A 72089-nucleotide genomic window follows, 5' to 3' on the forward strand; every position below is an offset into this window, starting at 1 on the left:
GGGTAAGGGGATGGGTCCATTATGATGTGACAGGGGTAAACCAGCTCTGCTGTCAGGTCCTGCTGCAGATGTTGCTGATTGCACTGTGCAGTTGACCCTTGCGCAGTGTGGTGTGGTGAGGATCTGTCCCTTCTCCCCTTGGGGCCAATATGCGAATGCATGTGTGTGTGTGTGGATGAGTAAATTGGGAATTTTGTCCTGTCTCGGCTACCTCCCTTTCTTTTGGAGAAGCAGCCTAGGTATGCAGTCCTGACGGACCAGGGTTCAAATCCCGCTGGGGCAGGGAACAGTGTAAGGATTTGAATTTCATAAAATCAGACTTTATTGATCTACCAGAAGGCCCGTCGACATGTCGTAAAAATATCCCCGCTAATACCAATACACCAGTCCTGTATGAGACAGCCATAGCATGTATTCTATATGGACGGTGGGTGTTAGCGCCGAAGTGGTGACATGTAGAGGTGTGCGGTACGTAGGAGGACTACTGGGCCTTGAAAGCAGGCTGTGAAGCCTATGCCCGGAGTCGGACACATAAATATGTATATATATATATATATATATATATATATATATATATATATATATATATATATATATATATATATATATATATAGATAGATAGATAGATAGATAGATAGATATAGATATAGATATAGAACTATAGTTTTTGGTCAGCTTATGTCAGAGTCAGTTCATGAATATTAAGTAAATGTCACTGATATTAGTATAAAATTTTTTACCAGTGACGAATATAATAATTAACCTTACAGTTGCAATATCTTTCTTTTTCAAACGAATATCAATGATTAGCTGCTCTGAAAATGCTTACAATTTCAAATATCTGAATTAGACATCCTTTGATTGTTTTTCTTTCTTTGTTCTTCTTTGGTCAGCTTAATACATACCTTCCTCTAATCCACTGCAGGATAAAATCCTGAGAGACTGTATTATTTCAATAGCTCATTCGTCCTTAACACTCTCAGGATCGTCTCAGTTATCCTTTATAGAAATGTTGCTCGTACAGTCTGGAGTCATTAGCATGACAGTAAATCACTAAAAACTACCACATAACCTATGCTTCAGTTAGTTGCCAGCAAGACTTTGATTTACAGTAACCAATGAGGAGCATGGATGGGCCAAATGGTGCCAGAAGCTGAGATAACTTGACCAGATTTATTTTTAAAATTAGGAAAGATTACTTTAACTTTCTCAAACCTCAAACAAAGGTCTGATAAAAAAATAAAAGAAACTTATGCTCATATGTTCTATTCCAAAAGTGTTAAGAGGTTCAAGGACCAGTACAATTTATGTCTCAGATGTGGCAAAGTTAGCAATGTATGAGGTGTGTGTATTATAGGTGATGTTTTTCTTATCAAACATACTTGTGACGAGACTAGAAGTTTGTGAGTATTGTTAGTCGCTGTTATGCAAAGTTTGGTTTTATTTTCCAGACTATTACTGATAGTACTTCAAATTCTCTTGTACTCTATACATTTAGCAGAGGTGGATCATGAATTGTCATTGTGTGTCAACGAAATTTTTTTGTCCTGCAAGATGTTTTGCTGAAGAAATTTACAATTCCATGTTGGTTGCCACTATGTATGTGCATGTATGTAAGTAATAGGATAAATTGGAAACGTGTATGCGAGTGGGTATTTACTAATATTGCTTTTGTGTCTTCCATACTATTATGACAGACAAATAATTGAAAATCGTGTAATGTATTAAACATACAGAGGTAACCGACGTTGTCTGGTAAAACAAAGGCGACCGATACCAGCATCGCTTGAAACCCACCGGGCTACCCTCACATAGGGGAGAGCTCACCGGGGTCACACCTTGCCTGAAACCTGATGAAAGAGGAGTTATGACGGTGTGCAAAATATCGCTTTCCTACCGAAAAATGATCAAACTAACTATTACCACCGCTATAATTCTCATTACCAACGCCATTAATACCGCTGTCTACAACTTCAGGTAATTCACCGGGTCGGTCAGGATCACTTGATGGTCGCGTGTGTGTGTGTGTGTGTGTAATTCACCGGGTCGGTCAGGATCACTTGATGGTCGTGTGTGTGTGTGTATTTCACCGGGTCGGTCAGGATCACTTGATGGTCGTGTGTGTGTGTGTGTGTGTGTAATTCACCGGGTCGGTCAGGATCACTTGATGGTCGTGATCGTCAGCTTTTACCCTCCCGGAAGGGAGCTGAGAGCTCATATAATCCGATCTAAGGGCAAGGCTGTGACCTTCACACACGCACACACCCGTCCCCTTGCTCAAAGGGGACAGTAACCACCCACTTCGTCAGTGAAACTTTTCGCAACCTGAGCGAGGCGCGAACTCTCGCCTACCAGATGGCAAGCGAGAACGCTACCACTGCGCCAGAGAGCGGTGCATGGTGGTTCTTGTGTGCGCGTGTGTGTGTGTGTGTGTGTGTGTGTGTGTGTGTGTGTGTGTGTTGTCCTACTTAGGATATAGGCTTTTCAGCCCGTTCCTTTAGGCCAATAGTCCCCGTACGTCCTCATGCCTGCATATGTCATCATTTTGGCACTATTACCCACCGTCCACATTGAATACAAGCTAGGGCAGTCTCATTCAGGACTAGTTCATTGATATTAGGAAGGGTGTAGCTCGGTCTTGTAACCAGCAAAGTTTGTTTTGAAGAAAATATAAGTTCGGTTCATTTCCGACACCAGGTGACTTCTCCAGCCTCCTCCCCACCAACATCACTATCACTACCATGACAGATACTTGCACCACTACCACTCACTGCCATCACAAACACTAGAACCACTGCCACTATCATTAATACCAATATCATCGGTATGACGTATGCAACTGTGAAGGGCAGACACACTTTCCATTAAATAAACATTATATTTTTCCGTTTCTCCTCTTCTCATCCCCATTCGTTGATATTGTTAATCTTTTAATCACTTCATTTGACATGAATTACAATACTGGCATCAGGAAACATACCCACACCCACACACCTACCTACACACACACACACACGCACACACACACACACACACACACACACACACACACACACACACACACACACACACACATACACACATGCACGCACGCGCACACGCGCGCGCACGCAAAGCAAATTGCCATTAATCCCAAGGAAATGCAGAGTTGTTTTCATACAGCTATAGTCTACACTGACGTCACTGGTCACTGGCCTTGCAGCCCACAAGGGCCGTGGGAGCACATCAATGATGAATGCTGTACCAGTTGTTTCCACCTCTGTCGTTTGTGGGCTAGCGCCTAGTCTGCAGCAGAGCTCTTCCCGATCCATTCAGCAACGTTATCCATCCACCCCTTTTTCTTTCTACCCTGTCTACTTTTCCCCTTCACTTCATTGGAAAACTGTTCTTGAGAGTCTTCTTGATATTATCACATGCCCATACTACTTCAACTTCCTTTTTTTCACTGTAGGAAACATTTCTTCATAGTGTTTCACACGTTGCCTGGTGGTTCTGCGGACTATGTCGTTTGTCACATGCTTAGTATAGGAAATGCCAAGAACTCTTCTGAAGCATCTCGTCTCCACTGCCTGGATCTTTCTTTGCAGTTCTGCTGTCAGCATCCATGATTTGCATGCATACAAGAAGATGTATATTACAAGTTCTTGCAAGAGATTCAGCTTGAATCTGGGAGTGATGTTCTTTTCTCTCCAGAATGATCTGAGTTTTGCCAGTGCTGATGATGACTGCTGTCTGTGTGAGGACTTTGGTGTATAATACATCTTGACTGATGATGGTGCCAAGGTATTTGAATTGTTTCACAGTCTCTAGTTCTTGTCAATTGACTACGATCTTTATTTCAGACTAATTACAACACGCATGTATGTTTAGTTGAAATATCAATGGATTATTTTTTAATCATCAAAAAATATATTCAGAGACTCTTAGAACCTCGCCACAATGAGGCCGAAACTGGACATATTCTTTCGCAAATAATCTCATCGAACAGGTCAAGATATGAATGTTTTTATTCCAACTATTAACCCGAAGTACCCATCGGATCCTGTGCATTGGAATATATCCGCTCCCGGCTTCAGTGGAAACAGGTCCTAGGGTCGCTTAAAAACTGACTCAACGAAAGGAAGGTTCTGAACAATATTCATTGAGGGGGTCAATTTCGAAGTGTGATTTTTGTTTAATGTCTTTATCACACTGGGAATTTATCAACCTACTCAACTCGTAACTAGGCGTACCATCCATTCCTAGATGACCGAAGCCTTCCATATTAACATAACTGAGAGTAACAATGTGTCTGTAAGCCCCTATCCAGTTTTTGGCGTTAATTTCCCAGGCACATAATGATAAAAGAATACGTCTCATTTTTTTGTATTAGTGATGGCTAAACTATTCATGTGGATGTAAAATAATCACTTTTTAACACTTACTGGTATTTCATAACTGGCCATCAAAAACAGGGATTGCACACACGTTCATGTAATCAGCTTAAATCATAAAAAAAAAAAAAGAAAAAAAAAAAGACGTTAGCCTCATTCTACGAACTTCGACGTGTAGGGGTCTGATATAAGCTAACTAAATCTTGTGTAATTCGGGAAGGTGGCCAGGTTTTCTCCCTGAGTGCCATCACATTGTAAACATTCAGTCACCTCTTGGAGATCAACTAATGAAAGGCTGTTAGTCCGGTTAAGGTGTTCCATCAACTTCATCAGGCATCTTGTATCGTGTAACTGCCGTACGGTTATGAAGTACTGCAGTGGAAAGTGTGAGTGAAGATGTTTTCAATGATATGGGCAATAAGGTGGGGTAGGAACCACACCGGAGATGAAAGAGGGAGTGCCTGCTGGCATGATCTAAATTTATATTTGAATTTAAATCTTCAACACACACACACACACACACACACACACACACACACACACACACACACATACATACATACATACATACATATACACATGCATGCTCACTTTATTATGAAGCAATTCAGTATTATGACATACTGTACATTTCATTTCTTCCATCCCTAGATAGTGATATTCAGCTTTGGTGAGACTACGGACTGGAGGGGTTACATTGCCATCAGTCAACCTCTCACGCGAAGTCAGCACTGCGTCAACGGAATTGATGATGGCCATCTCCATATACAATAACTACGGCTAATACTACTAAAGCTACTATTAATATTACCTCTACCACTGCTACTATCACTATTTTTTTTTTAATATATCACATCCATCCATCTGGGAATAATATTGTGTAGATGAAAACCTACCTTCATAATATAGTTCACCATTTGGAGCTGTACTGTGAAGGTTAACACTAACCCTCATAATGCAATCTGTTGGCCCCAAACACGCCAGTGGCTGTGGTTACCAAACATATACTATTATTATTATTACTTGATTTTTTTTCGTTAATATTACACTGATAAAAAAGACTTTAATCTGTTGGAGTCGCTGGTCAATGCGGCTGACAACCACAGTAGCTTCGTAATCAATAGGTGACATGCTGCCATAGGATCAAATATACTGATATCGAAGAAAGCCATCTTTCCACGTTTCAAGAAACTCGAGCACTGACATCCACTCATGCATCACTTGATGCGCTTGCTGTTCTGTGGATGGAGTGCCTACCGTCTAGAAGGAGCAGAGCTGGCTCTGTGGTGATATCATGGCATATTTCCTGTAGCATATGCACTTTGAGGTCGCGTACTTCATCATGTCAAATGCACACAAAGCCTCCCTTCATGCAAACCATTCCATGGTTTGTATCAAAGACAATGCCACAGGCACACTGTTGAGGTTGATTCTCTATTGACCACCCATATCTCAAGGATATGGCATCATTAAATTATTGTTTGTTTCAGTGGAAGCCGTTTGTCTTGAGAGTAAGGGTTGTCAGTCAGTTCGATGCCCCAACCTCCTGTGCCATTCCAACTCTTCTGGAATGGTCTGATGTAAGATATTCAGTTATGTGCTGCAGCTGGTCCCTTTGTCTAGCTTCTTTCTCTTTGCTTATCTGTGTCTATATATCTTTCTGCCGATGTAGGTCGATTTCACTTGTGTCAACCTGGGCACAAAGCTTCTGTGACAAGGATTCGGTAAGTCTAAGTGAATTTCTTTGTTCATAGCCTGTTATGGCTGCTGAATTCATAATGTCAAGGTCTTCCATCTTTCCATCTTGGGTGGTAGTGCTAGAAGCTCCAACTCTTATACTGTGGGTATGTGGCCATTGGTCAGTAATGGAAGGAATGATTCCCTAATAACATTCTCCAGTGATTGCAGCAGCAGCTACTGTGACTACTACTACTACTACTACTGCTGCTGCTACTACTACTACCACTATTACTACTGTTGTATTATTGTTCTTGTTGTTGTTGGTGGTGGTAATGTGATAGGAGCGGGGGCCCACGAGCCACTCAACGTAGTGCTGCCTCTGAGTGACTTTGCACTGAGTGACAAACTAAATGGTTTCTTGCAATCCAGAAAACTATTTACTGCATTAGGTGATAACTATATAACCAAATGGCGCCTGATGGTTTAGTGTTTAAGGCGCTTGAACTGGATTGTGCCTGTAAATGTTTATACCCGAGTGCTTGTGTGACTTTTTTTTCTACATAATATCATTAAGGAGAGGCTGGTCACCCTCACCTTAGATGTTAGGACTACGTAGCCTAGCCCCGTCCTCTAGGCTCCTTTGATTGAAAATGTATTAATAATAATAATAATAATAATAATAATAATAATAACCTATCTATCTATCTATCTATCTATTGCCAGACGCCACAATCACGCAAGGGGTGGCCATTTGACTTTGAGTTATTTGTTTTACGGGGAGGGGCACTAACCCTCCACCAACCCACTTGTTGACATGTAGGGAGCACGTATGGTTTGGTTATATGGTTACCACCCAGCGTTGTAAATGGATTATTGGCTTACAAGAAACCATTTGGCTTGTCACTCAATGTAAAGCCACCTGTAAAGGAAAGAAAACCATTAAGAAGTGACAGGAAAGATGGGAGAAATAGGAAGAAAGGAGGGGAGGGTCAAGAATGATAAAGGCTAAGGAAGAAGTAGGCAGCACTACATCAAGTGAGTGGATGATGGTCGCCACCACCTACCACAATAATAATAATAATAATAATAATAATAATAATAGAAATATAATAATAATAATAATAATAATAGTAATTATTATTATTATCATTATTATTAATTACCTCCGCCAAGGAGGTTATGTTTTATCCTCCGTTGGTTTGTTGGTCTGTCTGTCTCTCTGTTAGCAGGGTTACTTCAAAAGTTATGAAAGAATTTTGATGAACTTTGTGGAAGAGTGGGCCATGGGCCAAGGAATAAATGGTTAAATTTGGGGCCAGTTCCGGGTCCGGATCTGGAGAATCCCACAGAGTATCTCCAAACTTCTAAATGATTTTCAATAAAATTTTGTGGAAAGGTGTGTCATGGGCCAAGAAAGAATTGATTAAATTTGAGAGCGAATCCGGATCCGGATCCGGATCCATTATCCAGTGATGGCCCAAGGAGTATTTGGCTGAGGGTGGTGGGGTGGAAAAACAGTTCTGACCAACTTGATCTGTTCGGTGTTACGGTTTGACGAAGTATATAGGTATCATAAACAAAACAAGTAAATGACAATGTAATTTTTACTGGTACTTGTACTTAAGTAAAGCCACCGGAACTTGAACCCAAGCATGAATTATTGTTGACAAGAATAAAGACACCATGTAAATTATTCAGTAGTCTGATTAAACTAATTTACCCAGTCACGACATTTGCAGTTATTTATGACTAGACCAGTAGCAGAAGTGCATACAAATTTGCCCCCCCCCCCCACCTCGCCACCGCTCTAGGGGTGAAGGGGGTCCAGGTCCAGGCACCTTGATTACTATGGTACAGTACTTGATTTTGGCTTAGAGTACCCTGATGGGAGGAAAACTATACTCGATTTTTTTCCAGCTGATGATCCACTCTCGTGAATGTGGCACCTGCGTACTCCTGCCGCGTCATTGGTTGGTCTCAGTTTCATACCTGAAGTATCATATTTACAAAAAAATAATTGTACTGTACCTTATATTCCAATTCTCATAAATGTTGTCTTGCATTGTCATTGTACTGTACAAACAGACATGAAACGAGTATGTATATGTACTTCACCCAAACAGACAATGAATTTGAGGAAGTTGAATTTGAATTGAAATATTTACAGTCGTAAAAGGTACAGAGCTGTTGCACCTCGCTATATTTAAAAAAAAAATAATAATAATAATAAAAGCATGGGGCTGAGTAAATGCAAATAAAAAGTATTTTGATACTTAGGCACTTGTTACATTTGACGATAGTATCATTCTAAGTAAATTTGAGGTCTTGTCAGTGGTAAGATGGTGGAAGTGGGAAGGCGAATGGAACAGTCGCTGCAGTGAGGAGGGGGGGGGGACACGAAAGACGCCCATGCGGGAAAAACCAGTTGTCTCGTCTCGCAAGATGTTAGACTTTATTATGGATCACACCTACGCCATTGCTTCGATACATTCGCCCATATTATCCGTAAGTACATATACTTATTTGTTTATTTGAGATGCAACAACTCTGTACCTTTTACAACACCAAATATTTCAATTCAAACTCAACTTCCTCAAATTCATTGTCCGTTTAGGTGAAGCACATATACTACTCGTTTCATGTCTATTTGTATAGTGCAATGACAATGCAAAACAGCATTAAATGAGAATTGGAATATAAGATACAATTGTTTTTTGTAAATATGATTCAGGTATGAAAATGAAATCAACCAATCACGGGGGATGCGTGCGAAGATGCCACATTCACGAAAGATCATCGGCTGCAAAAAAACCGAGTAGAGGGTATTTTGTATTTTGTCCTCGAACTCCAGTACATACATACAAAAAATTATGTAAAAAAATATTTTGTCCTCTCGACAACCTCTCCTCTTATGTAAAAAAAAAAAAAAAAACAGTCTCCACACTCTACTTTTCACCAGCTCAGAAACAAACATTGGAGGTGTATCCCGCACAATATGTCCAAAAGTTCTCAAAGAATTTCAGTGAAATTTGTGGAAAGGACGGCCATTGACCAAGAAAGAATTGATTAAACTTTGGGGTGGATTTGGATCAGAATCCAGATCCTTTTTAATGGCAATGGCACTGGCGGAACTATGCACACTCAGTGTGCTTTCTAGTTTATTATTATTATTATTATTATTATTATTATTATTATGCACATCATCATCATCATCATCATCATCATGATTATCATCATCACAAAAGATTTAGTTACTCATATTCCCTACAAACGCATTTAATACTAATACAGATGATTATGTTTAGTTCATGGAATTGAATATCAATGTATAAATGAACTCCTCAGTCCGATTATGTACTTTCTGGTATCTTCTGTCCACCACAGATGATTTTAATACGGCATGAACTGCCTATTTGTGCTGACTGCTTTTAAAACTATTTTCCAAAATTACTAATTTCTCTTGATGATTTATGTAGTATTTATCAGAAGGTAACAAGTATAAAATTATTTTCTTACATGAGACTCTTTAAAGGAAACAACAATATTGTTCAATGATTCAAACTAACATCCAAGGCACGCGGCCTACCTCACCTCGCGTGTCCTGTCAGTGCATAAATAGGCTTTGAATAACAAACAAGGAGCTATTACACATTATATCATTTGCGATATTACATGTCATGTTTCTACCAACTCTTATCATTGCCGCTGGTAACGGCTTATTTAAAAATATATAAATAAATAATAACAAAAAATAAACACAAAATCTATCCATTTGTGTATAGTGTTGTGGGGATACATATTATGGCCCACTCTTAACCCTTAATTACTCACCAAAAGAGGTAAGGTAAAGCCCACAAGAAAACTAACATACTTTACTATGCATTGTAACACACACACACACACACACACACACACACACACACACACACACACACACACACACCAAAAAGAAACCAGGATTCGTTTTACGAAGCGGAAATCACGTATGCCTCATGATACATAATATTAAACGAGTTATTTCTCTTACCCAACCAGATTACAATCAGTGGAGGCTACGTACTCACTGAGCTTGAGGAACTATCAGAACTTGTCGATGATATAATTCAGACATAATCCACACAATGGTGTTATATGGCAAAGTGAACCAGAAATGGAAAATGGTGCACAAACAGTGTGTTTTGTTAGGAAAGTAACATGCTTAGTAATGTGTGAAAATGTGTTGAAAAGTGCAAAAATTGTGACTCTCTCACTAGGTCCTTGAGCTTTATAATAGCCTTACTCCGCCTGTCCTTGCTAACTAGCCACTAGACTCTCTTCAGTGTAACTTCCAGCCATTATTAAACAATGGAGGCACCTGCCACCAATTATATACGAGTTAACACATCGAAAAATAGCCAATGAGGAGCCATAAAGAGTGAGGGAACTGGACTGTTATTGGGAAAACACTCTCATTTTGCCCCTTCCACACTAAATGTCACACCCACTTATGGTCAAGAACAACGGTCTCTTCTCTGCGTAGTTATGGGAAGAACATTTAGTGTTATCTGCCCAGAAGCAGAAAAACTGACCACTGAGTAAACAGAGGGAAAATAATGAGGTCTTGAATTCTTCAGCTACAGGCAGCAAAACTGATAAGAAAAAAGATTTAACGTTCTTGACGGCTAGCCCTATCTCCCTACTTTATCTTCCCATCTTCTATTTCACTCATTCACTACTGGGGTAACTATGCCAAAGACACCTTCCTTCCTGAGGGAAGAAAATTACTAAGGGAAAATTTCCGGATACTGGACAAATTTAAATCCTGAACAGGTAATCTGCTAAGATATTAGTAACACCTTTTATATGTCCCACCTCTAAGGAGTATTCCTGAAGAAATAGGGCCCAGCAGGTCAATCTAAGATATTTGTCCTTAAACTTGGACAAAAATTTCAAAGGGTGATGATCAGTATACACTACCACATCACCTGATCCAGGGCCAATATAAACAGAGCAGTGTTGAAGGGCAAGTATGAATGCAATGAGTTCTTTCTCAATAGTTGAATAATTTCTCTGGGTCTTATTGAATTTTTTGTGAAAATAGCACACAGGCATCTCAAAACCTTGACCATTATCCTGAAGCAAAACTGCGACGGTCCCTAGCCCACTGGCATCAACAGCTGATTTAAATGGTATATCAAAAACCGGATGGCTGTCAAGTCACTCGTGACTCGACAGGATGGGTTTGACTTTAGAATATGCATCCTCACATTCTGACATCCGCTCATAATTGACTCCTTTTCATCACAAATCAGTGAGGGGGCTACAAGATCAGAGAAGTTCAGGACAAAACGTCTGTAGTACCCTACCATACCCCAAAATCACTGCAACTCTCTCTTATTTTTTGGGGGAATAGACTATGATCTGAACTTTAACATCAGCTGGACTCATTTGGCCTAATCCGACCACATAATCTAGGTACCGCACTCGAGCCCTTACAATTTCACATGTAGTTAAATTAAGCACTAAATTAGAAGAGGACAGACTCTGCAGCAAGTCATCTAATTGGCTCAAGTGTTGTTCCCAGGTGTTGCTAAAAATAACTACATCATCAATTAAGTAATACAACTTTTCAGGTCCTTGGTGAGATCATTCATCACCTTCTGGAAGGTGGAAGGAGAATTCTTCATACCTTAAGGCATGACTTTACATTTATAAGTATTGCCACCAGTTACAAAACAGGAAATTTCTTGGGCCCTTTCTGTGAGTGGGACTTGCCAATGTCCTTTCATCAAATCTAACTTTGTAATAAACTATGCACTGTCTATCACATCCACACAATCATCTACTCTAGGAAATGGGTAGGTGTCAGTCTTGGTAATCTTGGTAAGGGAGTTGACAGAACGATAATCAATACAAAAACGATATGACCCGTTGGGTTTTGGAACTGCTATGACCAGGAAGCAATGCTCGCCTTGACATGACTCAGTTCAACCCCTGCTGCAACATGTAATTCAGTTCCTCTTGGATGATGGTCTGCTCCTGAGGACTAGCCCAGTAGGGTGACTGCTTTTTAGGGCCGATGTCTCCAACATTCACGATATGCTGTGCCACTTCTGTCCATCCTGGGGTGTCCCGGAAGACAGGGAACTTCCCGAGAAGGGCAACAAGATCGGTACACCACTCTGCAGTCAAGTGGGAAAGTTTATTAGTTAATATACTCCAAGCATCCAACTAGTCATCTAGTCCAAAGTCAAAGGGCAGTCCTCGTCCTCCATTAACTCGAGAGCCGACACCACACATGCAGCACTAAGGGGGTCCACATCTCACCTGTGGTACTCCATTAACATAGTCACATGGCACAATCTTAGTTCCTTCCTCCGGCCTGGGGTTAAGATGACATAATTTATTTCACCTACCCTTTTCTCTACAATATAAAGGCCTGTGAAACTTGCCTGTAGAGGTTGACCATGACTGGGAAGCAACATAGATAAAACTAAGGCTAGATGCTTTTGTGTGGCCGCCATCTTGATGCGGTCAAGCACGTAATAGTGGGGCTTGTTTTAGGGTGAATTCAGACCATGAAAATGAATGTTGTTTTGGTGGAGGTGGTGATGATGGTTATTGTTGTGGTGGTGGTGATGGTGGTTATTGTACTGGTAGTGGTGGTTGTTGCTGTGGTGGTGGTGGTGGTGGTGGTGATGGGGGTTCTTGTTGCTGTGGTGTTGGAGGTGGTTACTGTGTTGGTGGTAGTGGTTGTTGTGTTGGTGGTGGTTGTTGTTGTGGTGGTGGTGGTGGTTGTTGTGGTGTTTTTTGTTGTTGTGGTGGTGGTGGTTGTTGTGATGGTGGTTATAAAGATGGCTGTTGCAGTGGTGGTTGTGGTTGTTGTTGCTGTTGTGGTGGTGGTGGTTGTGGTGGTGGTTGTTGTTGTGGTGGTGGTGGTGGTGGTTGTGGTGGTGGTTGTTATGGTGGTGGTTGTTGTGATGGTGGTTGTGCTGGTGGTTGTGGTTGTTGCTGTTGTTGTTGTTATGGTGGTTGTGGTGGTAGTTGTGGTAGTGGTTATGGTGATGGTTGTAGTGGTGGTGGTGATTGTGGTGGTAGTTGTGGTAGTGGTTATGGTGATGGTTGTAGTGGTGGTGGTGATTGTGGTGGTAGTTGTGGTAGTGGTTATGGTGATGGTTGTAGTAGTAGTGGATGTTCCCTAGGCAGTCTGGCCAAACAGCCCCAACTCCCTAAGGAAGGCCACGGCCGAGACCGGGCTTTCCCACAGAGTTCTCAAGGAGTGTATGTTGTGTTGTTGGCATAGGTGATTGTGTGCGTGCAGTCTTCCATAATGTGCTTAATATGAGTAGTATGGGGTGCTGTGTTGCATCCTGGACAGGCATCAGCGATGAAGTCATCCAGCCTTATCTGATAACTTATGAGGGCTGGATGATGTCCCCATCTCAGCCTGGCCAGGTGGATCCTGTCCTCATGAGGGATAATAGGATTCAAAAGGGTGGATATCGGGAGGCCATCCATGCAGCTGTGTGTTGTCTTTAAGTGACTGAATGGAGCGTCGAGTGATTTGAGTATGGATATGCTTCGGGAAGCCAGTGTAAGGCGGGTGAAGGGGAGTGATGACAGTATTTGTGTATGATATTGTGTACTGAGTGTTGTTTTGATGGTCCTTGGTGTGTGTGTGAATGTGCTGCCATGTAGCATAGTGGATGGTGAGGGTTTGTGGAGGCTGCGGTGAGAATATGGGTGCCTCTCATGTCTAGATGATCCTTGACTTTGAGGACTTTGGTTTCTTGGTGTAGGTGGTCTGTGGGTGTAGTAGCTGTGCAGCCTGTGATTATTTTTAAGGCCTTGTTCTGTATAGTCTGTAGAGTGTTGTAGTGTGTTTTAGTGAGGTTAGAAGACCAAGCAGGGATTGCATAATTCATCACTGAGCGTATATATTGTTTGTATACTGTGGTGGTGGTTTCTTTGTTGTGTCCAAATGTTGTATGGGCAAGTGACCTTAGGGCTTTGAGTCTTGGTGTTAATTTATCTTTAATGTTTGTGATGTTTTGTTTAAATGACATTGATGTATTGTATGTTACACCAAGGATTTTGTGTGTGTGTGTGTGTGTGTGTGTGTGTGTGTGTGTGTGTGTGTGTGTGTGTCTGTGTGTGTGTGTGTGTTAGAGAGTGTGTTTGTGGTGAGCTGCAGAATGTGACTGTGTTCTGCTGTCCAGTTTGTGAGAAAGGTCACTGTAGATTTGGCTGGGGCTATTTTGAGCCTGTTTGTGGTGAACCATTCGTGTAGTATGTTGAGGTAAGGTTGGAGGATGTGTGCTGCTGTGTTTGCGTTTTGGTGTGTACATGTAAGTGTTATGTCGTCTCCATAGGAAGCTATGTGCATCTGTGGTGTGTGGAAGGTGGATATGTCGTTAATGTATAGATTAAAGGGTGTACGGGACAAAACAAAAACAGATCCTTGGGGGACGCCATTTGTTAAGTTTCTGATGTTCGAAGACTGACCAGCAAATATTACATGTGCACATCAGCCTGCTAAGTATTTTGCCAGCCATCTTTTTGTGTTATTGTGCATGTTTGTGTTGAATATTTTGTTTGTGAGGTTGTGGCAGGGAATGGCATCAAAAGCTTTGCTAATGTCTGGTGTGACTAGGAGTGTTCTGTGTGGTGGCCTAGCTGAATTCATACCATCAAAAACTCTTTGTGTAAGGTCTGTAAGAAGAGTGTTTGTGGAGTGTAGTGGCCTAAAACCATATTGTGATGGGGCTAGCGGGGTGTGAGGTGTAACTTGTAGTACCAGTCGTTCAGTGACTTTGGAGGGAGTGCAGAGGAGTGTGATGAGGCGGCGTGAGGAAGGTAACGTGGATATCTTTGTTGGGTTTGGGGATAGTGATGATAGCGCCATGTTTCCAGATGTTGGGTATTATGCTGTGTGAACAGCTGTAGTTTGATATGTTGGTGAGTGCTTGTATGCCTTGTGGTCCAAGGTGTTAAAGGTGTATGTTGCTTATGTTGTCTGGTCAACAGCCAGATGAGTGCTTAAGGTGGTGGTGGTGATGGTGGCTGTTGTGGTGGTGGTGGTTGTTGTGGTGGTGGTGATGGTTGTTTTGCTGTGGTGGTTGTGTTGTTGTGGTGGTTGTTTTGTGGTGGTGGTTGTTGTGGTGATGGTTGTTGTGGTTGTTGTTGAGGTGGTAGTTGTGGTTGTTGTTGTGGTGGTGGTTGTGGTGGTGGAGTTGGTGGTTGTACTGGTGGTGGTTATGGTGGTGGTGGCTGCTGTGGTGGTGGTTGTTGTTGTGGTTCTGGTGGTTGTGGTGGTTATTGTTGTGGTGATGGTGGTTGTTGATGTGGTTGTTGTTGTCGTGGTGGCAGTTGTGATGGTGGTGGTGGTGATTGTTGTTGTGGTGGTTGTTGTTGTTGTGGTGGTGATTGTTGTTGTGGTGGTGATTGTTGTTGTGTGGTGGTTGTTGTTGTGTTGGTGGTGGTGGTGGTTGTGGTGGTGGTTATTGTTGTGATGGTGGTGGTTGATGTGGTGGTTGTTGATGTGGTGGTGGTTGTGGTGATGGTTGTGGTTATTGTTGTGATGGTTGTGGTGGTGATTGTTGTTGTGGTGGTTATGGTTGTTGCTGTTGGGTGGTGGTGGTAGATGTGGTTGTTGTTTTTGTTGTTTTTGTTGTTGTTGTTGTTGCTGTGGTGGTGGTGGTGGTGGTGGTTGTGGTGGCAGTGGTAATTTGTTTTCGGGGGGTGGTTGCTTTGTGGTGCTGGTTGTTGTTGTGGTTGTTGTTGTGGTGGTGGATTTTGTTACGGTGGTGGCTGTTGTTGTGGTGGTAATGGTTGTGGTTCCTGGTTCATCTGAAACGTGAACTCGGTGGACTGCAGGCTTACATTTCCCTTCTGCAACCCACCATTCTCTTTTTGGGGGATAGGGAAGCAGCTGAGGGAAGTTTGCATAACCAGGCAGTTGAGTCACTCGTGCTATCGGTGTCACCATAGACAAATATATTCTGATGCTTTCTACACCCAAAAGCAGCACAGTGCTGCTGCATTTCTAGGTAAATAGTGGTCAACTTTGCCCGTTGTCAGGAACACGACATTGTCTGTGTCGACCGTTCCAAGACGGTGGCCGCGCAGACGCATCTAAAGTAGTGTCATGCAGTATCTAGGCTTATTTATATCTAAGGGAAGTAAGACAAGAACTTGATGAACTGGGTGAAACACTGTTCCTAACTTTCTTAGAGTGGTCATACCGCCTCTTTATCTTCTGAGATGACTCCAATTGTGCCCTGGCTACTTCCACATTATAGGTAAGTCTTTCTTTAAGATCTGACACATACTCTAGCAAGCTAATTTGGTCATCATCCTTGACCCATCATTCTTTGAGGAGTTTAAGAGGACCTCTTACTTGAAAGATCAACTGAAATGAGGAGTAGCCCAAGGACTCGCTCAGTGCCTCTCTGGTTGCAAAAAGCAGGAAGGGCAAACATTTGTCCCATTACTTTTCATCAACAACAATGTTTTAACCATGCTCTTCAGTGTTTTGTGATACCTCTCTAATGCACCTGACTCTGAGGATGATATGCTGAGGAAATTATATGGGAGATTCCTAACTCCTTAGGGGTTTGTCTAAACAGTCTGGAATTAAAATTACTGCCTTGATCTGACTGAACTTCATTAGGGAGACCAAAGCGAGTAAAGAAGGTCATCATCTCTTTTACAACCAATTTAGCTGAAATACTCATATTTTTCAAGGGAGTGGGTTCAGGATATCTAGTGGTCATGTCTAACACTGTGAGGATGTACTGGTAGTCTGAGGAGGTTTTAGGTAAACGGCCAACAATGCCCACAAGGACTGTAATGAATGGGGCCTCAAACACAGGTAGAGGAATCAAAAGAGCCACAGGGATGGGCTTATTGCTCTTACCGACTAGCTGACAGGTGTGACATGACCTACAAAACTGGGAGACATCTCGACGGATTCCAGGCTAGTAAAAATGCTGCCAGATGCGGGAGAGAGTCTTCCTTACTACTAAGTGACCTGCTAAAGAAGAGTCATGACCAATGGACACAATTTTTTGGCCATAGGGTCTTGGAACCACCACCTGATGTACAGTCACCCTCTCGTTATCATGAGTAACACTAGGAGGTCTCCATCTTCACATTAAGACGTCGTTTGACCTTAAAAAATAACATTCTGTCAATTCAGATTCACATTCATCTTCCCTAACTGCTGAGTCAATTAAGGTGGCAAACTGCGGATCAGATCTTTGCATATCAGCTACCCTTGCACTTACATCAATCTAGGGAGTATCATCAACCTCTGAGTCGGTTAACTGAGCGAAAAAGGTATCACCAAGACCAATATCATCGTCGCATTGCCAGTGCCATTACTGTCAACATTCTCATGGCTGGCGTTCGTCATCATAGATCTAGTTACAGCACACGTGGGAAACAGTTTTGGACATAAAACCTCTAGCTCTTTAGTCCTATCCTCACTCAGGGGAGTATCTGACACACAGGGAACAGGACTCACTTGTCCTCCCTCCAAGTCAATACCCAAAAGAAAAGTGACTCCTTGTACAGGTAGCTGGTCAACAACACCCACACGCACTGAACCAGTAACTAACTCTGACTGGAGTCTCACCTCAAGTAGGGGAAAGATACAGATTCAGCTATACCCTGCAACAAAACACATTCATTAGAGTCAGCTGCATCAACAATCCCCTTCAACATAAGTGACTGTAAATCTTCTGTGTCTTTAAGTGTAGTTACTTCCTTACCACCTTTTTCATCAAGTGAAACTAACCCTTAGATATGAAGTTAGCAAATAAATGATATGAGGAGGAGTCACTTTTTGTACTGCTTGAGGGGGAACACTTATGGAGTCTTATTATCACTCTCACTTGATCCTGGCGGCTGCACTGCTCCAGTCTTACTAGTGTCTCACAACAGTTCTACAGGAATCTGTCTGTCAACCGCAGACTGATCCACTCTTGCCTTATCAACAACATGTGCCTGCTGGGGGGGGGTAACTGATAACCGCTATCAATATCTGTGGATGGCTGCTCTCTGTTGGTGTCAAAAGATCCGAAAGAGTTTACCAAACAAGTTTCACGTTGGAACTCTTCCCTCGTTTTTTCCAGCACCAATCCTCCAGGTGCTCCGTTTTCTGGCAATACTGGCAAAATTTGACACTTTTTCATGACCCTCTGGCAACACTGTCCTCACATACTTTTGTGGAACTAACATGCTCTGGGGTTACAATGTTCTCAGCAGTGTCATTTGACATTAACTTGCCTTTGCTAGAAGAAGGGTTCGCAAAAACTGGTTGGTTCACTCTCCTACCCTTGACAAATGACTGAGGTTTACGTTCATGCTTATGAATTATACTATAGTTATCTTCTACGACAGCAGCCTCAGCTAGGATATCTAAATCTTTCCCTACTAGGTGTGCAGCAACATCCTGATCTATTTTACCAGTGAAGCTCTCTAAGATCATTAATTCTCTCTCTTTAGAGAAGTCGTCAATTTACTTACCATTGATCAAATAAGTCTGTGAGTACTCTAGCATATTCCACATGAGTCTGATCTTTCTGTTTAAAGGTAGACCTAAATTTAAGCCTATATGCCTCTGGCACGAGTTCATATGCTTTGAGAATGGCATCTTTTAAACAATCATAGGTAGGACGTTGATCAACTGATGAATAAATATAAGCCTCATGAGCCTTTCCTTTCAAAACACTCTGCAGGAGTACTGTCCGAGAGTCTTTTGACCAAGAAAGACGACCTGCCACCTTTTCAAACAAATGGAAGTACTTAGTCACATCTTGTTCATTAAATGGTCTTGGCAACATCAAATGATTACTTGGCAGACAAATTATTAGCTCGAGGTGAACTATCCGGGTCCTTCAGGCTGAATTCATGATCCATTTCCTTCTGTCTCATTTGAGCTTGTAATTCTAGTTCTCTCACTTTAGCTTGCACATATAGTTCTCTTAGTTTAATTCTGGCTAGCTCAAGTTGCACTTTGTCACCAGTATCATGAGCAGAAAAAATCACGGGAGCCAAGTATCTCTGACGCCAAAACCTCAGGGTCAAAACCTTGTGCAGTATTATGTGGCTCAGGACTAACTATGAAGGACTCGCTTTGCTCAAACATGATGTCCAGTGTTAGAATAAGTTAATTAGTCTTACTGACTGAGGCAGAAAATCTCAACTGTAAGGCCTGGGCAATCAGTATGGGTTCGTGTTTTTTCAGTGTTTTCACTCTGGTTGGGGAAGGTTTAGAATCCAAAAATGTTTTCACATCACTATCACTCATTCATTAGGGTACCGGGCTAATGTATGGCCCGGCCTTCACTACAGGTGAAGGATATCTTAAAACGAACGAACGAACGAACGAACTCATTAGGGCCATGATTACTGACTGTATTTAAGTGGGTAAGAGTAAGCACTGTATTTGGCCAAGACTGCCAATATTATGTCACAGAGCTATCCTGGCAGGAGGCTGCCAAATTATTATGGAGGTATATGTTACGGTATACTCTTAACCCTTAATCACTCACCAAAAGGCTAAGGTAAAGCTCATAAGAAAATTAACTTACTTTACGATACGCTGAAACATACACATACCAAAAAAGAAACCAGGATTCGTTTTACAAAGGGGAAATCACATAGGCCTCACAATACAAAATATAAAACAAGTTATTTCTCTAACCTAACCAGATTACAACCAGTGGAGGCTACGTACTTATAGAGCTAGAGGAACTAGGAGAACTTGTCGATGATATAATCCAGATATAATCCACACACTGGTGTTATATGGAGAAGTGAACTAGAAACGGAAAATGGTGCACAAATAGTGTGTTTTGTAAGCCAAGTAACGTGTTTAGTAATGTGTGACAACGTGTTGAAAAGTGCAGTCCGCGAGCTTTATAATAGCCTTACTCCGCCTCTTCTGGCTAACTAGCCACTAGGGTGTCTGAAGTGTTATCTTCAGCCAGTATTAAACAGTGGAGGCACCTGCCACCAATCACGAATTAACACATCCCAAACAGAGCAAATGAGCGATCAAGAATGTGGGAACTGGACTGCTATTGGGAAAACACTCATTTTGCCCCTTCCACACTATCTGTCACACCCGCGTATGGTCAAGGACAAAGGTCTCTGCGTAGTTCTGGGAAAAACATTTAGTGTTTTCTGCCCTGAGACAGAAAAACTGACTGCTGAGTAAACAGAGGAAAATTAATGAGGTCTTTAATTTTCCAACTACAGGCGGTAATAATAGTCATCACATGAGAATGCAGAGATCAACATAAAAGTTCACAGCAATTAAAATCTCGACTACCCACCACCTCTCAGTGGTATGATGCATCATTTTTGCTATTTCGCAGAACTAATTGGTCATATAGGCAACAGAGTAACAGAGCTGATCAAGGCTGTCCATTGCTGTACTGGAAACTACACAGCACTTAATTCATACACAAAAATAAAATGTAGGCTCTTCAAACTAGAAACTGAAGAACACTATGTACAGTCGTGGACATAAATAATCACCTATCCTCCGGTACCCCGAGCCTCAGGCTGGCTCCTTTATGCGCGGCACCTCACACAGGAGTACGAGGGGGCTGAGAGGGAAGGGCCCGAGAGAGAAGGGAAGGTGGGTAGGGGGACGAGTGATGGTGATGGGGTGGAGTGAGGGAGGGGAGGGCGGGTAGGTAAGGGAGAGGGAATGAAATGCGAAGTGGTGGTCACATTATTTGCCTCTTTTCTTTCATTCAGGGCATGATATAAAGGAGTTAATATTCGGTAGATTATGCTGCATTACACCTTGTATAGCGGCGTCAGATCACAGGCTTTAGACAGGTGGTGATATCAAGGGCTGGCTTGTGAGACTAATATACTGGCGTGACAGATCAGATATTAGTGCAGAGCCATCTAGACTGTGTGGGCACAGATTGTCAACACATGGATGTCAGATTACGAGAGGACATGGGCCCACCTCCTCCAGCACACCAAGGACGAGTGAGAGTTGTTCAGACGAAACCAGCAAACCATCAACATTAATTCCTCGCCGCCGAGAAGACTGCAAGAGGTTATTAAGGCAGGAGACCACTGGACTACTTATTAAGGCTTTTCTGGTTGCGTTGGCTTGACCACTGTCGGTAAACATTGACATAGATATATTTTGGGAGTCTGGGTAGGATTTTGTTTAATTTTTCTTCTACCAGATTAATTATGAGATATCGTTATCGTATCCACCCATGTGTACAGAAATCAGATTTACTTACCTTTTATGCAAAGTTATTTAAAATAGCCTTTCCATATAGAGATGCCACAAAATAGTTGACATGATGGTGACAGTATAGAGGGACTGTATACCGGGAAGATGATCATATTTACTGTGGACAGAGTCATGTTGCATATGATATTTAGTTCCAAAAATTAATTACATATAAGGGTAAGAAACGTTTCTTACACAAACATTACGGAAGTCAAAGCCATCCAGATTCCATTCCGCATTCGAAGTCAAAATATACGAATAAACACAAATATCTGGCTCCGAACTAATATTTGATCTGTCACTTGAGTATATTTCTGTCACGAACCAGCCCTTGATATCACTGCCCTTAACCTTGTTATCTGACGCCGTTATGCAAGGTGTAATGCAGCATAATCTACCGACTATTAACTCCTTTATATCATGCCCTGGATGACAGAAAAGAGGTAAATAATGTGACCACCACTTCGCATTTCAATCCCCCTCCCCTACCTACCAGCCCTCCCCTCCCTCACTCCACCCCAGCACCATCACTCGTCCCCCCACCCACCTTCCCCTCTGTCTCGGGCCCCTCCCTCTCAGCCCCTCGCTCTCCTGTGTGACGTGCCGCGCCTAAAGGAGCCAGCCTGAGGCACGGGGTACCGGAGCGTGGGTGATTATCACCACGACTGTACAATTGCAGACAAATGACTCGAGGCCACACACTCCACCACATTCGTGGTGGGGTGCTCCTCTCACCTGGCAACAGCGGCGTGACAGAGGCAGGGGTTCAGGTTGCTGCCGGTTCGAAGCAGACTTCTCCAGGTTTGCAGCCGAGAATGGTTTTCGCTGTAATATATATGTATCACAATAAGTTATGAATCAAAGATGCATCTGTGCATTATGACATGTTATATCAGATATAAATCCAGAGGATATTTAGGTGTAATCCTCAAAAGTATATTGCTAGGGCTGAAGCGCTGCTATGTCTCCTAGGATAGCGGAAATACGGGTATATTTTGGATTAAATATTGCTTAGTACGACACTGGCAAGTCGCTATGGAGTATCTTTACAGTGCCAAGGGAAAATATTTTGTTAGAAAAGACCTAACAGCTTAGGCAGGTTAGCAAGCTTTACATTATTTCCAACTCTCTCTATACAAAATCACAGTGAGGGCAATATGTATGGCACGTAAATAAAACCTAGTCCCGTTTACTGGAACGAATGATATGAGTGTCAGAGAATACTCCCCTATTCCTATGGTTATCCTGCCTGGTGACTCTTGTGTAGATCTTTAGCATAAAATTTGTTTAGGTCTTTACGTGTCTGATTCAGGATGCCTTACTCTCGTCTGAATGTAATAATTCCTAAAAACTATACAACTGCATTCTGGAATAATATATATGTTGTCATTCTCCAATTATATCCCAGGTTATGGTAATGTTTGTAATGGGCGTTAAGAATGGGCATATGGAATGGACTGTTATCCTCGTGCCAGACAGTGAGTTCGTTAATTAGTCCTAATAATTTTAGGCTGTGGGTATTACTCTCACTTATCTGAATTATCAAATATTAGGTTATCGCGCTTATCAGCTGTTACGAGGAAGGTGGCTGGAGGTGATAGTGAATCATCAGAAGGCTGAAGTCATCTTTTTCCGGCAGCACGGCTTTTATGTAGGGGAGGGGCAATACCGACGTTGGACTGTACTACTGTTGGGATTTACATTAACATGACAGATATTTCTACCTGACATATTATGTCAGACATCAATAACAGCAAACAAAATACTTTACTGATAACGGGGTATGTGGTCCTAATGACAGGGAAGTTTGACGAATGGACCGTGAACACAGAAGCGAAATTTACTGCAGTTTGATATAAGATATTAAGACCCTATGTCATATTGTCTGACATAATACAATGTGAGTGTAGGGGGATGATACAAGCGTATAATGGCAGTTACTATGGAGGTAGGGAAGTAGGGAATTAGACACATGTTTTTGATCGGGTTCACTAAGATGCCGGGACGAGACAATTCCTACACCTGTCTCATGCAGAGAATGGGTTCATCTGTTACAAAACCGACGTGATAACGGAGCTGCGATCCTGGAAATTGGCCTAGACACCACCAAGAAGGACCATGAAACGCATGCAAGAACACATCATTGTAAGAGCCAGCATTGTTGGTTTATGGGAAGCAGGCTTGTCCGTTCGAGCGATAAGTAATCAATTAGGAATTGCAAGACCAACTGTGCAAAGATGGATCCATAGATGGGAAGAGAGTGGAAATCTTTCAGACTGTGGAAGAGGACTACCTCCTAGGGCTACAACATTTGAACAAGACCGATTGATTTTACTGTACAGGCTGCTGAAGATCAGCTCCTAACTAATGCTGTCAGGATACGGAAGGAGCTGCATTTCCATGTGTCAGACTGCAACGTCAGGCGACGCCTTCGTGAAGGAAGCCTTCATCACCGAACACCAGCAGTAAAGCAGGTTTTGACGGATGACCATCGTGCCATGTGACTACAGTTCGCACAGCAGTATGTCGATAGAGTCCTAGATTTTGGGAGACGTGTCATCTTCACTGATGAGATCTTCTGATCAACATCACATGGCAGGCGTCACTGTTGGAGAAGAAATGATACCAGGTAATATGTTTCAATTGTGCAGCTAGATGCTATGGAAAACTTATGAAAACTGAAATGAAATGCATGAAATACTGCATGAAATAACTATAAATTTATTATTAATTACTATAAAAACGCTATACCAGTCATTAGCACCTGTGCTGAAGTTTCCACGGCTCACCGAGAGATATGTATTAAGTAATCTGTTACTGTGTAGCATCGAGCAAGCTGACATTTCATTCCTTCATTAAACCTCATAGTCACCACCACTTTGCCAATATCAATATAGGGAACTTACCCTCTTCTTGATACTAATAGTTATGTGTTGCTTGATCTTTGTTTTATCGATTAGAGTGGAATAATACGTAGTGAGCAAACTACCCCCTGGGGGTAGGTTTTTTTTTTCAAGAATACTCCCCCAGTATCCATGCTTGTCGTAAAAGGCGACTAAAAGTGTTGGCAGAGGGTTAGTGCCCCTCCCCGGAAAACAACTAACTAAAAAGACAAACAATAAGCCTCGGACAAGGACTGACCAAAAGAGACGACCAAAGGACGGACAAAGGACATGGTAATCGGAACTTGGAATGTACGGGGAGCGAATGATGAGGTGAAAGAGAAAGAGATTGTCCATGTGCTTGAGGGTGCGAAAGTTGATGTATGTGGAATAACTGAAACGAAATGGAAGGGTGAGAGTGTGAGAGAATGGGAGTATGGATGGAGTATATGTGCAGGAGTAGGTGAGAATGAGAGGGCAAAAGAAGGAGTATGTATAGTTGTGAGTAAAAGATGGAAGAAGAGCATAAGAGAGTATTGATCAGTTGGGTCTAGGATTGTGTGGGTAAGATTGAAAGTTGGAATACAAATGTGGGCGATTGTGTGTGTGTATGTGCCAAGGCAAGATCGTGAAAGCAGAGTGAGAGAAGAGTTCTAGACAAATGTGGAAGTGTGCATGGAAAAGTTTGGAAGGAATGAGAGAGTGTTTTTGATCGGTGATATGAATGGTAAAGTAAGAAATGTGAAGGTGGACGGAATAGTTGGTGAGTAGGGTGTGCCTGCTGAGACAGATGAGAATGGCAGTACGTTAGTGGACATTTGTGCTGGGAGGGGGTTGGTGATAGCCAATTCCCTCTTCAGGCACAAAATGATACACAGGTATACATGACAAGTGATGAGAAGGGTGGGTGGTGAACTGAATGAAAGGAAGGCAATGGTTGATTATGTGTGTGTGGATGAAAGGATGCAAAAATGTGTAATGGATGCAAGAGCTTATAGAGGTTGGGGGAGTGGACTTTCTGACCATTACTTGGTGGCGGCCAGAATCAAGGTCCAATTAGAATGGAGAAATAGAAAAAGGGAAGGATGGGAAGAAAGAGTATTTGTAAAGAGAGTGGAAAGGTTACAAGAGGATGAGAAAAAGGCAGAGTATAAGAGAAAAGTGGAGGAACGATTGGGCAAATATGAATTGGAGCAGATGGGGAACATGGAAGGTGTGTGCAGGATATTTACAGAAGAAATATGTGCAGCATGTGATGTGGTGTGTGGGATGAAGAGAAGACGGAGGGGTGTGCAAGGAACAGCGTGGTGGAATGAAGAGGTGAGACAGGATGTGGCACAAAAGTTGAAAGCATATGATGAATGGATGAGAAATAGGGGTGTGGAAGAAGTTGAGAGGCGGAAGAGAGAGTTATATGTAGAAAGAAAGAGAGAGGTGAAAAGATTAGTAAGAGAGAGTAAGAAGAGAGTGGATGAGGAATTTGGAAGGAACTTGAGTGTAAAGTGGAGGGACTGAAAGAAAATGTTCTGGAAAGAGGTGAAAAGAGTAAGACAGGGTGGAAGTGAAGTTATGAGGGGAGTGAAAGATAAAAATGGTAGATTACTAGTGGAGAAAGGAGAAAAAGTGAGCAGATGGAGAGAACACTTTAAGGAATTGTTGAACATAGAGGATGGAAGTAATGCGAGTATAAGTGGCTGCGGAATGGCTGGGAGAAGGAGGGAGGTGAAAAGACAGGAAGAAATCGGTAGGATAGAAGTTGTGGAAGCAATGAAGAAAGTTAAATTGGGGAAAGCCCCAGGAATTGATGGAGTGTGTGGTGAAATGCTGAAGTATGGGGGAGAGATAGTAGTAGAATGGATGTGGAAAATGTGCAGATTGGCCTGGGAGAAAGGTAGAGTCCCAGAGGATTGGAAGTCAGATATAATTATTCCCTTGTACAAAGGAAAAGGGGAAAAAGAAGTGTGTGGTAATCACAGGGGCATTTGTCTTCTTAGTATAATAGGAAAAGTGTATGGTAGGATACTTATTGACAGATTTAGAGAAAGAACAGAGGAATTAGTTGGAGAAGAACAGGGAGGCTTTAGGAAGGGAAGAGGTTGTGTTGATCAGATATTCATTCTTAGATCTTTAGTGGAAAAGTTTCCAGAGGAGGGAAAGAAGTTGTATGCGGCTTTCATGGATGTGGAGAAAGCATATGACAGGGTGGATAGACAAGGATTGTGGAAAGCATTAAGAATATATGGAGTAGATGGCAAGTTGTTGAATGCTGTGAAGAGTATGTATGATGGTGCTAAGGCTGCATGTGGATGGTGAAGTGAGTGAATTTTTCTCTTTGAAGGTTGGGTTGAAACAGGGATGTGTCATGTCTCCATGGTTCTTCAATCTGTACATGGATGGGGTAATAAAAGAGGTACAAGGTAGGGTAGTGGATGTTGGAGTGGCCCTGGTGAGAGAAGGTAGTGTTTGGAAACTTCCTGTACTATTGTTTGCAGATGATACTGTGTTGTTGAGTGAAGACGGAGGAGAGCTGCAAGGCTTGGTGGATAAGTTTGGGAGAGTGTGTAAGAAACGGAATCTAAAGGTGAATGTAGGGAAGAGTAAAGTGATGGTCTTTGAGAGAGGTGAGGTCAGTGAATGTACAGTGAGATTGGATGGTGAGGAATTGGAAAATGTGAGCACGTTTAAGTACTTGGGTAGTGTGATGAGTAAGGATGGAGGTTTGGAGAGTGAAGTGCTTGAAAGGGTATAGCAGGGAAGAAAGGTTGCTGGTTCCTTGAAAGCAGTGATAAGAAGCAGGGAAGTGTTCATGGAAGTGAAAAAGTTACTACATGACAGTATTGTGATACCAACTCTAACGTACGGAAGTGAAGCTTGGACGCTGCTGGAAGGACACAAGTCAAGAGTGAGAGCAGTGGAAATGAGTTATTTAACAGGAGCCTATGGAGTCACATGGAGAGACAGGCTGAAAATGAGGATATAAAGGAGCGTTGTGGTGTGGATGTGGATGCGATAGGAAGCGTTTGGAGGATTACACTGAGGTGGTTTGGCCATGTGGAGAGGATGGAGGGTGAAAGAGTGACGAAGAGAGTGTATGTGAGTGAGGTGGAGGGGGGAAGAGAGAGGGGCAGGGCGAGGATGAGATGGAGGGATGGGGTGGAGAGGTATATGAGAGAGGGGGGTGTGAGTTGGAAGCAGGGCAGTGAAATGGGGGGGAATAGAGCGACGTGGAGGCGATTTGTTTGTGGCCACCCCGAACGGGATTGAGGCGTCTGGCAATAGATAGATAGATAGAGCAAACTACTCGGTAGGTTCAAAAGCACCGTATCACTAAGCTGCATTCTACGTGTAGCATGAAGTGTAGTTTTGTGATTTGCATAGCAGCAAACTGACTACTAGGAAGTAAATTATTAACATAGGTTACTACTATTCTAATCGAAACAGTGGGCCTGATTATTAATAAATGAAAATATTATTTTCTCCCAGGTATGCCAGACAAAATATATATGACGAAGCACGCAGCGGCCATGTAACCTGCAATGCTTGGGGCTGGATCTGTGTCCACGGTGTGGGAAACCTAACCCCTATTGAAGGACGCTTTACAGCTGCCAAGTATATAGAGATTTTGGAACAGAGCTTTCTGCCTTCTCTCCAGGAAAATAACTTCCCTTTTACTGGTCCGATACTTTTCGTTCATGACAGAAGTCCCATCCATACGGCCCGCGTAGTTTGCCAATCATCCTAACATACAGATGCTTGAATGGCCCAGTAAGGGTTGTGATTTAAACCCAATTGAGGGCTTGTAGGCAAACATGGTGAACTCGTGGGAGCCAGCACAAGAGAGGACAACCCGACAACTTGTGCAGCACACGCAGGAGCAGTGGCGATTGTTTGTGGCCAATCCTCGTCTTGTGTATAACTACATTTCTAGTATACCTCGACGGTTACAGGCTGTTATTGAGAAGCAGGAAGGCTGGACTGGATATTAGTATTAGAAAATGACTGATATTATGCACTTCGGTTTTTAATTATACAGTACAGTATTTAATATTGTCACATATATTACATATGTTATTTTTTTCAGTATGCATTTAGTGATACAGTGCAACACACACAATATATATATATATATATATATATATATATATATATATATATATATATATATATATATATATATATATATATAATCTTTCGTATTTTTTGCACGCACACTCTGGACAACTTATAGTCCATATTATTAGATATAATTGGGAAACTAAGTAAATAATTGCTATTTCATTTGTGTTTTTCACTGCCTATTAATGACCATTGTGAACTGCGAAAAACGTTTGGTGTTTGTCACATGAACATAAAGGCATGCTTCACTAAGTTCCATGGTAAATGCATTGTAATTAAGGTAGTCCAGAATTGTTGGTGTTTAACAGATTTATGCTAAAGATCTACACAAGAGTCACTAGGTAGGATAACCATAGGGGACTTGAAGTGGAATAGGGGAGTATTCTCTGACACTCATATCATTCGTTCCAGTAAACCGGACTAGGTTTTATTTACGTGCCATACATATTGCCCTCACTGTGAGTTTGTATAGAGAGAGTTGGGAATAATGTTAAGCTAGTTAACCTGCCTAAGCTGTTAGGTCTTTTCTAATAAAATATTTTACCTTGGCACTGTAAAGATACTCCATAGCGACTTGCCAGTGTAGTACTAATCAATACTGAATCCAAAATATACCCGTATTCCCGCTATCCTAGGAAACATTGCAGCCCTTCAGCCCTAGCAATATACTTTTGAGGATTACACCTAAATATCCTCTAGATTTATATCAGATATAACATATCATAATGCACAGATGCATCTTTGATTTATAACTTATTGTGATACATATATATTACAGCGAAAACCATTCTCGGCTGCAAACCTGGAGAAGTCTGCTTCGAACCGGCAGCAACCTGAACCCCTGCCTCTGTCACGCCACTGTTGCCAGGTGAGATGAGCATCCCACCACGAATGTGGTGAAGTGGGTGGCCTCGAGTCATCTGTTCGCAATTGTACCTTCTGGTGGGTTTCAGTAAACCTGATATCTCTTCATAAATGTTCATGAGTACTCATACACTTACATTGTGTGGAGTAGACTGTAGCACCAGTCGAACAGGGCAGTACTCCCGAGGTTGATGGCAAGCTGGTGATAGGGAGAGCTGGAGCTCCCGTTTCACCAGCCCTCAGGACTTGATCCTGACCATCTCCCTTTTCTGAACATTTTCAGTGCATTCATTTACACAGAGAGTAGGCCAGCATGCTCTCATAATACCTCTACCTTCAACTGTCTACACCACACTACATGCACATAACATATCATACCTTCTATTCACATCTTTAGTAATGGCCACTGCAATCTTACTGTCAAATGAGGTGGTACCTCAGATTGCCACCACCGGCAGGGTAGGGCTGGAGGCACAGGGTCCTCCCGGTCGCCATCAAGCGACTGTGCCGGCAGCGACTGCTGCTATTTCCGGGAATGCTCGTCGGCGAAGAGGTGACGGTGCGGCCTTATTCTTTACCAACATCCTCGGCCTTACCACAAATTTAAACTCAGTTCATTTTTTCCTTCAGTCCATATCCCCTTTGGCCCTTTTCCTCACAGAACCACAAATCTCACCCTCTACCGATATATCTCCATTTTGTTTTCCCGTTTACCATCTCCTTACAAACTTTCGTAACAAGGGCGGCACCTGTTGTTATATCAAATCCCAATATGCAGTTGACACTATTTTAAACTTCACTTCATCCAGTTTTGATTACTCATTATATAAATTAAATTGCCAAAATATTACCAAATATATCTGTGTAGTTTATCGTTCCCCCAATGCTTCTTCGGAACCCAGTGAATTTGATTCCATATCCACTCAGTTGAGTAACCTTGACCTTGCCCTTGGCAATGAAATTACCATTTTGGGTGATTTTAACATACACAATGTTGAATGGTTATTGCATTCTGCCCGGATTGACGACGCTGGTCTAGAGTGCGAGCTGTTTGCGGAATCGTTTAATCTCACCCAGTTGGTAAAGCAACCAACCAGAATACCTGATAATCCTGACCATAATGCCCATCTCTTGGATTTATTCTTGACAAATAATCCAGATCAATACAGGATAGAGGTACTGTCACCACTTGGATCCTCTGACCACAATCTCATCAAAGCCTCATTAGTTAACCCTCCTACACCTCCCCATTCTGAACCTGTCGGGGTGACCCGATGGCACTTTGACAGGGAAGACTGGGATGGATTTAGAAATTATCTTGCTGATGTTCCATGGCAGTCTTTCTTCTCTAGTGATCCCAGTTCTACCCAGTCCCACATTTGCGACTTAATACTAGCTGGTATGGATTTATTCATACCAAGTCAACAATTCACTAAAAGATCAAACTCTCCAAAATGGTTTGATGGCAATTGTGCCAGAGCAACAGCCCAAAAGTCATTAGCATATAACTCTTACTTAAAATCAAAAACATCTGAATCACTCTCCCAATTTAAAATTGCTAGAAATCATGCAAAAGCTGTATTAAATCTATCTAAATCAAACTTCCTTCAAAAGAAAGCATCAAAACTACTTAACAACCCTAATGACAATAGAATATTCTGGTCAACTCTTAATTCTTTCAATAATAACTTTAACAAGTCATCTTCCATTCCCCCACTAAAATCTTCATATGGCAATATTACAAATGACCCACGTGGGGAAGCACATATCTTTGCTAGTACCTTTGCCAGAAATTCTACCATAGATGATACCAGCCAGAATGTCACAGTACTGGAACTTGACTCTCCCGAAACTGCCCCACTTAAAATACAGACAAGATATGTAAAATCCATCCTGGACAATTTACCTACCAACAAAGCTCCAGGCCCAGATGGAATTCCACCAATTGTTTTGAAAAAGTGTTCCCCTGAACTTGCCTCTGTCCTAGCTAAATTATTCAGACTATGCATACGTACTTCTTTATTCCCAAATTCATGGAAAGAAGCCAATATCCACCCAGTTCCGAAGAAAGGGAGTTCGTCTGACCCCTCCAATTACAGACCAATAGCTATCACATCTTCTCTGGGTAAGGTATTTGAAACTTTAATTAATAAGCATATTGTTAAACATCTTGAATCCAACAACTTAATTAGTGATAGACAATACGGTTATCGCCACGAAAGATCCACCATTGACATACTCAATCTCTTAACTCATACCATCCATCAATCAATTGATCTTTTTGGAGAAACTCATGCAGTAGCTCTTGATATCTCTAAAGCTTTCGACAGAGTATGGCACCATTGCCTGCTGTCCAAACTCCCTTGCTATGGACTAACGTCTTTTGTTCCTTTGATTTCTTCTTATCTTAGTGACAGGAAAATAAGAGTAAAAGGAGATGATGTATATTCGAATTTCCACTCAATTAACGCCGGCGTGCCGCAGGGATCAGTTCTGGCGCCAACCCTATTTCTGGTTCATATTAATGATCTCTTATGTCACTCACAATCCCATTCACTCATATGCAGATGACTCAACACTACATAGTTCATTCACACTCAGACATCCATTTACAAAGTCTAATATCTCTACCTTTCAACTCAGTACAGCCATCTCCATAAATCAAGATCTATCTACAATCAGTGAATGGGGACAAAACAACCTTGTCTCTTTTAATGCTAGTAAAATTAAATATATACAGTTTACTAATAGACAGATATTGCCAGATTTGTACATTACCTTCAGTGCTACTAATATTCCCATCTCCAAAAGTATTGAAATTCTTGGTGTCTCACTTAACAGTGCCCTCAGCTGGACCTCTCACGTCAGATCACTTGCTAAAACCGCCTCAAAGAAACTTGGATTATTATACAGAGTCCGTAATTTCTTCGCCGATGAGCAGTTGGCTATAATTTATAAGAGTCATGTGCGCTCAGCTTGAATATTGCTCACCTTTGTGGAATGGTTGTGGAGAGGTTGCATTAAGACAACTGGACAAAATTCAGAATAAAGCTGTTAGAATCATTAACAACCCTGCCATTACATATAAACTACCTCCCCTGCAAGTAAGAAGGAATGTTGCCTCCCTTGCATTATTTTACAGATATTTTTTTGGCAAATGCTCAGACGAAGTTGCGTCCATGGTGCCACCTCTCCATGCCTTCCCTCGTGCTACACGGGCATCTGGTAGCGCACATGACTGGAATGTCACTCAACCATATTGCAGAACTTCTGCCTATCAGAATTCTTTCATTCCCCGAACTGCATCTCTCTGGAACTCGCTTCCCCAGAGTTGTTTTCCTCCAAATTTCAACCCACAACTGTTCAAGTCTAACTGTTACAGATATTTTATGAACAGAGGACACCAGTAATCAGGTGTATGGATTATTTTTTTTTACCCATTTGTTTTTCCTTCCTCCGTTCTGTTATTTATTTAAAAAAAAAAAAAAAAAACTTTCTTGACCTCAGTAAATCTCAGGACACTGTTCCATCCTTTGCATCTCAGTTACCCTCTCCTCAAGTTCAAGACCGCTATCCTAATCCCCCACGCATCACTTATCCATTTAGTCTGACACTATCACTCACCCTTTTCGTGTGTGTTCTTACCTAATCTTACCTAATTGTTCTTACCTAATTGTATCTTTACAGGAATGAGTCAAGCTGGTACTGTCCCGTGTCTTAAACCATATTTATCGTACATAACCTTAAATTTGTGAAATGTTTTGGCACACACTATTTCATTCGGTAGTGCATTCCATTCATCAATTGCTCTGTTTGGGAAACTGAATTTCCTTAGGTCTTTATCACCTCTCTTCTTATGCAATTTTTTGCAGTGTCCTCTTGCTGATGCTTCTCCATATGTTAAGTAATCATTTATGTCTATTTTCTCCTTTCCTGATATGCATTTATATAGCATTATCATGTCACCTCTTTTCCTTCTCTCCTGTAGTGTTGGTAGATTCAGTTTATTTAGTCTTTCTTCGTAGCTTAGGTCCCTTAAGCTTGGTATCCATCTTGTAGTTGCCTTTTGAACTTTTTCAATCTTGTCTATGTGTTTTTTGAGATGAGGACTCCAGACTACTGATGCATATTCCAGGGTTGGTCTAATGAATGATGTTATTATCCTTCTTAGCATGTCTTCATTTATGTATGTGAATGCTATTCTCATATTTGCAAGCAGTGTATACATGTTCCGTACCTTCTCGCTGCTGTGGTCAGCCGGAGATAGTCTGTTATTGATAATCACACCTAGGTCTTTCTCTCTTTCTGATGTGTATAGGGTTTTATTTCCTAACTTATAATCCCAATCAGGTCTTTTTCCACTTTTACCAAACTTCATTACATGACACTTGTCCACATTGAATTCCATTTGCCATGTACTACTCCATTCATGAAGTTTATTTAATTCTTCTTGTAGCTCTTTACAAGAGTCTGTGTTAGTAATTCTCCTTTGTATTTTTGCATCATCTGCAAACATATTCAGATAGCTCTCATTTCCAGTGTTACTGTTTATATCATTTACATACACTAAAAACATGATTGGTGCCAGCACTGAACCCTGTGGTACTCCACTAGTCACTTCTTTCCATAATGAGTAGTTTCCTCTTAGTACTGTCCTCATTTCTCTTTTTATGAGAAAGTCTTGCAGCCAACAAAACAGTTTGCCTCGAATTCCTCCTTGATGGTACAGTTTCCATAAAAGTCTTTCGTGTGGTACTGTGTCAAAAGCTTTATTGAAATCTAAATAGATACTGTCCACCCATCCTTCCCTTTCCTGTATTGTGTTTGTTACTCTGTCATAGTAGCTCAACAGATTAGTAACACATGATTTTCCTTTTCTGAAACCAAACTGTCTTTCTGTTATCATACTGTGTTCTTCTAGATGATTTACCCAAGCTTTTCTTATAAGTTTTTCTAATACCTTCCTTACAACACTGGTCAGTGATACTGGTCGGTAGTTGAGTGGATTTTGTCTATTTCCTTTCCTGAATAAGGGGACAATATTTGTTTTTTTTTTCCAAATATCAGGTAGTTTACCTTGACTCAAGGATTTCTTGAAAATTAAAAATAATGGTATACTTAACTCCTTTGCACATTCTCGTAATACCCAACATGAAATTTCATCAGGACCACTTGCTTTTCCTCTGTCTAATCTACTTAACTCCTCCTGTATTACTTTTTCTGCTATTTGTATATCTGGTAGTATGTGTGGACATGCGTGTTCCACATAGTCCCTCTCAAAATTTTTTTCTTCCGTAAAAACTAATTGGAAATTCTTATTTAGTGCTTCACAAATATCTTTCTCTTGTGTATAAGTGATTTCTTCGTCTGTAATGGATTGTATTATATCTTTTACTTTAGTTTTGCTTCTGATATAGCTGTAAAACAGCTTTGGTTGATCACTACTTTTATTTATTATATCCTCCTCAAACTGTTTTTGGGCTTCCCTCCTTATTCTTGTATAGTCGTTTCTTGCCTGTTTGTAATTATTATACGCCCTTTCACTATTGTGTCTTCTGTATCTATTCCACAACAAATCTCTTCTTTCTTTTGATTTTTTACATTCTGTATTGAACCATTTCTGTATTTTCTTATCTGCTTCTTTGTGCTGTGGGATGTATTTCTGGACTCGTATTTCATAAAATTCACAAAAATTTTTATATACACCATTTAAATCTTGTCCTCTAAGCTCATTTTCCCAATCAACTTCTAAGAAAAACTTCTTTAGGTCTTGATAATTTCCCTTTTTATAGTTTAGGCTCTTTTTGTAACTATCATTGCTGTTTACTATGTCATATGCTATCCTGAAGTTATAATTTAGTACCGCATGATCGCTTTTGCCGAGTGGAGGGTGATATATTAAACTGTCAATATCATTTTCTTGCCTTGTAAATATTAGATCTAGCACTGAAGGTACATCGAGTCCTCTTTTTCTGGTGGTTTCCCTCACATGTTGCGTTAAGAAAAACTCTTGTACGAGATCCAGGAGGTTTTGGTCCCAACAGCTTTCTTGGCTATTTATATCTAGAGTATTCCAATTTATATTTGTATTGAAGTCCCCAGTTAGTATAATTCTTTCCGATTTCTCTTCCATTTTATGTAGCAATGATCTTACACTCTGAACTGTACTCTCTGCCAGGTCCTCATATTCGTCTCTTTCCCATGTGTTTGATCTGGGTGGCATGTACAAATTGGCTACAATTACTTTACCTTCAGATGTGTCGATCTCTACTGCAATCAGTTCTACTTGTGATGGTATATCTAGTTTTATTTCATTGACTTTTAGATTTTTCTTAGTTAATATTATAATTCCTCCTCCTTTTTAAAAATATCTGTCTCTTCTCCATATATTGTATTCCTCTAAGTTTTGTATGTCATTGGATATCCTTGGTGTTAATTTTGTTTCAGTTAGGCATATTATTTGTGGTTCATTTTCTCTGACATAATCATTCATCTCTAGTAATTTAGATACCATTCCATCCACATTTGAGTACATCAACTTTATCATCTTGTTTATATACTTATCATGACATGGTTCTACTACCTTCCTCCTTTTTATTCCATCCTGTTTGTGTACCACTTTCGTACCTGCAATCCTATTACTTTGTAAAAAAATGTCTTCTTCTCCTTTTCTGATCTTCCCTCATTTTTTGTTTTTGCTTCCTCCCTTTTCTCTTTCAGTAATTCCAGTTCCTCTTGTGTTTGGCAACTTTTTATGCATACATTTTTGAACTCCTCTTTTTCCTTAAGATTCTTTGCATTTTTTAGTATCTCTTCCACAGTGTTTACACTCTGGAAAGTCACCTTTAGAGGTCTTGTCTTGCTTTTCTCGTATTTCCCTAACCTTTTGTGTTCCTCTATGTCTTTACTACAGATTTCCTCTGATACTTCTTTCAGTAAGCTCATTACATTTGCCTTCTCCTTTTTGTCTCTGGTGATCTTGTTTTTAACTTCTTCCTCTTCTATACCAGTGATTACTATTGATTTGTTTATGTCTACTGAATCTCTGACTATCTTTGGATTGTTTTGGATTATTCTTTTAACCTCTTTTTTAATGCTTTTTTCCTCCACCCTTGTTTCTAAGTCTTTCTTTACTTTCACCATTTCAGCATACGTGGTTTCTACATCCTTTTTGTAGCTTTGCACAGCTTCATTCACTTGTGTTATCTTCTCAATATCACTGCTCTAGTCAATAAGACTGCTAACTTGCCTAATTGTCTCTGTGTCATTTTTGAACTCTTCCATAACACTCTCGTGATTGACTACTGTTCTTGCCATTTCACTCATTTACTTCCTAAGTGTACTCAATTCCACTGTTAGTTCACTGATGGCTGTGTCTTTCTTATTGGCTTCCCTTCCAAGTTTTTCTATTTCTTCCTTTTGCAAGTGCATCTGCTTCTTTATTTCATCAATTTCATTTTTGAAAGCCATTTCTAGTTTGTTTACACGTTCAACCAGTCTATTGTGGGTCTCTACTTCAACCAGTTCTTGGTAGAAATCATCATTTTGCTTTTTACCTTTATCCCTTTTCTTTTCCAAATTTGTTTTACTGAAGTATGTATCCATTTTGCAATACTTAAAGTGCAAAGCATGTACTTACAATCTCCGTGTTGTTGTAGTCTAAACAAACCTCAGAGATGACTCAGCGTATTCTTTCGTGTGTGTGTGTGTGTGTGTGTGTGTGTGTGTGTGTGTGTGTGTGTGTGTGCAAGACAGATGCGTATGCAGTCCACCTAGGAACCAACAGACGACACCATACACCAACAACCTACCCCCACTCGCATGGGCAGTATTACCTAATTACCTGTACTGAGATAAATTATAGAGCTACCTAATAGGCTACCGGGTTAGTGTAATAATCAAAACGATTTATTTTTGTGCAATGACCTTCCATTGTTAACATTTCATTCTTTCTCTATCCTTATTTTCACCAGTCAGTCATCTCATGTGCTGTCACCCTACCACAATCACTCAGTTTCGAAAATACCAAAATAGAGATACAGACCTAGATTCAGTAAAGCTCCAGATCCAGATATAAGAAATTTCTCAGAGGCATTTATCTTCCCTCCTATGTCATTAAGGAACGTGGCTCGGGGTAGGACAAATCCATCCCTATTCTTTTGTTTTTTAAGCGTTAGTTTCCTTCATTATGTTCCAAAGTTTCCAGAATCACAAATAATTATGACGGTGAGCAGTCAGTGTTTTATTAATAAACTGCAAAGAGTGATATTACCTTGAATGATGCACTATGTGACCTTGTTTGACTTTTATTTTTATAATTCTGAATGCTTTAAAATGTCGAATGTCGTAAGTTGAGGGAATGACATTTATTTACTACTATTTTTCACTCTAGCTTGGTTTCGTAACCGTGTTAGTGAGGATGAATGGATTAACAAGGTAGCTCTAACAATTAGGTACTAAATATTATATTGGTACAGCCCGTTGCCACTGACCCTGCACTGTAGTTGCTTAAGTTAAGTAAGTCCTCATCTCTCACTCTCTCATTCTCCATAGATCACTTAATCCTTTGTCTGCGGTGGATTCAGTGAGCTGAATAAAATTTTCAGTCGCAGACTGGAATAAAGTTAGTTCCATATATTTCAACTGAACTGTAACCGTGCCCGTTTTGAACATGTTGTCTGTCGTAGTTCAGTTAGGTACATTAAAATCGCCTGATTTTAGCTGAAAGAGTTGCCATGCTTCACGAAAGAGTTTAAAATCTTGCAGCTATATATTGTATAAGCAAAACGTCTGTGAAAATTTAGTTAATTGTAGTATTAATTTAGATACATTTATGTAATCCAAAGTGATAAGGAAATACATGCTAATTGATAATAATAATAATAATAATACCGGTAATAATAATAATAATAATAATAATAATAATAATAATAATAATAATAATAAATAATAAATTCATCATTCGTTCATCATCCAATCCTACGTTGCCCCTTGAGGAACGTAGGAGTCCGGGGCTGGGCAAGTTGGTCCTGACATTTAAGAGGAGAGTGGTCAGCCTCACTCATCCCTGAGCGGCATTATGTGAGCAATAAACCTCAACCACCCCTTGGATATAAACCTGCACCGGCTCAATCCGCTTAGAGCTCCGTAACTACCCACTAAACCACCATGTGCCAAAATTTGGTTATAAGGTTACCACCCAGCCCAGTAAATGGTTTCCTGGTGTTACAGAAACCATTTGGTTTGTAACTCAGTGTAGTCACCCACAGGCAGAAGGAAGAGGAAAGAAAGAAGAGGGGGTGTAAAGTCACCCATAGGCTGAAGGACGAGGAAGGAATGAAGGAAAGAAAGAAGAGGACGGAAGGAAAGAAGAATGGAGGAGAGAGCAGCACTACATCGAGTGAGTGGATGGTGAGCACCCCCACCTACCACAAATAATAATAATAATAATAATAGTAACAATAACAACAATAATAATAATAATAATAATAATAATAATAGTAACAATAACAACAACAATAATAATAATAATAATAATAATAATAATAATAATAATAATATTATTATTATTATTATTATTATTACTATTATTATTATTATTATTATCATTATTGTTGTTGTTGTTTTTGTTATTTGTGGTTGGTGGGGGCTCTCACCATCCACTCTCTTGATATACATTAGTGTTGCTCTTGGGTACCTACCCCCTCCTCTCATCCTTCTTTCTTTCCAGTCATCTTCATCTGTCTTTCTTTCCTTCATTCTTTCCTCTTTCTTCTGCCTACGGGTGACTCCACACTGAGTGAAACGCCAAATGGTTTCCTGTACACCAGGAAACCATTTACTACGAAGGGTGGTAACCTCATAATCAGATTATGATGTCTGGTGGTTTAGTGGGCAATTAAGGCGCTCCTATCTGATTGTGCCAGTGCAGCTTTATATCCAAGAGGTGGTATGGGTTTACCACTCACGTCATGCCACTCAGGGATGCGTGAGGCTGGTCACTCTCATCGCAAGCGTCAGAACCAGCTTGCCTATCCCCGGGCATCTACACTTCTCATGGGACAATACTGGATTTAATGATAGATGGATGGATGATGATGATGATGATGATGATGATGATGATGATGATTATATTATCGTTATTATTATTATTATTGTTATTGTTCTTGTTGTTGTTGCTGCTGTTGCTGCTGCTGTTGTTGTTGTTGTTGTTCTTCTTCTTCTTCTTATTATTATTATTATTATTGTTCTTGTTGTTGTTATTGTTTCTTGTTGTTTTTATTGTTATTTTTATTAAAGGATTAGTATTCCACCCACTAATCCCGAATGCTAAGCTTTGGGCAGCATAGGTGTGTGTGTTCTTACCTTACCTAAATGTTCTTACCTAATTGTATCTTTACAGGAATGAGTCAAGCTCGTACTGTCCCGTGTCTTAAACCATATTTATCGTACATATCCTTAAATTTGTGAATTGTTTTGGCACACACTATTTCATTCGGTAGTGCATTCCATTGATCAATTGCTCTGTTTGGGAAACTGAATTTCCTTACGTCTTTATCACCTCTCTTCTTATGCAGTTTTTTGCAGTGTCCTCTTGCTGATGCTTCTCCATATGTTAAGTAATCATTTATGTCTATTTTCTCCTTCCCAGATATGCACTTACATAGCATTATCATGTCACCTCTTTTCCTTCTCTCCTGTAGTGTTGGTAGATTCAGTTTATTTAGTCTTTCTTCGTAGCTTAGATCCCTTAAGCTTGGCATCCATCTTGTAGCGGCCCTTTGAACTTTTTCAAACTTGTCTATGTGCTTTTTGAGATGAGGACTCCAGACTACTGATGCATATTCCAGGGTTGGTCTAATGAATGATATTATTATCCTTCTTAGCATGTCTTCATTTATGTATGTGAATGCTATTCTCATATTTGCAAGCAGTGTATACATGTTCCGTACCTTCTCGCTGATGTGGTCAGCCGGAGATAGTCTGTTATTGATAATCACACCTAGGTCTTTCTCTCTTTCTGATGTGTATAGGGTTTTATTTCCTAACTTATAATCCCAATCAGGTCTTTTTCCACTTTTACCAAACTTCATTACATGACACTTGTCCACATTGAATTCCATTTGCCATGTACTACTCCATTCATGAAGTTTATTTAATTCTTCTTGTAGCTCTTTACAAGAGTCTGTTAGTAATTCTCCTTTGTATTTTTGCATCATCTGCAAACATATTCAAATAGCTCTCATTTCCAGTGTTACTGTTTATATCATTTATATACACTAAAAACATGATTGGTGCCAGCACTGAACCCTGTGGTACTCCACTAGTCACTTCTTTCCATGATGAGTAGTTTCCTCTTAGTACTGCTCTCATTTCTCTTTTTATGAGAAAGTTTTGCATCCAACAAAACAGTTTGCCTCGAATCCCTCCTTGATGGTACAGTTTCCATAAAAGTCTTTGGTGTGGTACTATGTCAAAAGCTTTCTTGAAATCTAAATAGATACTGTCCACCCATCCTTCCCTTTCCTGTATTGTGTTTGTTACTCTGTCATAGTAGCTCAACAGATTAGTAACACATGATTTTCCTTTTCTGAAACCAAACTGTCTTTCTGTTATCATACTGTGTTCTTCTAGATGATTTACCCAAGCTTTTCTTATAAGCTTTTCTAATACCGTCCTTACAACACTGGTCAGTGATACTGGTCGGTAGTTGAGTGGATTATGTCTATTTCCTTTTTTGAATAAGGGGACAATGTTTGTTTGTTATCCAAATATCAGGTAGTTTACCTTGACTCAAGGATTTCTTGAAAATTAAAAATAATGGTTTACATAACTCCTTTGAACATTCTCGTAGTACCCAACATGAAATTTCATCAGGACCACTTGCTTTTCCTCTGTCTAATCTACTTAACTCCTCCTGTATTACTTTTTCTGCTATTTGTATATCTGGTAGTATGTGTGGACATGCATGTTCCACATAGTCCCTCTCAAAATTTTTTCTTCTGTAAAACCTAATTGGAAATTCGTATTTAGTGCTTCACAAATATCTTTCTCTTGTGTATAAGTGATTCCCTCGTCCGTAATGGATTCTATTATATCTTTTACTTTGGTTTTGCTTCTGATATAGCTGTAAAACAGCTTTGGTTGATCACTACTTTTATTTATTTTATCCTCCTCAAACTGTTTTTGGGCTTCCCTCCTTATTCTTGTATAATCGTTTCTTGCCTGTTTGTAATTATTATACGCCCTTTCACTATTGTGTCTTCTGTATCTATTCCACAACAAATCTCTTCCTTCTTTTGATTTTTTACATTCTGTATTGAACCATTTCTGTATTTTCTTATCTGCTTCTTTGTGCTGTGGGATGTACTTCTGGACTCCTATTTCATAAAATTCACAGAATTTTTTATATACAGCATTTAAATGTTGTCCTCTAAGCTCATTTTCCCAATCAACTTCTAAGAAATACTTCTTTAGGTCTTGATAATTTTCCTTTTTATAGTTTAGGCTCTTTTTGTAACTACCATTGCTGTTTACTATGTCATATGCTATCCTGAAGTTATAATTTAGTACTGCATGATCGCTTTTGCCGAGTGGAGGGTGATATATTAAACTGTCAATATCATTTTCTTGCCTAGTAAATATTAGATTTAGCACTGAAGGTACATCGTCCTCTTTTTCTGGTGGTTTCCCTCACATGTTGCGTTAGGAAAACCTCTTGCACGAGATCCAGGAGCTTTTGGTCCCAACAGCTTTCTTGGCTAATTATATCTAGAGTATTCCAATTTATATTTTTATTAAAATCTCCAGTTAGTATAATTCTTTCCGATTTCTCTTCCATTTTATGTAGTAATGATCTTAAACTCTGAATTGTACTCTCTGCCAAGTCCTCATATTCATCTCTTTCCCATTTGTTTGATCTGGGTGGCATGTACAAATTGGCTACAATTACTTTACCTTCAGACGTGTTGATCTCTACTGCAATCAGTTCTACTTGTGATGGTATATCTAGTTTTATTTCATTGACTTTTAGATTTTTCTTAGTTAATATTATAATTCCTCCTCCTTTTTTTTTAATTTCTGTCTCTTCTCCATATATTGTATTCCTCTAAGTTTAGTATGTCATTGGATATCCTTGGTGTTAATTTTGTTTCAGTTAGGTATATTATTTGTGGTTCATTTTCTCTGACATAATCATTCATCTCTAGTAATTTAGATACCATTCCATCCACATTTGAGTACATCAACTTTATCATCTTGTTTATATACTTATCATGACATGGTTCTACTACCTTCCTCCTTTTTATTCCATCCTGTTTGTGTACCACTTTCGTACCTGCAATCCTATTACTTTGTAAAAAATTTCTTCTTCTCCTCTTCTGATCTTCCCTCATTTTTTGTTTTTGCTTCCTCCCTTTTCTCTTTCAGTAATTCCAGTTCCTCTTGTGTTAGGCATCTTTTTATCCATACATTTTTGAACTCCTCTTTTCCATAAGATTCTTTGCATTTTTTAGTATCTCTTCCACAGTGTTTACACTCTGGAAAGTCACCTTTAGAGGTCTTGTCTTGCTTTTCTCATACTTCCCTAACCTTTTGTGTTCCTCTATGTCTTTACTACAGATTTCCTCTGATACTTCTTTCAGTAAGCTCATTACATTTGCCATCTCCTTTTTGTCTCTTGTGATCTTGTTTTTTCCTTCTTCCTCTTCTATACCAGTGATTACTATAGATTTGTTTATATCTACTGAATCTCTGACTAACTTTGGATTGTTTTGGATTATTCTTTTCACTTCCTTTTTAATGTTTTTTTTCCTCCACCCTTGTTTCTAAGTCTTTCTTTACTTTCACCATTTCAGCATACGTGGTTTCCACATCATTTTTGTAGCTTTGCACAGCTTCATTCACCTGTGTTATCTTCTCCTCAATATCACTGCTCTGGTCTATAAGCCTGCTTACTTGCCTAATTGTCTCTGTCAGTTTTGAACCCTTCCATAACACTCTCGTGATTGACTACTGTACTTGCCATTTCACTCATTTTCTTCCTAAGTGTACTCAATTCCACTGTTAGTTCACTGATGGTTGTGTCTTTCTTGTTGGCCTCCCTTCTTAGTTTTTCTATTTCTTCCTTTTGCAAGTACATCTGCTTCTTTATTTCATCAATTTCATTTTTGAAAGCCATTTCTAGTTTGTGTACACGTTCAACCAGTCTATTGTGAGTCTCCACTTCAACCAGTTCTTGGTAGAAATCATCATTTTGCTTTTTACTTTTATCTCTTTTCTTTTCCAAATTTGCTTTATTAAAGTATGTATCCATTTCGCAATACTAAGAGTACAGAGTATGTACTTACTTTCCCCGTGTTGCTGTAGTCTAGACAAACCTCAGCTGACTCAGCGCTTTCTTTCGTCTTGGTTCACTTTTCTGTTTGAGCAAGTCTTGTTTAAACTTATTATTTTTTTCTTTTAATAATGAAAAATCATTTAGTCTAACCTGGTACAGAGCTTGACTCATACAAAGATACTAATTTAGGTAATGCCACTGGCCGTATTGGTTCGGTACGGAGGGCCGATGTCGCACATCCGCCTCGATTGACTTCCTCTGTGTGTGTGTGTGTGTGTGTGAACAAAATAACAAGTTTATATTCTATTTTAACAAAACTTAGTGGAAGAGTGTAGGGAGAGACCATTAAAATATATATATATATATATATATATATATATATATATATATATATATATATATATATATATATATTTTTACAGTAGGGTAAAGTGAAGTGGGTTAGGTCAAACTCTGACACAGCAAATTAATTTTCAACATATTTTATCCTCTTCTGACTAACTTTAATTAATGGCTTTGTGTTAGGGAAGAATGCAGCGATTCAGTATTAACAACAATCAAAGAAGGTAGAGGTCGCATTGATAGATCAATTTTCGACCGTGTACATGATTGTTAACAAATTAATTCACAGAGTTTATTCTTGCTATAACAAACTTGGGTGGAATTACTGACCGTCAGATAAGGAGGAAGCCCACTGTTTTTTATAAGAAAAGGTCAAGGTCAGTGTCACAAGGCAAAGACAACTTATAAAATTTTTACCCTATTCAGACCAAACTTTTAAAGACTAAGCATAAATTAAGAAAAAAAAAGACGTGATTTTAAGGACAATCAGTCGAAGGTCAAGGTCAAAAGGAAAGGTCAGCTGTCAAATTCAACTCAAGCAGTTCTCCCCTGATTTGAACCTGACTTAGTCAAAGTGTTAAGAGTCAGACAAGAACAATGGAACTAAATTTTATGAAGAATCTGTCAAAAGTCAAGGTCACAATCACCAAAGAATCACCAAAAAGGTTAAATTATTGATTCTGACAATGGGTCAAAAGTCATGAGCACATAATAAGGTCATCATATGCACATTTTATCCGAGGTAAAGAGCTTTGTGGATGGGTTCAAGTTAGAATAACGATATATAGATTCAGTTTTGAGAACAGTAAGGCAAAGATCAAAGTCACAATGAAAGGTCAAAGATCAAGGCCACTAAGCAAAGTCAGTTAAGTGTTGAATTATTTAACCAAAATTGTTTGAAGAAGTAACGGTTGGAGAAGAATGAAGGAATAGGATTTTGACAGTAATCTGTTGATGATCATATCACAGGAAGGTATCAAGGATTCGAACCAGTCCCGAGTTTTAAGTGGTGTTGAACTCTGAGAGTGCTTGTTCTTGTTGCAGTTAATATAGTCTATCTATATCTGTCTATCAGTGTATCCATATTATAATGATCCGATTTCTGTATGTTTGTTGGTTTTTCCATTTGTTACCATAACACAGCAAAAACGGCACATTTGAGAGCAATTTCTGTCACAGCAATGTACTGCCGAAATGTTCTAACTTCAATAAAACAATTTCCAGTCTAATTGGGCCACCAGTTCCCGGGCTATGACTCAATTTTTGAATTCGCAAAATGACTGCATACATGTAACCATTTGTAGTAATATGTAGCATGTAAGTATAGCATGTAAGTGTGATCTAAGCAGGGCACCATGATCCCTTACTAAGGTCTGGCCTGATTCAACTCTGCTGATACTCTAATTTCAAGAGCGCGCCAGCCCTAGCCGGCTCTCTCTCTAGCCAGTCGGTAACAGCCTGGGGATGAGTAAGGGTGGAGATTATATAGATGTGTGGAGATTATACGGCTGTGCTAAATACATTATCAGAAAACCACTCCAGGACTTTGAGTTCACCTATGACTGACGTCTATGGAGTTTAACAAGTGGTGGATAGCTAGTGGGACAAACGTCGCCTGCGGGCAATCTCGGCCTTTTTGCCCACTTTCCCATGCTGTTGTTATTCCCACGACGACACAGCCTACCTCTGTTCCAGCCTCCAGCTCTTTTTGCAGTCTTTGTGTGGTTCTTCCGTGGTTATGGGAACATCCTTGCAGTTTTGGTGTGGTTTTGGGACTTCACACAAACACCCTACCTACCATCACACCACCACAGCCACGTAAGCCTCCACCATTACCCTCATTACCTGCCTTCACTGCCACACTGCACGGGCTTAGTTTTAGCCCTCACAAACCCCAATCAAACCCCCACTCCAGGAAGGAGTCCCCAACCGCCGCCCAACGTCGTTGCATCATCGTCTCTCCCCCCCCACCACCACACAGCCCTACGTCATGTAGAGAGCATGGCCACTCACAGACAGTTACAGTACATCACACCCTCATGCTCCTATCAGCTTCTTGCTTCACCCAGTGCCTGGCTGCCGCCCAGTTACGTCACGAGCATCTCCGCCCAATCAACGCTGTCGGGGGGAGGAGACAGTGCTGGTGAGAGGCTCACTCGACGTCCAGCAATCATATCGAACACATCTTACCACAAGTATTTTATATGTGCATTTTCTTATCTCATCACATTAATCAATTCCTTTTTACAGAGATGGCGAGCTGTCTCTATAGTTTGTGATTATTTTATTCATTTACTCCTGTTCGTTAATTGCATTTTTCGTCACTGATTTTTCGTTCACTCAGAATTTCTCGTTCACTCACTCCTACTTCATCCCATTATCTCCCAATTATATTCATACTCAGCTGTAAATAACGCATCCATTTCCACCAATATTCATTGTATATAAATAATTTCTTCACATCAATCAATCAATCAATCATATCCTGTGGCACCCCGCGGGATGCATGGGGCCTCGATGAACTCCTCCAATATTTGTCTCTTGCCATCTGTTTCAGGTCCCACCAACACTCCTCTCCTGCTTCTCTTTTCATTGTCCTCAACCAGGTTTCCCTCGGCCTACCTCTACCTCTTGTTCCTCTAGCAGTCCACTCTGGCACATCCTGTATTAAACTACCTTCTTTTCTGTATATGTGCCCCAGCCACTTCCAGCGAGACAGTCTCACATATTCATTAACTGGTTCCACTCTCGTAATATCCCGTACTCTTTCATTTATAACTCTGTCTTGCCACTTTACCCTAAGAATCCTTCTCAGTATTTTATTCTCAAATCCTAATACTTTCTGATCTGTTGCAATTGTACTGTACCATGACTCATGCCCATAAATTAAAATTGGTCTAACCACGGACATGTAAATTTTAGTATGTACCGAAAGCATATTATTATTCCAAACAGATTTCAACATTCCAACTGCTCGCCAAGCCTGTTTAATCCTCTCCTCAAATTTCATTGTTTAATGATCCATTAGATGATACAATCGTTCCCAGATATTTAAAGTTTTCTACAATCTTCATCACATTATTCCCAATTACAAAATCGATTTGGTTCTCCACGTTCATATTAATAATTTCAGTCTTTCCACAATTTATTACCAATCCCATTAATTCTCCATCCTCCACCAGACAATCAAGCACCCTCTGTATCTCGTAAATACTTCCACAAATCAGTACAATATCATCAGCATAGTCCAAATCCATCAGCTTCTTATTTTCTTTCCAGTTAATTCCTGCACCTGGTCTCCTTACAACCTTTCTCATGACAACAAACGGCAATGGCGAAAGAACTTGGATCACTCCTGACCTAACTTCAAATGGATCACTCAAAGAATCACCCACCATTACCTTACAAATAGTACCTTCATGCAGGCTTCTAATAATATTTACAAACTTTTCTGGTATACCATAGAATCTCATAAATTTCAACATAGCTCCACGTGAAACACTATCAAACGCCTTTTCAAAATCCACAAAACACATACTAAGTTGCATTTTTGTCTCATTAGCTTGTTGCATTAGATGCCTTACAATAAAAATCTGATCATTACAACCTTGACCCTTTCTAAATCCCGCTTGTTCTTCTCTTAAAATTTTATCAATTACTGGCTCTATTCTGTTCAACAAAATTTTGGAAAAGACTTTTGCAACTACAGGTGTCAAAGTTATCCCCCACCAATTGCCACACACTTAAATCTCCCTTTTTTGGTATTTTTATAATCACTCCATTTTTCCACTCTTCTGGATTTCCACCATTATCCCAAGCCACATTAAAAAGTTTCAAAAGCGCATTCATCAACTCATCATTTTCCACCTTAAGCATTTCAGGAAATATTCCATCCTCTCCTGGGGCCTTAAAATTCTTTAACTCCTTTATAGATATTGCTGCCTCTTCTAAGGTTATATCCCCTGTTTCTATCTGCAAAGCTTTCTCGGCTGGCAAAATGTCCTCTTCACCTGAGATTGGTCTGTTTAGAACAGATTCAAAATGCTCTTTCCACTTTCCTTTTAGATCCAAATCTTTAGTCATCAAATTACTATTTCTATCTCGTACAGGTACTTCCTTCCTTCTCTTTTAAGTCCCAGTTAACACCTTTATGGCCTGGTACGCTGCTCTTGTGCTCTGACCGTCATTTTTACTTAATTAAATTTCTGTCTCTGTTGCCTTTTCATCATATAGCCTCCTCTTATCACGTCTAACGAGTCTTTTTACTTCAGAATGTGAACTCCAGTACTTTGCTCTAAGTACTTCAAGTACCTGGCCATCAACATGTTCTTCACTTCTTAACTTCGCGTCTTTCGTTTTCTGAATTCCATTCCATGTTTCATCTGACATCCACTTTTTCCTTCTCGCTTTTCTCTTTTTCTTGATAGTAACCTCAGCACTCTCATGCAAAACCTCTTTTACCTCTCTCCACATTTGATTAATATCATTGTCTTCAGATTCCATCAAAGTCTGCAGGACTAGAAACCTGTTCCTACATTCCCACCGAAACTTTTCCTTCGTGTTCTCATCGCTTCTCAGCTCATCAAAATCATAATTATTACGTCCTGTACAATTACCGTTAACATTTCTCTTAAGTCTTATTTTAACCTTTGACACAACAAGTTGATGATCACGACCTATATCTGCCTCCCTCCTTACGCAAACATCTTGCAAATAACTCCTATGCCTTCTGCTAATTGCAATGTGGTCAATCTGGTTACAATATTTACCACATGGTGAAATCCAAGTAGTCTTATGTATTTTTCTATGCTCAAAGATAGTTCCACCAATTATAAGGTCATTTGCCAAACAAAAGCTTCCAAATCGCACCCCATTTTCGTTTCTTATACCAACACCCTCCTTAACCATACAATCTTCAAAGCCATCCCTACTACTGCCAACAATTGCATTAAAATCACCAATGCAAAATAACGCATCATGTCTTGCCACACTATTCACTACATCCTGCATCTTCTCATAAAAGTCATCCTTCATTTCATCAGCAGCCTCATTTGTCGGAGCATACCCTACAACCATACTGGTATTACCATGGTCAGATTTTAAACGAGCATAAAACAAGAGCTCATTAATTGGTTCAAACTCACATACTGCCTTACAAGCATCTCTACTCAGCAGTAAGCCTACTCCTTGGTAATGATTTCCATCACTCCTGCCAGAAACCAACATAGTAATACCATCTTCCAAATTCATTTTATCATATCTTCATATACTATAAATATTTTCATATATTCATTCCTTCATTCATATATTCATTTACTTGCTTCCTGTTCTATTAATGTCCTTTTCTAAATGGGTAGATCTCTTCCCAGTTGAATCTGATAGTGAAACAGATGATCCTGTGTGTGATGATAGTGTAACGTATCATAGTAGTGACAGATCTGATAGTAAGCATACCATAAGTTCTCTAACTACTGCTACTTCTACTCCTACTTCTCCTACCGCACGTACTACCATCTATACCGACCCTACTACTGCTACCCTTAATCCAGATATATCGACACCAGATACTGTATCACCTTCCCCAACCGATTCTCTTGAAGTCACACAGCCTTCTCTACAGCCTCTATCCTTAGCTTCTATTACCTTAACCCCAATACACACCACTACCGGTACAACAGTTCCTTATCACGCACCGTCTCAACTTATACCGTGCCTGCTTCCTCACCTTTGCAGCCTCACCCTCTTCCTGTGATGCCGAACCATGACCCCCCACCTCCCCAGTCCATACATTTGGACGATGCTAACCTACCCAAATTTACAGGAGATGACAGTACAGTTTCCATCTAGAACTTCCTCAGAGAGGTCGAAACAGACATTCATAATTGGCAAATCACAATGGAAACCTTAAAAGTTTCTTAACTAATGGGTCGACTACACTATGGCAGGTCACTAATGGGAGCTGCTATTCGTACGGGGCACTTCAAAGATTGTCAGACATTTGATGCATACCACCAACAGTTAATTCAGCTTTGTTGTCAACATTCCAATGCAGCATCTCTCATTGGTTTGACAAACCTTCTTAAACAGATGGAAGAGGACATGAAAATACTTCCCCAACATGCAAAGGTAATTGAAGCAGCCGCTACGATGAAGGCGATGAGTTCTGAGATGCGCCAATTGTTCCGTGATACTCAATGGGTAACCGAAGTTAATGGCAAACTTATGGTTTCACTAAACAATTTTGGAGATTTGTGGGGTTACCTATGATTTATTAACTGGCTCACAGGGTGGGAGGATGATGGGGGACAAGGAGGGAGTGAGGGAGTGGGGTAGAGGGTGACATGGAGGCAGCCCAGAGGGGGGGTGCCCCCCCGCTCCCCGGGTTGGTCCGATTCCCCCTCACACCACCTCAGGGATGAGTTCTCATTGGCCTGAAGCCATGTACGTCATAACTGGGGTGGAAGAAGTGCTCTTCAGTTTTTTACAAGCCCCGCTCAAGTAATGTGATTAGGCATTTTGGCATAAAACTCAAATTGCATCAGTTGATGCGATTAGGACTTTAGGGGTTAACCTGTACAATCCTGCTGTCGGCATGGTGCCGACAATACAAAACATTTTGATTAATTCCAGTGACATGATGGTGCTGACAGCAAAATTTGAGCATGTAGCGCGTGTCAAACTGCTTCAATCTAGCTAATTTTTTGCTAAAGAGTAGCTTAATGTATTGGCAACACTGTGTCCAAGCAGTTGTAGTACTGAGTTTGGTTCTGCATGGCTGGATAACATCAGTTTGCCACTGTCCGTCATAGTGTAAGAATGTCGTGAAAATCACGCCGTTATTCCGCCTCACTGGGCTGGAGGAGGCTGTTGAAATTGTCATACAGACCCTTCTGTCCCTTCATTTAGTGATTCTTCAGAAAAGGAAGACCTGGATGACTTCTGGGGATGAATATGAGCCAGTGGAGAAGGATACTGAGAACGGGGAATCCCATATTCTCCTCCCCGGTTCTCTCTCATCCCGCCCAGCTGGGTGGGAAAACGTCATTCACAGCTTGGGAAACTGGGCTAAAAACACAACGGATGGCTATCCTGCTCTTATTTCTCCTATTAGGAGTACTTTTTTTTACCCTTCCTTGATTTATATGTCCTTCTGGATTGTTTTATGCAATACAATTTTTTTTCCGATTTTGGTCCGGGATTGGGTGGGTATAAAATTGCAAAAATGCCTGGGATGGTACCGGTTAAAATCAAACTGTCAAAGTGCCACTTCTTACGTAAGAAGCTACAATTCCTAGGACATGTCAATGCTCACGGAATTCATACATCAGATGACAAGGTCAGAGCTGTAACAGACTTCCCTACTCGAACCAACATCAATGCAGTACGCAGTTTCCTCGGTCTTAGTGGCTACTATCATCATTTTATCAAAGGGTACACCCAGATAGCTGTGCCATTAACAAAACTGCTAAAGAAAGATGTGCCTTTTGTGTGGGCTGATGAACAAGTGACCGCATTTACAGCCCTGAAAAATGCCCTGGCACAAGACCCGGTTTTGGCATACCCTGATTATTCAAAACCATTCCTTCTCTGTACTGATGCTTCCAGAGTAGGCCTAGGTGCCGTTCTTATGCAAAATGACTCCGAAGGGAAGAAATGTGTCTTTTCCCATGCCAGCCGTGTGTTAAACTCTGCAGAAAAGAATTACAGTGTAACTCATTCGTAAGCTCTAGCCGTGGTCTGGTCTCTAAAACATTTCCGTGACATCATCTACAGTTACCCTGTTCACATCCAAACAGACCATCTTCCCATGTGTGACCTCCTTCGGGGATATAACCTTACCGGTCGACTTGCACGTTGGGTAGTCACTGTGAATGACTAATCCAACATTTGAATATGTTCCTGGGAAGTCCAATGTTGTAGCTGATGCCCTCTCTCGGCATGTAGCCATGGTCGAAACTGGTTGTGATGTAAACTTAGCATTCAGTTATGACACACTCCATGTGTTCCAGCGTGTGGACCCTATATGGTCACAGGTCATGTACTTTCTAGAGTCAGGCGATGATTCTTTCTTGCTCCAGCTACCAGTCCCTGTCTCTGATTTCTTCCTTAACAATGAATTGCTCTATAAACACTCAGTACTCACAGGTAATAACATACCTCATCGCGAAGTTAAGCAAATAGTCATTCCAACAGACTTGATTCCTGCTGCTCTTCATCTAATCCACGACACCCCTCATGCATCACACCCTGGTAAAGACAGAAGCTTTCAGCAAGCACGTCTTTCGTATTATTGGCCCACTATGCGAAAAGATATAGAAGCTCACTGTGATGCTGTTTATTGTGTGCCCGTCAGGGGGACGCGGTAGCACAGTGGTAGCGCGCTGGACTTGTAATTGGGGGATTGCAAGTTCGAGCCTCGCCCGGGCTGCCGTGCCGGGAGGGGTAGCTCCCTCCTGTAACCCTAGCGGGGCTATATAGTCCAATACAGGGCTTAGCTCGGGGGAACTCCATTTCTCCCATTTTTTGTGTTGCCAGTCATAATGGAACAACCTGTCAACCTGTTCCTACATTGCAGTACCCAGTACCGTCAAAGCCTTGGCAAACTGTCTCTCTTGATCTTCTGAAGCTGCCTCGTACAGAATCTGGTTTCGTCTGTCTATTAGTGGTAGTCTATCATTTCTCTAGATTCGTTATCTTATCCCCATTGCGTGACAAATCTGCTAATGCAGTGGCATATGCCTTTGTTAATTCAGTAATTTGCCCTTTCACAACACCAGATGTAATTCTAACTGATAATGGGTCAGAGTTCAACAATTCAGTACTGAAAAAAATTTGTCTTTGATAGGGAATTAGGAAATGCAACATAGTGGCCCATCATCCAGCCTCGAATGGCCTAGTAGAGCACCAGAATAGGAAGATATTGGAAAGTTTGTGTCACATAGTGGGAAATCAGACTTCCACTTGGGGCGAGTGGATCCTGCAAGTAGCTGCTTCAATTAATTCATCAATCATTAAGTCAATTGGTGAAACACCATTCTTTGTCATCTATGGGTTTGACAAAAGACTACCTTATTCATTGTTGCAATCCAAACCTGATCTGATGTACAATTATGATGACTATGTGCGAGTCCACTTATCCAACTTCCAGAAAATTCATAAATATGTTCAGGATAATCTGGCCCTTACAAATGCAGAAATGGTACGCAATCAACATCCCACTGCCTCAGATGTTACCAACCAAGTATGTGACTTAGTTTTTGCCCTAGATCATGATCGAGATTCAAAACTAAATAGTAAATTCTTCGGTCCCTTCCATGTCATATCTCTTAAGGGGAATAAATTCGAAATAAAAGGTCCGTACGGGGCAGAGACAACATGGGTACATGCAGATGATTTCAAAAGTGCATCGAAGTGCAGTGTCTTGGAGAAGCCACTGGGAGAGGCCACATCTCAACAAGAAGATACTTCTTCTAGTCTTTCTTCTGACACTCCTACTCCACCTTTCCCTACTGTTGATAACTATCATGCAAAATTGTGTTCTGCCACTAAGTCTTCTGCATAATGCTATCATCTCACACTCTCGTCCTCCTCTGCATTAACATCACCTCTAACATCAACTTATTTTATAGGAAAGATGTTGTGGGTCTACGTGCTGGCAATGCTGACTCCAGTCGGGTCTGGATCGGGTGAGGACGATGGTGTTGTACGGCCCGGGGCCTTGGTTGGTGCAGGAGGCAAGGTAATGATGGTGAAGGATGTAATCTCCTTGCGCTACGACCTAGAGCCGCTGGCAACCGTGGCCATCGCCCTGCCTGATTTTGCACGTCAGCTAGAGGACATACCGGGATCCTGTCAGGTATTAAGGACCAACATCCTTGAGATACATTTTGGTACCTACTCTACTTACCCATATGCTGGAAACTGGATTACGTTCGTTACCAGTTCACTCATCTCCAAGATTCCTTCCCTAACCAAACACTAGCGGGCCGTTGACGAGTGAAACGTGGACTCCTTGATCTTGGAGGAGAAATTCTGAGTGGATTATTTGGTGTAGCAACTACCCGTGACCTTTCTGGATTTAAGGAAGACTTGGTTCAATTAGCAAATGTCCTAGAGTCTCAGGACAAAGTAATAAGTGTTCAACACTCTATGCTACAAAAGATTATACACCATTTAAATGATGTAACAGACACGTTAAATAATTTTACTGGAATTCTAAAGCACGAAGTATCAAAAGTAAATATTGTATCAGAACTTTTATATGTCAAACACCATGCAGATAACTTGCAAGTTTCTCTGGACTCTCTTGTCTCCCAAGTTTCAAGCTTAATTCGTATCCTAGTCAATGATGTTGATGGTCGTGTCACCCTAGATTTAGTACCTATCTCTGACCTTCGCTCTACATTGGAATGGGCTTACTCTGCTTTCGACTTGTCTCCAGTGATTTCATTTTCTTCCTTAGAACACTACTACCCAATACTGGAGGCCACCTTCCTTACTAAAGATATAATTGTTCATATCCCTTTTCGTTCTTCTGTCACATTCGACCTCTTTCACATAATTCCCTTTCCATTCTGGAACAATAATTCCTTAGTACAAGCCTCTATCTCTTCAGAGTACTTCCTTCTCGCCCATTATCATCTTTACATTGCCTTCACCTCCTCAAGTGACCTTGACAGATGTGCTATTCTTAAACCAAACTCTCGTGTTTCAGCTGCATACCTCCTAACAATCTTTCCTGGCAGCATTGCTCCTTGCGAATCTGCCTTAGTCCGTAAATTCTCAGTACAACCTCTCTGTACCTTTGTTCCGGCCCCCAAACTCCAAGTGCACCATGCTCGTCTGAATCACATCCGCTATTTCTTCTTTAGTGCCTCAACTCCTGTCAGTCTTATTTGTTCTGGGTCTCCTGTCCGCTCAGTGTCCGCAACTGGTTTGTATAAGGCCCCTGATTATTGTACAGTGAAGTCCGAATCAGTAATTGCCCATGCTACACATTATCACTTCGTACTTCGCTCCCACAAATATATCTTCAAACCCATTAATACTACCTTTCATCTGCCAACAGATAAGCTTTCCATCACATCAGACAACCTACGTATGTTGAACTATCTCAATCAACCCGATTTTCTTATGAACCAGTTTTCTTCAGCCTTTAACTGCTCCTGGATACATCCAGTCTTTGTATTTCCTCCAGTGGTACTTTGTCTTATTGGATTTTTTGTTACTATATGTATCCTATACTGTTGTGTCAAGTGAATGGACAAAAGACTGCACGAGATCCGTGTTGCAGCAAAGTTAGTGCGACAGCCACGAGACCTGGAAACTGGTAGTTCTGACACTCATTATAAATGGTGAAGATGTGAAGATCATACTGAAGGAAAAATATCCCTGTGGAGAACTGAAAGTTGAGCTGACTGAAATAAAATGTAATAATATCAATATAATTACTACACAGTGAGTCAAGGACATGAAAACTGGGAAATTACAAATAAGATAAGGGAAATAAATGTATGATTACTCTCAAACAGTGCCTTCTATGTAAGATAAACTATAGTGTATTCAGTGGTGCATTCAGTTGCTATATATTCCTCATACAAATATCATAATAGTTACCAATGCTTATGCTTATTTAATATATATATATATATATATATATATATATATATATATATATATATATATATAAAGACATTCATTTGTAAATTTGATAAAACCTGTATTCTATCACTACGCTTCTCATATACTACATGCCTAGGTAAATCGTAACCTATACCATGATAGTGCATTGTTTTCATTCTACTGTTGCATTTATTAATACTTATCACCTTCCTTGCCATTTCAACATGGCCATGTACTGTAAATATACTTCTTCCTTATCGCATCCAACTTCTTATAATATAATACCCCTTTTATTTTTGTACTCCCATGTAGTACCCAGTTGACTGTATTATCTGTCCACTAACACTCTTGCCATATTACGAATTAATGCCTCCACCGCTGGGTCAGGAGAAACACTTCTTTATAACGCGGGGGAAAATTGTAACCATTTGTAATAATATGTAGTATGTAAGTATAGCATGTGAGTGTATTGTGAATGTGATATAAGCAGGGCACCATGATCGCTTACTAAGGGCTGGCCTGATTCAAATTCTGCTGATACTCTGAGTTTAACCCGCCCCATCCCGACGTTTTTGGACCTTTTTTTTTTGGCTCAAACATCCGCTTTTGGTGAGAAACATCGAAAATTCATAAAGAAATCGCTCACCTGAGGTTTAAAATACCAGATTTAGGTGCGAGTACTTCCTTACCTGACTGGGTTTTCTAACAGGCTGGCACCAAAGAAAACGAGTTCTATGGGAGGATAACTATTTTATCCACTCATAAACAGTATTTATTTATTTACTTGGTACAAATTTATATGTAGTACAAGAGTATATTGGTTTTCAAACAGTAATATAGGCATTATAAGCATTGTTTCACTCACTAACTCATCACCATTCATGACCTTTTTTTTCCCACATTACCTGATCATCATTTCTGACTGTTTCTTCCTCTAATGCTGTGTAAACTTTGTCCTCCACATTGTCATCGATTGGGGAATCACTCTGGCCCTGAATGTCTTTATTGGCCAGGTCACTGGTAACAGGTGAATTGCCGAGACAATGGCGTGCAGGGGGGGGGGAGAGGTTATGCGGTGTAAGGCATTGTTCCTGCTTGGCATCTTGTAGAGGAATAGAGGAAGGTGTCCCGTGTATACGTGCCAAAAATCACTCGCGAAATTACTCGCGAAAATTGAAAATTGTGCAAATTAGGGACCTTGCAATATTGCCTCGTTAATTCACGTCGCCGGGACGGCGCGGGTTAAGAGCGCGCCATCCCTAGCCGGCTCTCTCTCTAGCCCGTTGGTAACTGCCTGGGGACGAGTAAGGGTGGAGAGTATACGGCTGTGTGGAGATTATACGACTGTGCTTAATACATTATTAGAAAACCACTCCAGGACTTTGAGTTCACCTATGACTGACGTCTAGGGAGTTTAGCATACACTACTGTTGAAACTAAGCAAATGCTCTGCACTAAGAAATATCCATATTTTCGAGAAAAAAAAAATCAATGTTGATAAACTGGTTTGGAATAACTAGAAATATGTAATACGAACAAAATTAGTACGTATTATAGGATGTTTTATTTTAAAAAAAGGTACTATGATAGCGCAACGTAGCGCAGTTAAAATCCTCTGACGATGAATAAAACACTCTCCAGTCCAATCAGGCCACTGCTTCCCGAGTTACGACTCATTTCTGAAGATAGGAAGTGACAGCATCGAGCAGAGGCCCCCGAAGGCAGCCTCTCAGCAAGTAATAATAATAATAATCATCATCATTATCATTATCATAACAACAACAACAATAACAATACCCTCTCAGACCGGGGATGGTTCATTAATTTATTCTTTCTACCTCCAGATGACTATACTCACTTCAGGAAAGATCTTTTGAACTGGTGATAACAGACTATCAACCTTTCAAGTAAGACAGATCTTTCCTAAACTAAATGAAACTGTCTGAAAATATCAGCAACAATTTTAAAATTACATAACATAATTCAAAAACTGAATTCAAGGCGATAAATGTAATGGAATTTGGTAGCTTGTCACTGGCCTCTGCACCTAAAAATGGTTGTTACGGGATGGACTACTATTCATCCAGGAATGTGGTGCACCTTGGATCGCTGTTCTTGATTCCTTTTGATGCAGTTATAATCGTCATCCTTCCATCATCTCATCATCTAATACCGAAGTGCCCTTGCAACATTCATCTATGCATCTACCAACATAGAGGTGTTCTTTCAGAAGGGTAGAGGTCCGAAGGCTAGGTTAATCAGTTCAGTCATTTAATGCAAGAGAACCAGTTCCTCGTTTCTTACTGCCATTACGTGAGTAATAAACTACACGCAGCTCTGAAAATTAAACCCTTACGGACCACATCAAGATGGAGCACGACCATCGGGCAAAAAAACTGGGAGGGCAACAGGTCTACTGCGCTGAATCAGTACACAGCACGGGCGTTCACCCTCGATCTTCCTGCAAACATAAGAGAAGTACAGTAAGGTGTGGAACAGTCACATACACCCCTGTATATTTTAGAATAAATTATGAAGCATGACATGACGACAGAACAGGTCTGACCTTTCTGTACGAGTATCATCGTATAGTACACCCTGTAATGTGGAATTAAGGCTGATCACATGTAACAGGTACAAGTGTTCCATAAAGACCATTCGAACATTAGTGGCTTGCTTATACCTTAATGCACCCAGTGCTGATAATACGGGAGTGATTGTTATCAATGTAGATTGAGCACGACGTTTGAGAGAAAGTTTTTATAACACAGTCCTGCATCGTTTATGCTGACTAACTAATAAGGCTTGATTTGGGGTAATTAGAGGATACTAAATCCGAAAATAATTTTTTTTCTTTTTTTTACACAGGACGTCACGTTTTGTAAAGACGTTATAATAAATCAACGTTGTAACAAATTACAGTGAAAATGCAGTTTTGTTACTCGATTTGAAATTTCACTTACTGTATTGTATTTCCATCACAACCTTGTATTTTTTTTATTAATGCATACGTCGATTTCTCATCTACTTACATACTTACATTGAGTATTGATAATTATTGATTTCATTTTTTGTTTCTTTTCAGGTTAATCATGGCAGATAAACGAAGAAAAAAAAAAAAAAAAAGGAAAAAGTTGACCCTGACTCATTTTCTTACATATGCGGTTGTTTTGCTACATCAAAACAGCCGACAAAACTAACAAACTTTCTTCGGAAGGCATATCACGCATGGTTTGGGATGAAATTGGTGATCAGGAGAGAAACTTGAGCACCTCATTTTGCATGCAGAGCTTGTGTGGAGAATCTTAGACAATGGACCAAAGGAAAAAGGATGAACCTGAGCTTTGGGATTCCCATGGTTTGGAAGGAACCACAATAGCACTCTGATGACTGCTGCATCTGCCTTGTCGACGTTCCTGGATTCAGTACAAATGCAAAATCTCTCATTAAATATCCTGGCTTTACATCGGTAAGAAGACTTATGCCTCACTCTGGAGAAGTACCTATTCCAGTCTCCACTGCCTTCATTTGTTCTGATAAAGCTGACATAGCTGAAGTGACTGATGAAGAGTATAGTGACTACCGTGATTCATTGCATTATGACAAGGTTCCGAGATTGTTCAGTCAGGTTGAGCTTGATGATTTGGTGCAAGATGCTGACTTTCCAAAAGAGTATGTTGAGCTGCTGGGATTAAGGATGAATAAGAAAAAATTGCAAGTTCCTGGAACAACATTCTCTCTCTGTTCAGAACCAGAGAAGAGAACCTCTTGAAATTTTCAAGATGAAAGAAGAATTCGTATTTTGTGAGGACATCATACGCCTCATGAAAAGCATGGGATATACCCATTATCATCTTGAACAATGGAGTCTCTCCAGTAATGGCTCAAAGAGAAGTTTAATGTGTGTCATTTTACACAACGGAAACGAATTGGCTTCAATCCCAGTTGGGCATTCAGTTCATTTGAATGTATCCCAAGAGAATATGAGGAAGAGAAAGAATAAAATCAAATACAACGAACATAACTGGGTGGTTTGTGGGGATCTCAAGGTATTGCCGATGCTCCTGGGAGAGCAAGGTGGGATGCACTAACTTCTCATGTATTTTTTTTTTTTTTTTATGAGACAGTCCGTGCGAGGTGTCAACACTGGCTGAAAAAAGAGTGGTCAGAATGAATTTACAATTAATGAGAAAAATAGTTATTGAGTCTTTGGCTGATCCAGGAAAGCAAATGACTCCGCTATTGCACATAAAGCCTGGTCTAATGAAACAATTGTGTGAAAATTTTAGATTAGTGGGAGGCTGTTTTAAATACCTGTGTTCCAAATCCCCTTGCCATGATATGAGAAACGGAAAGCTGGTATTTTTGCTGGCCCACAAATAACCTTGCTGATAAAATTCGACAAATCACGAACCCAAAGAAAACGGATGAAAGGAATGCTTGGAATGAGTTTGTACCAGCTGTTATTGGGCTTCCTTAGGTCAACCAAGGCTGAAAACTATAATCGTCTTGTTGAAGACTTGGTGTCAAGTTTTCGGAAACTAGGGTGCAAAATGGGGGTGAAACTACACATTCTGCATTGTCATATAAACTACTTCCCCGAAATTTTTAGAGTCATAAGCGAACAACAAGGGAGGAGATTCCATCAGAACATTAAAACGATGGAAAAACGATATTGAGGCCGATGGGACAGCCACATGATGGCTGATTACTGCTGGTGCTTGAAACGTGAGTGTCAGTCCTGGACACTATAAAACCTCGATCAGAACACTGTACTACAAGTCCACCCTCCCCCCATCCATCCATCAGAGACAATCTGAAACAGGATTGATCAAGTTCACCTTGCTAGGCATTGATCAGAACATTACTCAGGTCTCCTGTGTTACCAACCATGATCTTAGCTGGGTGAAATTACAGATGACACGGGTCCCACTTGTAAAACAGGACCACACAACATAACTCACATTATAGGGGTCTTCTCAACAAATAGGCAAGACACAGACGTATTACCTATAATGTAAGGAACATATAGGACGACCGCAGAAAGGCAGTTACCAGCGGTTAGCAAGTGCCGGGACAGGTATGACCAGGTTAAGCGAAAAAAAAAAAAAACAGAACCTTTTTAGAGATGTACATTATCTACCTCCTTTAACCCGTCATGTCCCGAGGTTTTCCGCACCTCCGACATCCCCCAATCCCGAGGTATTTTCGATTTTTTTTTTTTTTGGCTAAAACCTCCGCTTTTGGTGAGAAACATCGAAAATTCATAGAGAAATCACTCACCTTAGGTTTAAAATACTCAATCCAGGTAGGAGTTCCTCCTTACCGGACTGGGTTTTCTAACATGCTGGCACCAAAGAAAACGAGTTCTATGGGAGGGTAACTATTTCACACAACTCATAAATGGTATTTATTTATTTACTTGGTACGAATTTATATGTAGTATGAGAGTATATTGGTTTTCAAGCAGTAATATAGGCATTATAAGCATTGTTTCACTCACTAACTAATCACCATACCTGACCTTTTTTTACCACATTACCTGATCATTATTTCTGACTGTTTCTTCTTCTAATGCTATGTAAACTTTGTCCTCCACATTGTCATTGATTGGGGAATCAATCTGGCCCTGAATATCTTTACTGGCCAGGTCACTGGTAACAGGTGAATTGCCGAGACAATGGCATGAGGGGGGGAGGGGGGAGGTTACGCGGTGTAAGGCATTGTCTCTGCTTGGCATCTTGTAGAGGAATAGAGAAGGTGTCCCGTGTATATGTACGAAAAATCCCGCGTGAAAATTGAAAATTGTGCAAATTAGGGACCTTGCAATTCCACGACGTACCGGTATGTCGCCGGGACTGGCAAATGCAAATCGTTGCAACGTACTCATACGTCGAAGGGACAGGGAGGGTTAACCCAGCCCATCCCGGCCGAATTTCCCCAACTGACCCCCCCCCCCCAATCCCGGCAGATTTTGGAAAAAGTTTTGCTCAAACCTCCGCTTTTGGTGAGAATGGAAAATCACAAAGAAAGTGGTCACCGGGGTCTATAATTGGCCTACACAGGTATACCTTACATGCACCTGGTACCGTGTTCTATGGAGGTGCTCGCAGCTGTCACATTTTCTATGGTAGGGCTTAGTATGGGAAACCATTCACAACAGGTACAGTTACCTCCAACTCTAACGAGTTCAGCGAATGGAGTGTTAGGTGAAATGTGGCACCACTGTGTTTACATCGTAGTAATAGTAAGTGAATGGACAGACCCGGCAGAGCTTCCCCTCCGCTACAGTATCTAATACCCACTGAAACAATGTTCTATCAAGTCATACTCTGTCTGCAAATCCAAGTGTTTGCCACATATGTAGATTGGAAGGTAGAGAGAAAAACAAATAGTAATGCCATTGGATCCCATTGCTTCTCTGACAGAAGATGACTGAGAGGCGAGATGAAACAGAGGGGAGAGGGGACAGGTGGTGGGGGCGCATGTATCGAAACATTGTCGTGTTTCGTTTTGAAAGATGAAGGGTGTGATTATACAGATGTTCTGAGGTGATCTGTAACTCCGTATGCAATAACTTGTATTGAATGAATGTTGGAGTCTTAATGTTCGTCATACAGTGTGGTGAACATGTGTAGATGAACATAAATGTTAGAGGGTGTGATGTGTGGTGTCTCGAAACGTGGTTCACCTGAGTCTAGTGTGTGTGTGACGCAACTGCTATAACATTTTTTTGGCTGCACCAGGGTGGCCATATATGATTCATGACAAAGCATGTGACACAACGGTCATATCATGTTGTGCATAATCCAGTCTGTTTTATTGTGAGGAAAAAGTCATTATATTCTGAAACCTTGGTATAAGTAGACGTTCTGTTGCATAGGATTATAGCTACTTTGAGTGTTGGACAGCCATTGGCTTATTGTGCGAAAATGTTGTGCAGTCATCATAATGATGAATCACGTGGGGGTAGTAAGATTCTGTATTTGCATAATGAATGCATATCTTGTATTATAATAATTGAAATAACGGTGTTACGGATGTTCAGTCCACAAATGATGTCGTTTTCTTCGAGGTGCTATTTCATTAGTCTGGATAGGTGTGACACAACATCCACAAACATTGATCATCGTTTATTATATTCTCTTTAAAACATTCATACACTAGTTTTCATACAAGCATTACATATTCAGACCCTCATTAGTTCCAGACAAATTTTACTATTTAATCTGTTTCTACACTCACTGTTCATCCACAGGGTGCAACAATTCCTTTCCCATGCATGTCTGTCCGTTGTCTGCCATCATAACACCAGGATATAGTATGAGGCCACGGCTACACAAATCATATCGGTGGCGTGGTGCTGCTGGACAGAGTAAAGTGGCGTATAATTTACGTGTGTTTGTTCAGGGAGTCTGGTAATACACTTCACCGATTTATTCACATTCCTGCTATGATAGCAGCCAAAGTCGCAGTTTTGGTGACATACTGACTGAGTATGGAACATCCTTTCACCTCCCAGCAGTCAGAATGAGGTCTTGTTTTCAAGCAATATAAACATTAAATAGTGCAGTGAACAATGCAATTTTATATGAAAAGTAAGGAGTGTTTTATGGACCGTGTAATCATACAGGCTTATATAGCATAACAGCCAAGGGTAAGCTGGACCTACGGTAGGATGAAGGTTCAGTGCTGCTGGAGCGTCCAAGTAAACGCAAGCAACATTGGTGCACGAGCACCTGGATGGTAAAACCCACCACTGCGCTTTAGACAAAATACTCCCGGGTTCTGAAGCTGCCCCACTTCATCCAGTAGATTTACACAAAGTCATTGTTAAGGCTGCAATCTCGTCGTCATGATGCGATATGATAAGGAAGTCAATATCAGGTCTCGTTACCCATTATAAGAGGAAGGGCCGGAATTTTGTGTGTGTGTGTGTGTGTGTGTGTGTGTGTGTGTGTGTGAGAGAGAGAGAGAGAGAGAGAGAGAGAGAGAGAGAGAGAGAGAAGCACAGACAGACTGGTGCATTCATGGTGTCATTACAAGTTGCTACAATACGATATAATAATAGGACCAGGGAAGGATAGGAGGTCCTTCTCTCTGTAACGGTGAATACTGGCCCGATACTGCCCTTATAATTTCAGTGACAGAAATGGACACATAGTATATCAGTCGTAGGACAAAGGGAAGCAGGACCTAAAATATCATGACGTGTAATGTGCCGGGCACTGCAGTGGTTTTGATTGTAGACAGGAAACGAAACTCGTTCTGGTAATGTTGTTTAGAACCATCAAACGAGATTCATAATAACCTCAAGGTCGACAATAGATTTTGATACTACGGATATCTGTGATGCCGTGTCCGATGACGCTAAAGACTGAAAGCGATATTCCCAAGGCAGTTAGGAATAGAACAGAATATTTGGTAGGAAAGGGGGGATTTGAGGAGAGGTTGATCAGTGGGATGGGATATTGGGAAAGGAAGGAAATGTTGCAGGAATACAGTATATATATAAGGAAAGAGAGAGAGAGAGAGAGAGAGAGAGAGAGAGAGAGAGAGTCTCTCTCACAAACATACACACACAAAAAAATCCGACCCTTCCTCATATAATTTTTTTTTTTTTACGTGTCCGACTCTGGGCAAAGGCTTCAGGGCCTATTCTCGGGAGCAGTGACCTATCCCAAGGCCCAGTAGTCCTCCTACACCTCCACATGGCACCACTTCGGCACTAACACCCACCATCTATACTGAATACTTGCTAGGGCTGTCTCATACAGGATTGGTGTATTGGTATTAGCGGGGGTATTTTTACGACATGTCGGCGGGTCATCAGGTAGATCAGGAAACTGTGCTTTTAGGAAATTCAAATCCTTAAACTGTTCCCTGCCCCAGCCGGGATTCGATCCTGCGTGCATTAGGACTGCAGGCCGCCTCTCCACCGATTCAGCCACCGCCTATCCCATATAAGACCTGATATTGACTTCCTTATCATATCGCATCACTACGACGAGATTGCAACCTTATCAGTGACCTTGTGTAAATCTATTGGATGACGTGGGGCAGCTTCAGAACCCATGGTTATTTTGCCTAAAGCGCGGTGGTTGGGTTTTACCATCCAGGTGCTCGTGCACTAATGTTGCTTACATTTACTTGGACGCTCCAGCAGCACTGAACCTTCATCCTACCATAGGTCCAGCTGTGCTGTACTGTATAGTCCTGTATGATGACACGGTGCATAAAAAACACTCCTTACTTTTCATATAACAGTGCACTGTTCACTGCACAACATAATGTTTCTGTTAGTTGAAAACAGGACCTCATTCAGACTGCTGAGAGGTAAAAGAGTGTTCAATGCTCAGTCAGTAAAGTCACCAAAACCGCGACCTTGGTTGCTATCTTGACAGGAGTGTGAATAAGTCGGTGACGTGTATCACCAGACTCCTTGCACAAGCACCCGTAGACTATACGCAGTTTTACACTCTCCCAGCAGCACCACGCCACCGATATACTCGTATTTTGTGTAGCCGTGGCCACATACTAAAACCTTGTGCTATAATGGCAGACAAAGGACGGACATTCATAATGTTGAGTGCTGCAGTTCATTATATGTCCGTTTAGCACACACAAACGTTGCAGACCTCATCTACACTGTTAACATGGATCTGGATTGGCCAGTTGCATTACTGCACCTTTGCACAAACAAGGCTAGAGTACGCAATTTTCCGAGCAAAACCACACCACAGAAATGCCTCTGTAACAGTGAATACTGGCCCGATACAGTACTATCCTTGCAATTTCATGAGCATGGAAGTGAAAAAGATACTACATCACATTATTGTGATACCAACTCTAACGCATGGAAGTGAAGCTTGGACCTTGCCGGAGGGGCAGAAGTCAAGAGTGAGAGCACTGGAAATGAGTTTTTGAAAGGACCATGTGGAATCACATGGAGAGACAGACTGACAAATGAGGATGTGAAGGAGAGTTGTGGTGTGGATGTGGATGTGATACGAAGCGTTAGGAGAAATACACTGGGGTGGTTTGGCCATGTGGAGAGGATGGTAAGTGAGAGACTGAAGAGGAGGGTGTAAGTGAGGTGGAGGGGGGGAGAGGGAGGGGGAGGCCAAGGATGAGATGGAGGAATGGAGTGGAGAGGTATATGAGAGGGGGGGGGGGGAGAGAGCTGGGAGTAGGGCAGTGAAATGGCGGGGGACAAGGGCGACATGGAGGCAATTTGTTTGTGGCCACCCCTTACGGGATTAAGGCGTCTGGCAATAGATAGATAGATAGAGACAATGGACACACATGGTACATCGATCGCAGGACAAAGAAAAGCAGGACCTAAAATGTGATGTTTAATGGTTACCGGACACTGTGACGGTGGTGATTGTAGATTGTATTGTTGTTTAGAGCCATCATACGAGACTCATAATAATCTCAAGTTCAACAATAGATTTTCATACTACGGATATCTGTGATGCCGTGTCCGATGACAATGAAGACTGAAAATGATATTCCCAAGGAAGTTAGAAACAGAATATTTGGTAGGTAAGTGGGGACTGCTGGAGAGGTTGGTCAGTGGGACGGGTAGTAGGAGTTGAAGGAAATGTTGTTTGAATAGAGAGGGCTTGACCACCCTGCTTGGTGGCAAGGTGTGTGTGGAAGTGGTCTGTTGTGGAGTAGGAGCGAGTGAGGAGATGGGCAGGTGGGAGTAAGGTCATGACCAACATATGTGATATTTGGTATTGGTATGAGATATATTGCTCCCCCTAGATGAGCAGTGTGTGAGTGTAGACACATGATTAAATAGTATAATCTGCCTGGAGCTAAAGAGGGCCTGAATGTGTAATACTTGTATGAAAAATAATGTATGAATGTTTTAAAGAAATTATAATAAATGATGATCAATGTTTGTGGATGTTGTGTCACAGCTATCCAGACTAATGAAATAGCACCTCGAAGAAAGCGACGTCATTTGTGGAATCCACATCAGTAACACCGTTATTTCAATTATTATAATACAAGATATGCATTCATTATGGAAATACAGTATCTCATTATCTCCGCGTGATCCATCTATATGATGACTGCTCAACATTTTCGCACAACAAGCCAATAGCTGTCCAACACTCAAAGTAGCTATAATCCTATGCAACAGGACATCTACTTATACCATGGTTTCAGAATATAATGACTTTTTCCTCACGATAAAACAGACTGGATTATGCACAATATGGCATGACCGTTGTGTCACATCCTTAGTCATGAATCATATATGGCCACCTTGGTTCAGCCACAAAAATGTTACAGCAGTTGAGTCACACAAACACATGGTGAACCACGTTTCGAGACACAGGACATCACACCTTCTAACATTTATGCTCAACTACACTTATTCACCACATTGTATGATGAACTTTAACGCTCCAACATTCATTCAATACAAGTTATTGCATACGGAGTTACATATCACCTCAGAACATCTGTATAATCACACCCTTCATTTTTCAAAACGAAACACGACAGTTTCGATACATGCGCCACCACCACCTGTCCCCTCTCCCCTCCGTTCCACCTTGCCTCTCAGTCATCTCCTGTCAGAGAAGCAATGGGATCCAATGGCATTACCATTTTTTTTTCTCTCTACCTTCCACACTACATACGTGGCAAACACTTGGATTTGCAGACAGAATATGACTTGATAGAACTTTGTTTCTGTGGGTACTAGATACTGCAGCGGAGGGGAAGCTCTGCCGGGTCTGCCTATTCACTTACTATTACTATGATGTAAACAAACACAGTGGTGCCACATTTCACCAAACACACCACTCGCTGAACTCGTTAGAAGTGGAGGTACCTGTACATATTTATTTATTACAAACAAAACATCATGTAGTACAAGAGTATATTGGTTTTAATACAAACATAATGGTGAAATAAGCATTGTTCCATTGGGCGAACCTAGCGAAATCGTCCAAATTGGTCTGTGATGATTCGCTAACATTGTTGTTTCAGCATACATTCCATTTTTTCTTCTTGCATAATACTTTTCCAACAACTTTATACCCGTTTCCACTTTATATAACTGTTATCACATGTTTACAGGCCTTACGATTATATTAAGCTTATTGTTAGCGTATATTTACATAGTGAGCGCATTCGCTATGACTGTTGTTTCAAAATGAATTTCATTTTTCAACTTAGATAATACTTTCCCACTAACATTATACCAATTTCCACTTTATATAGCTATTATCACGTTATTACAGACCTTATGATTATATTTAGTGTAATGTTGGCGCAGATTTACATAATGAGTGCACCCACGAGGCCTGTTGTTTCAACTTACATTCCATTTTTCCACATACATTATACTTCTCCACTAACACTACACCCGTTTGCACTTTATATAACTGTTATCACATATTTACAGGCCTTACTATTATAGAGAGCGTCAGATTATAGCATGTTTACACAATGAGCGAACTCGCTGTGACTACTGTTTCAACTTACATTTTATTTTTCCACTCACATTATACTTTTCCACTTATACTATACCAGTTTCCATCTTATATTACTGTTATCACGTACTTACAGACCTTACAATTATAGTGAGCATCAGAGTATCACAAATTTACAGCACTTAGAGTATCATATTGCAAGCACACACAGTATCAGTAATTCACTAATGTGTGGTATTCTTTGAAACAAGGCGCAACGCACAAGCCAGTGTTGCAGTCCACACACTCGTACCTCGTGTCTTTTCTTTGAGTGGCTTCTCTCACTCGGGAATGGCTACAGATGTGACACTGCTGCTGGGGTCTAGGGCGGTTTGTTTGAGATGTGAAGGTGGGGAAGTGGCATGTGGTGAGGCGTAGGGGAGTCTGTGCAGCACTGGCAGGGCGTTGGCGGTGGTGGGGCCTGTCCTCTGCATATTTCGTGAAGATTTCGCGGGCCAGCTCCCTCACAAACCCCTCGAAGGTCTCTGAGGTTCCCTAGTCATAGCGTGGAGGTAGTGTGTGTTCAGGACCGTGATATGAAGCAAGTGGAAGAAGAGCTATTTGTACCACTTCATCATGGTCCTGGCACACTCCATATTCGAAATCATGGAGTCAGACTGGTCCACTTGCCTCATGTTGATATTGTAGTCCAATACTGACTCAGGTTTCCAGACGTGGCGCCACCTCTCGCTGCGGTAATCCATGGAGTCTGTGTGGTGCATGATGGGGCAGTGTACCGTCGTTTGGATGGAAACTTCCTTGTTGTGGTTCCACAGGGTGGTGAGGATGTTATTAGCCTTGAAAAAAAAAAAAAACTCATTCCTGTCAAGTTTTCTCCCAACCTTGACCATATGCTGATGATTTCTCTTTATGGTGTCACAGACTCCAGTGTTGTGCAGGTGTAGGTACCGTGTGAGAAGGGAGCTAGTGTACCAATTGTCCAGGTAGAGCAAGTGACCACGATGAAGGTAATCCTCTATCATTGTCTTTACCATGGCCCCTGAGAGTCCAATACTTCGATCTTCTATTATGTTTGTCTGTGCGCCGGTGTACAAGACTATGTCTTGCACATAACAAGTCTTACAGTCACACATAACAAAGATCTTGAACCCAAAAAGGTGTCTTGCTGGGTATGTCCTGGCGAAAAGAAATATTGCCATTCCACAACAAGAGACTCTCATCTATGACAAGGTCTTGATAAGAATAGAAGGATGAGTGGAACTTTTCCCGTAGGTGATCAAATACCAGCCTTGTTCTCCTCATTCTATCCATGTTATTAGCATTAGCAGGATCGTCGGCTTCGTAACAGTGGAGGTGGTTCAGAATTAGCTGAAATTGACTCCGGCCCATTACATTCACAAAGAAAGGTGTGCTGGACATAGGGTCCGTAGACCAGTATGCTGGAATTTGTCTTTTTTGGGCAATACCCATCAAAAGAACCTGGGCTAGAAAGATAAACATCTCACTTATGGTAACTGGGTAATCATACTGGAGGAAGTGCCTGCTTCTCCTACCTTCACGCTCGCTTTCATGGCGCTGGCTGCTTGCAGATGCATTGATTTGTTCCACAATCCACTCCACATACTCCTCCCCAAAGAATTGGTGGAAAAAATCCACCCTGGTGGAGCCGGCGTGGATTCCTGAAGCCGTGGAACCAGATTGCCACTGCTCAGTGAAGAGGTGAATGATGGGAGTGAAAATTACTCCCATTTTCCCAGTCTCACAACACACTACATCTCCAGCCTCGTCCCCATCATCGCTTTCGTCGGAGTGGGGCAGAGAGGGTGGTGGGGGAGGTTGGGGTGGTGGAGAGCGGCGCCCTTCCCCACTCGCGCACCTCTTCCCTCTCCCTTTTCCTTTCCCATTTCCTTTCCCTTTCCCTCCTTTCCCCACATCATGGGGCTGTGAGGAGGAAGCGTGGAAATGATGAGGGGTGAAAGACATGCTAGGGAGCTGCTCCTCCTTGCCTCCCCACTGCCTCACACCACGTGCTCGCACTGCCTCCATCACACCACGACTTTCACTTTCACCGCTCACTCCCACCACACCACTTTCGCTTTCACCACTCACTACTGCCACACCACTCCCGCCTTCCCCATACAAAGCACTAGGCCCATACCTGAGTCTCCTCCTTGTCGCCCTTTCAGTTGCATGTGGCAAAATCCTCTCTCTCCTGAGCCACGAGGTAGCACCATGTCCCACGGTTCCATCCTCTTCCTCATCCTCGTCCTCACCCTCGCCCTCACCCTCCCTTTCCTCTAGGGTCTGGAGAGAGGTGCATGCATGTGGTTGGGGTCCAGGCTGGCATTCTCCATCCTCACGATATGTAACATATCGCCTCTTCCTCGGGGACGGTACTTCCTCGTCACTGCTGCTCGTTTCATCCTCGGGAAGCACATAATCCTTGTCTGCCACATTGTCATCAAGTGGGGAATCGCTGTCGCCTGTGAAGGAGTCCTGGGCGACTTGAATTTCAGCATCAGAGAGACCTCTGTGTGCCATGTCTGTTCAGGGTCACTGCTACAATGTGAGTGACTGAGACAAGGGAGCGTGTGAGTTACGTGGGGTCAGGGAGTGTCCCCGCCTGGTGGAGGATTAGGGAAAGTGTCCCGCGCCTATGTACCAAAAATCACGTGTGAGATTTGAAAATTGGGTAACTGTTGGACCTTGCAATTGCAAAACGTATGGATACGTCATCAGGTGTCACCGTGACAAAATATTCCGACATATCCATACATCGATGGGACGCCTCGGGTTAAGAAGTCTATTACCTCCCTTTCCAAAGCATGTGTTTTTCTTTTGTTTCTGCACTTTGCTGTAGCAGTTATTCTTCACTTCCTTTAAAAGCTTTTTATTAATTCAATTTATAGGTTATGATGACTGTTACTCTACGTTAAGAGGACATACATTAATTTGCTGTAGCAGCTGTAGATAATCTTTAAGAAGCTGTGTGTCATGACATTTAAGATGTATGATTATTACCTCCCTTTACAAGTAGTGTAGTATCCCTCTTTGGAAGTTTTATATTACATCCTATAGAGATTGTATATCGCCACCCGTTAGGAGTTACATATTTTACCCCTATAAAAGTTGAATTTCTCCCCATTTACAATATACCAAGTGCATGATTTTGTCCACGCTTACAAAACAAAAACAAGTTTTATGTTTGATCAGTGTGTGTGTGTGTGCTCTGCCGAAGAGCAAAGCTAATATATATATATTTTTTTTAAGAAAAGTAAGTCAAAATTCATGGTCACTTTGTGGTCACTTTGTGGAAGAGATTATGACATGGTAGGAATATAAGGATTCCAATTTGAGAACAATTGATCGAAGCTCAAGGACTCAAGAAAAGGGTAACTCAAGTTTCTATCTGACTTGAATTAAGCTTGGTAGAAGGGCTAAGGATCATACCAAAATGAAGGGTTTTAATTTTGATAACAATCAGTTATAGGTCCAAGTCACAAGGCTAGATAATAGTTCGACCCATATGTCCGTGACGAAAATACCTAAATGGGATTTGTTCTGATCTGGATAAAACTTAATGGATGTGAATCACCCAAGAGATTGAACGATTGCTTTTGAAAACTGTAGGTCAAAGGTGCAGGTCATAAGGTAAAGACAGTTTAAAATTTTCATCTAATGTAGGCATAACTTTGTGTTTTTGAGAATAATAAGTCAAGGGTCAGGGTCACAGGAAAATGCCTAAATTCAAGGTCATTGGTCAAAGTCACCTGATACAGTTTTGGCTTGATTTAAATCAAAGGTAATGGAACCATTAAGGGATAGGAAGGAATGAAGTACCGGTAGTTCGATTTTGAGAGTAATCTGTCGAAGGTCAAGGTCCGAGGACAAAGTCAGATAATCGGCCCTTAGATCAGTTGGTGGAAGCTGGTGTTGCATTCATTGAGTGCTCTTTCATGTCATTCACTAAAGCAACATTGAAAAATCAAACCCTCAGTCTACCATTACCTGTAATATAAGAGCAGCTGTTCCTCCCTCTGTTTGTGTTCGTGTGTAATAAAACTTGCAGGTCACCTTGGTTAAGCCTGGTGGCTGGGTGTTTAGGTTGGTGAGTAGATGGATGAGATGAGTATAGTGGTTTTGGTGGGGTTGCC

Source organism: Coenobita brevimanus, chromosome 55, assembly GCF_032717465.1.
Source record: "Coenobita brevimanus isolate Jiangsu-jjx chromosome 55, ASM3271746v2, whole genome shotgun sequence".
Taxonomy (NCBI): Eukaryota; Metazoa; Arthropoda; class Malacostraca; order Decapoda; family Coenobitidae; genus Coenobita; species Coenobita brevimanus.